Below are 72,089 nucleotides of genomic sequence, written 5' to 3'. Positions count from 1 at the left end.
CACAATAATCAGAATTCAATAACACCAAATCATTACATGTGGAACTAGGGTTCACATGAATCACAAGAATCAAGGATTAATAACAATCAAACAATCACAAACAATGATTAAACAATTACCTTGATTCGATTCTAGATGGATTGGCAATCAAACTTGATGCAAAAGAACTTGTGAATCCAAGAATGATGAGAAGGTGGTTGTAGAGAGGATTAGGGGAGGAGAAAGTACGTGTTTTGATTCTTTGCCAATGATTAGTGAATGATTAGGGAAAGGGATTAGGGTTATGAGTTGTTAATGTTTCACTATCAACCCTAAGCACCCTTAAGTATTATTTATTACAGTTTCAACACCACATTCCATTATTTGTCAAATCTTTCACAAGTAACACATAACCATGCACAACCACAAAACACTATATTATATCAAAACGTATACAGTTTCATAGCAAACCAATTGTGCAAGCAAACAATTAAACAATCAATAAACGTGCAATAAATGCGAAATAGAAATCTTGGAAATTCGAGTTGTCACAAACACTGCTCCTCAGGTATCAGCTGCTGAGCCCACTGCTCCAGGTGATCTTAGCAGCACAACCACTGCTCTGAAACCCACACCTGCCATTACTAAAAAGACCAAAAAGAAAACATCCAGAAAGCCCCCCAAACCCAAAACAAAGGCACCTCTGGAAGATGAGATCCCAGAGCCACTGCCAGTGACAATACAAATGTCACCTATAACCACTGCTGCTACTTCCTCACAACAGATGGTAGAAAGATCTCCACCCTTGCCTCAAACTCCTCCTGCATCCTCACAAAAGGATCAGGTTGTAAACACAGGGACCCCACAATATGAAGCTCTGGATTCAATTGGATCCATCTTCCTCAGTCCTGATCCCAAGGACATGTCTCTTTCAACACCTTTATCTTCACCCCTCTCATTACCACAATCCATAATACCCTTGTTGCAAGCAGTTGATATAGCACAGACAAAAACCAGTTCCTCTCAAACACCTATCACTGAGAGTATACTCTAACAAGTGAATGGGTCTGATGTTTATACCTCTGCTATCCCAGCAACAACTGAGGAGGATACAAGTAATTCCTGACAGTAGTTCAAGTGGAGTAGCCACTACAAATGTTGAAGGCAATTCCTTCCATAGCACCTCTGAGAACCATCAGTTGTTATGCCCACTGGTACCTTCAAAAGGCTATCAAGTGCTGAAGGAAGAAGACCCCAGTACCAAGAACAAGGGGCATCAATGAATGACTTTTGGGATTCATTTCCTAAGTCACACATTGATACAACAACTGCTGATGGGGAATCAGATGATCCCATTAACTTGGGTGATGATTTAAAATATCAGGAATTGACGGGCAGAGTTGAAAATCTTGAAACATCAGTTGCTGAAATAAAGGATATGGTGCAACAGCTGTTAAAAGCTCAAAAAGCACAATCCACTGCTGTTCCAGCTCAAGAACCTGCACAACCTGCACCTGCTGCAAATGAGCTATGGAGTATATTCCAACCCCTGCTTGAAAAACAAAAACAAATGGCTGATCAGCAACATGCAATACATGTACAAATGCTGACAAACATGGTGGAGTCAAGATTTAAAGATACTCAAGCAGACATCAAAGCTATCAAGGCTCACATACAAAGCACCACTGGAAAGGTTCCTCCCACTGTTCTCTTCATGAATAACCCCTTTCCAGATAATGCCAAAAAGGGGGAGAAAATCAGGTGGAAGAAGAAGGGAATTGAGGATAGTGTTTATATTGAACCAGAAAAAGATAGCCAGACTAAAGCTGTCATATCAACACACACCGCTTTACCACGCACCACCACAACCACTGCTTACCACCATCACAACCAATTTCACCACCATTACCTCCTGCCATAAAGCAGAAGACAACAGATGTTACAACATCTGTTGTAATGACAACAGTGGTTGAAACACTAGTTGTTTCAACACCTGTTAGTCAGACACTTTCCACCACTCAAACCACCGCCACTGATCCACCCAAGACATCATCAGCCTCTCCTACAATAAAAAGGAGAAGGCTTTTCATTCCTGATGATGATTCTCCATCATCGCCACCAAAAACAACTTCACCACCTTCAATCCCTGCTCAAAAGCAGAAGACACCTACTGACACATCAGTAGTTGAAATGACAACAGAGGTTGAAACACCAGTTGTTTCAACAACTGTTAGTCCGCCACCATCCACCACTACCCTCACTTCATTTGAAGACATCTTCACTCCAATCAACAAATCACCCAAAAGCACTTCTTCACTAAATAAAACTTATACCAGAAAAAGGAAACCAACTCAGGCCAATGAGGACAAACATGATCCTATTGCTGCGAAATATCCATTGGAACTGGAAGCTATAAAAAATGAGATGAGACTATTCTACACTGAGGATGATCCTTCAAAAAGAAGATTTCCTTCTCTCATAGGCTTCTTGGTTCCAGAAAATATGGATGAATATCTCAAGCTCAAAGCAAGGCAGACCAAGATAAGAGCCAAACTTGAATGTGAAGATCAAAGTGACAAAGCCATTTCTAAAAAAATGGAATTCTTGCTCACTAAAGTCAAACAGATGGAAGACTATGCACAAGATCTGAGCAAAGAAATGTCAACTCTACCACCCAAAGCAGATCTACGAAAAGAATTGAGAAAAGAATATCTTGCATCCATCATGAAAGAAAAATTCTATCCAGCTGAAGAAAAACAATTTGAAGAATGGCCAATAGTTGCTTTAAAGCATGAGGCAAACAGAATTGAAAGAGTCAAAAATGATCCAAGCAAGAAGAGGACAGCTCCAAACTGGAGCAAGTACAAAAAGCTCATTGCTGACCTTACATCTGAGTACAAAAGAAAGAAGCAGGAGTTGGTGGATGCAAAGGTGGATACTGCTAAAGCCATAGCAAAATGGACAAAGCAGTATACAGATGAGGCCTATGAAAGGCTGAAAAGAAGAAAAATGACAGATCCTAATTCACCAAAGAAGCCTGAACACAAAGAGCCAAAACAGTTAACTGCTGTAGAAGAAAAGGAAAAGGAAGCTGAATACTTTGAAGAAGCTATCAAGAAAATGGCTTTAGATAAAGACAGATCAGCAAAGCTTCAAGACCTTGCCAAAAAGGTTTTAAACAAACCATCATCAGCAGACATAACAGCCATTGAGCTTGAACAAAGAAAAAGGCAAGAGCTGATTGAACAAGAAGCTTCAGAAGGCATAGCTGCAGCAAATGAAATCATAAAAAAGGCCTTCAATCAAATGACAGCTAAAAACTCTGAACCAACAAATGTACTGAGTACTGATCAAACTCTCACAAGGCCATAATCCCCTGACTCATCTGTGAATAAACCTCTCCCAAGAAGCCCATTGGATTCAAAAGTACTAAAATGGATGTCTGATCAAAAGACCCATGTATTGACACTGATCAGATCTAATGGTGAAGTGAAGTACATATCAAGGAAACAAGCACTAGGCCTTGGTGTTGAAGATCTACAGGATCTCCTTGAACTTACACTGTGTAGGGATGAGGGTCATACAAGTTCTCAAGATTTTGAGATTCAATTTAAAGATCAAGTTAGGGAACTTTTGATGAGAAATAAAAATCCAGAATAATGAAGGGTTTTGGCATTATCTGTTCCGGGAGAGATTGTTGGGATTGAACCCTACCAGGGGAACAAATAATGAAAGCCAAAACCGGTTCACAACAATGGAAAAGTGATGTGCACAAAATGCAACATATAAATTACATCAATTGTGGCACAAAACTAACCCTTTTTTAGTACTAATGTTGGAAAAAGTGTGCTTTTGTCTTCCTTTTGTATTTTCAGGATTAAATGAGCTCAAATAAACAAAAGAAGCAAAAAGACAGCTAAATCTAACATAAATACAAGAAAAGGAACAAAAGTGGCATGCCCGACCTCCCGACAGCATCTTCCCAAGCAAAACAAAGAAGACAGAAGACTGAACACGCCCCGTGCTCAGTGAGCACGGGGCCGTGCCCAAGTGCCAGCAGAAAAGACAAACTCATAGAAGCTTCTATTGCCCACCACGGGGCCATGCCCAGCGGACACGGGGGCGTGGTCAACTTCCTGCAGGCGCATTTATTGTAATTGCGAATTACAATTAATGAAGAGAGAGAGTCAGATGGACACGGGGCCGTGCCCAGCGGACACGGGGCCGTGCCCGAGCTTCTGTTCAGCCTATAAATAGGAGTGTTTGGAGCTCTTGCAACTCATCCCTTGGCACACCACCTCTCTCACACTTCACCCACCACCCACCACCACCATAACACCATCATCCACCACTATCATCCATTGTCCATCATAGAGTGTGTGAGTCGTCTCGGGATCCAAAATTGATCGTAAGTGTTATTGACAATCAAAGGCCATGTTTGCCTAAGTCTCTTACATCACTTGGTGAAGACAAGTGTTTAGTGTAATACTTTTTATTTTTAATCTTTTGCACTTTTTAATTGGTTTTGTATTAATGACTTTAATTACTAGTTTCTTATGTTGAAGACGATTCTTCCTTATCATTTGTCCGTGGTGTCTTGGCATTATTTTACTGTCTATATAAAATAAAATATTTTCACCATTCATATCTCCACGGTCTATATGCAGATATGTTGGCTACCTGGTCGAGGGTTAAGGGAACAGTTTGGTAAGAGTCTTCCCATTGTTCAGTGTATAGATCCTGCAAAGGACCTGGGTCAAATTTAGTAGGACCTCCTTCAATACCCAAAGGTATTGGATGGCGGGGGTCCAAACTCTTTGATCCCCTCATAAGTTAAACTACTATTAAAACTTTAACCCAGCTACTTATGACTGTATCCCTGCTGACTCAGACTACTTAGCTGAGGGTAACGTCACCTTCAAAAGAGGGGCCTACCACATTATGCATTAATAACTTAATTCATAATCTTTCAATAATCCGACCCTTTAGGATTGTATCCTTGCTGACTCAAACTACTGGGTTGAGGGTAACGTCGCCTTCAAAAGAGGGGCCTACTACAATAACTAAGATAATCTCTTAAACAAGTGCAAAAGTGCGGAAATAATCAGAGGTTACACTACACACGAGTCGGATCCAAGTGATTCATCTTGTCTATCTGTTTTTATTTTTATTTTATTTTTCAGCATTTTAGTTAGCTTTATTTTCTTAGTTTAAAAACTTTTTCTAACATTTTGATTTGATTAGACATTAAGGATAAACAGGTACTAAAAGCTCTTGTGTCCTTGGACGACCTCGGTATCTTACCAGCACTATACTACGTCCATGATGGGTGCACTTGCCCATATGTGTGTTTAGTGTTAGTAAATGTCGTGTTTTATAAATTTAAAACTTGGCTAAAAAGTGTAAAAAGGGCTTAAAATATATACCTAAAATATAACACACTTCACGCACATCAAGTTTTTGGCGCCGTTGCCGGGGACACAAGGATTTTAAGAAAGTTAGGAATCAACGGCCTAATCATTCTTTCTATTTTCTTTTTATTTTTTTTTAGGATTTTCTTAATTTTTCAGCTTCTGCAGAACTCAGCACGGGCCGTGCCCGCTGAACACGCCCCCGTGCCCAATCATTGGAACTGGTAATCTTGTTTTAAGTCAGACAGTAAGCTGAACACGGGGCCGTGCCCACTCAACACGCCCCCGTGCCCAAGATTCAGTTACTGAAAACAGAACCGTAAGATCCCGACGGTTGGTAATTTCTGACACAAAAATGAGTGATAATGATCTTTTTTACTTTCGGCACTCTTATGGTACGTGGTGTCAATTATGTGGAGGCGATCATAAAGAATTAGAATGTTATTTTCTAAATTATAAGCCCCACTATATAGACCCATCGTTTGCCTGTAGCCTTAAGAGGGGCGAAAGTAAAAATAATCCTTATCTCTCCCTCGAAGGCGCCCAACCAGATATTCTAGGAGAAATGCTTCTTGATGAACTATTTCAACTAGAAGATCTAATTCTTAATTGGTTAAAAGAACTTAAGATGGATTTCCTTAATTCATCTCAAGACGATTACCAAGAAGAAGTGTTGGGGTTGCATTCAAACAACCTCGTTGCTCCCGATAATACCTTCAACTCTAGCGAAGACTTGGACGATAGTCGTCCCTGTGCCATTGTGCCGTGAAGGACTCCCCATCGACTTCGTTTGATGCATACATAGACCTGAGCGATTCGGCATACACCTTCTTTAACAAGAGCCTGGAAAAGGGTTGGACTTGTCCACCTACATTTAGCATAGGAATCACCCTCACCGATAATCTCTTGCGTTCTCGTCTTAATCTAGATCAATTAAGGTATCTTAGGCACTTTGGGGTTGTTCCATCCAGTAAGGAACCACCCGTTCCGGATAAGTACCTTGAAAATAGACAAACTTCATAATCAGCCTTTCGACACAGGGCCGTGCCCAACCAACACGCCCCCGTGTCCACCAAAAGATTCCTTTCTGACCTTACGTCAGAATACGGACAAACTGTGTCAGGATCCTGCCTGCACACGGGGCCATGTCCAGCCGACACGGGGCTGTGTCCAACATGCTGTCGTTTTCTATAAATGCAGCCAAGAATCCTGCACATTTGGACCATCCAGGGACAGAGATTTGAAGGGATCTTCTCTCCTACCATCCTAGGTATGTTCTCAAAGAAGGTTCCAACAACCATCTTGTCCTTTCCTCTTTTATCCATTTCCTTCTTCTTCATCTTTCTCCAAAAACCTCCATTAAAGCTTGAGATTTCAAGCTTTATGGCAAGGATTATTGAGTTTTGTTCAAAGAATCTTGTTAAAAATAAGTTGTATAACATTGTTTTAAGTTACTATTGTTCAAAAAGGCTTCACAAGTTAGAAAAATAACTTAAAACTTCAAGATTCCTTGTTTCAAAATTCTACAGAAAGGTGAACAAGGGGCCGTGCTCATTGAGCACGGGGCCGTGTCCAAGGTATTGTTTCATTAAAATAAGCTGTTTTCGGTTTATTTTCATAGAATGTCAAGTGAAAACAGTGGAACATCGTCCGTGCATTCAAGAAACAGTAGAAGTGGAAGGAGGCCTTCCATTGAAGCTACCCTTGTACACTACGTCATGGCGCTACGGGAAGCTCTCGATGAAATGACTTCGGTAGAGGAGGTCCTAATAGACCGTATAGATTATCTTACGGTGGGGCTGGAAAATCGTTTTCAAGAGATTAACCTCTTGCACCAGAGGTTAAATATTCTTGTAACACCTCCCATGGAACCCGTCCTCCCTCAATAGGATTGGAACCTAGCACTTGGAGTCAACAACCCTACCAGATGGGGTGACATTATAGCGGAGCCTCCTCTTGAAAATCTACAAGAAGTCCCGGTGGAAGTTGCACCTCCTCAAACCGACGCCAACGAGCCCTCCTTCCTCCTCCCGAGGGAGATAGAGGAGTGGCTCGCCGACATATGAGGAGTCCATACCCGGAGGAAGGAGTTCTATGAAGCCGTATCCAACTGAGACTACTATCTTCTCGGAAATTTGCTAATTAGAATAACTTGTAGGCTAGAACTCCTTGGTTTAAGCTTCTTGTGCTTACTTATCTAACTTACTAGCATTTTAGGACTATGTAATTCTCTCTATGATGGTTTTTAATGAAATGATGGTTTTAAGGTTTGGATGATGTTGTAATAAATAAAACACACTCGTGATGGTGAAGAATAACAAGGGAAACGAGAAACATCGCTCCATGCACGGAAACAGGGCCATCCGACAACAATTTCTTCATTACAGTAAGCTCAGCACGGGCCGTGTCCGCCCAACACCGCCCCGTGCTGCACATTCTGCAAAAATCGCCCAGTTCAGGTAACTGGACACGGGTCGTGTTCACTGAACACGCCCCCGTGTCTAGGCTTCTGTTTCTTTTCTTTAATTTTTGTCGCTGGCACCTGAACACGGGGCCGTGCCCGGTCACCACGAGGCCGTGTCCAGAATGCCAGTGACATAAAATTTTGCTTTTAACACCATTTTACATATTCAATCAACCTAAAAACTTATTTTTGGGACACATTGAGGACAATGTGTAATTTAAGTGTGGGGGGATGCTAAAACCTTGAATCTTGCAAGTCCTAATAACAAGCCTTACACAAAACTCTATTGGAACCGCCAATCACCCTAAATTTTTTTTTCAAAAATTTTCATTTTTTTTACTTGTCTAAGTTTAAGTTGGAAATTCAAGTTCTAACAAGGTTATATTTTTACAAGTTTACAACCGATAGCGTCGTGATAAAAAGAACCAACATAAGAAAATTATGAAAAGGCATGACAAACTTAGTTAAAATTTGATTATATATACTTGATCACATAAAAACCCTTTCCCACAAAAGTGAGTTTTGAGCCTTTATCGAGCATACAAATACATATCTTCACACTAAATGCTCATTTTTCGTTTCTTGTGTGAATAGCCGCTTGGTTCGTATGACTCTAGAACTTGCCACAACAATACATTCCCGGTCCTTACCAACTTAAACCCGAGTAAGTAAATGATGGAGGCATTAGGACTAACCCTTTTTCTTCCTACACCATTATTTTTCATTTTTTTTACCACCTACCCAAAATCCCCCTAGTTAACCCCTTTGAGCCTAAACCTTTTCATTTCTTAACCCAAAACAATCACCCTTTTTACCCACCTAAACCTTTTTAATTTAACCCTTTTCTTTTAGTAACAACGTTCGGTTTTCCTATGACTTGAAATATATATATATATATATATATATAATATTTTGATGAAACCAAATAAACAAACAAGTTCATCAAAAATAACTTTGTTTGAAACAATTGGTTCATCAAAATAAAATAAAAATGTGAAAAAAAAAGTCTTTCAAAAAACTGACGTTTGTTACGCTTTTCGCCCTTTTACTAACCACTAACCCAACCACCCACCTTTAGCCCAAGCCTAACCCTTCACCCAAAAAGTCCTCTTCATATTTACATAGGTATATAGTTAAAAAGGAGTCAGATTGATTGCTTGGCAAGCTTATGGTAGGAGTAAGTCCCATGCCGCTCTCGAGTGATTCACTAAAAATATACCTTCGGCCGAGTGTTGAGTGATTCCCCGTAAGGTATGTGAACTTGTATATAAATGGAATTTTAAAGAGGTATGTTATGCCCTAATAAGTAATTTATCTTAAGAAACGTTTTTAATAAATCATGACGAATAGGATTGTAAATAAATAAAAATAAAACCTAAATAATCTTGGAAATCCCGACACTCTATGACAAGCCCAAAAACCTTCTCTTCTACCCATTCCATTTGGGAGTGAATAAAAGCCACATTATAAAGAGTTTTGCTTGAGGACAAGCAAAGATTCAAGTGTGGGGGTATTTGATGTGCACAAAATGCAACATATAAATTACATCAATTGTAGCACAAAACTAACCCTTTTTTAATACTAATGTTGGAAAAAGTGTGCTTTTGTCTTCCTTTTGTATTTTCAGGATTAAATGAGCTCAAAACAAAAGAAGCAAAAAGACAGCTAAATCTGACATAAATACAAGAAAAGGAACAAAAGTGGCATGCCCGACCTCCCGACAGCATCTTCCCAAGCAAAACAAAGAAGACAGAAGACTGAACACGCCCCGTGCTCAGTGAGCACGGGGCCGTGCCCAAGTGCCAGCAGAAAAGACAAACTCATAGAAGCTTCTGTTGCCCACTACGGGGCCGTGCCCAGCGGATGCGGGGGCGTGGTCAACTTCCTGCAGGAGCATTTATTGTAATTGCGAATTACAATTAATGAAGAGAGAGAGTCAGATGGACACGGGGCCGTGCCCAGCGGACACGGGGCCATGCCCGAGCTTTTGTTCAGCCTATAAATAGGAGTGTTTGGAGCTCTTGCAACTCATCCCTTGGCACACCACCTCTCTCACACTTCACCCACCACCACCACCATAACACCATCATCCACCACCATCATCCATTGTCCATCATAGAGTGTGTGAGTCGTCTCGGGATCCAAGATTGATCGTAAGAGTTCTTGACAATCAAAGGCCATGTTTGCCTAAGTCTCTTACAACACTTGGTGAAGACAAGTGTTTAGTGTAATACTTCTTATTTTTAATCTTTTGCACTTTTTAATTGGTTTTGTATTAATGACTTTAATTACTAGTTTCTTATGTTGAAGGTGATTCTTCCTTATCGTTTGTCCATGGTGTCTTGGCATTATTTTACTGTCTATATAAAATAAAAGATTTTCACCATTCATATCTCCACGGTCTATATGGAGATATATTGGCTACTTGGCCGGGGGTTAAGGGAACGGTTTGGTAAGAGTCTTGCCATTGTTCAGGGTATAGATCCTGCAAAGGACCTGGGTCAAATTTAGTATGACCTCCTTCAATACCCAAAGGTATTGGATGGCGGGGGTCCAAACTCTTTGATCCCGTCATAAGTTAAACTACTATTAAAACTTTAACCCGGCTACTTAGGACTGTATCCCTGCTGACTCGGACTACTTAGCTGAGGGTAACGTCACCTTCAAAAGAGGGGCCTACCACATTATGCATTAATAACTTAATTCATTATCTTTCAATAATCAGACCCTTTAGGATTGTATCCTTGTTGACTCAAACTACTGGGTTGAGGGTAACGTCGCCTTCAAAAGAGGGTCCTACTACAATAACTAAGATAATCTCTTAAACAAGTGAAAAAGTGCGGAAATAATCAAAGGTTACACTACACACGAGTCGGATCCAAGTGATTCATCTTGTCTATCTGTTTTTATTTTTATTTTATTTTTCAGCATTTTAGTTAGTTTTATTTTCTTAGTTTAAAACCTTTTTCTAACATTTTGATTTGATTAGATGTTGAGGATAAACCGATACTAAAAGCTCTTGTGTCCTTGGACAACCTCGGTATCTTACCAACACTATATCACGTCCACGATGGGTGCACTTGCCCATATGTGTGTTTAGTGTTAGTAAATATCGTGTTTTATAAATTTAAAACTTGGCTAAAAAGTGTAAAAAGGGCTTAAAATATATACCTAAAATATAACACACTTCACGCACATCAATAAGTCATAAGCAGCTGTTTACATTAAGCTTTCCCCTTGACAGTGGTTATCTAGCATCTGATAAACTTCATAGTACTGCTCAATAGAACAACTGCTACCAAAGAACTGATGAAGTTTAAAGACTGAAGCTCAATCTACTGATGGAATCCAAACACTGCTGAAGAAGTTAAAGCACTGCTCACTCAAGGTCTGATCACCCTTTGAGGAAAGCACTGATGCTCATTCATCAGTGGTTGACTACAACAGTGGACTGAAGAATCAGTGTTTATATATCAGTGTTTAGAAAGTAATCAGTGTCTGTATGGTCAGTTGTTGTAGAACAGTAGATAGAGTTTGTTAGTTTATTAGATGTCACTTTCATGGTGACGTCAGCTTAGATGCTTCAGTGGTTTGGTTTGCCTATAAATGTAACAGTATCATGTACTGTTACATTTGATTGACTGAGTGGGTTCTTCTCCTCTAGTCCAATCCTTTCATCTTGTGCAATCAACCTTGGAGCATCAGCCTGGGGGGGAGTTTAGTTTGTAAGCTTGCATTGTAATCTTTTGCTTTGATTTGTAATCTTTCGACTCTATGAAAAGCAAATGTTTATCAAAACTATCTTCTTCTTTGATTGTGTTTACTAAGTTTGTGTTCATTTCCGCTGCACTTTACATCATTTCATATTCATTGATTGATCAAGTTACACAAACAAACACACTTATTAGAGCCTCAGATCTTAACACAGGTCAAGTGCTGTTTCCCTTGATATATGCTTCACTTCACCATTGGACCTGAGCAAAGTCAATACGTGGGTCTTTTGATCAGACATCCACTTAAGTATTTTTGAATCCAATGGGTTTCTTGGGAGAGATTTATTTGATGAGTTTGGATATTGAGGCCTGGTAATGACAACTTTGAGCAGTGTCTTGAGATTTTGCTGTTTCTTGTAGTTCTGCTCTAAGTGTCTGAAGAACCATCTTCATGATATATTCTTCTGATGCTTGGTCTTTTTTGGTATTTCTGCATCCATCTGCTTTGTTTCCATCTTTGATAAAGGATGGCAGCAAGTGGTGTTTGTGGTGGTGGTGATGTTTTAGATGTGGCAGTGGTTGATTTAGTGGGGATGGCAGTGGTTGTGGTGTGTGTTGATGTGGCATTGGTGGCAGTTGTTTGGGTGACAGATGTTGTTAATGGTGGAGGTGTAAGTGATTTTGTGGGAACAGAAGTTGTGGTTGAATTGACTATCTTTTTGCAGAACTATCCTTTTCTCAACCAAAGCTCTGCTCTCATCCCTTACCCTTTTAATATCAGCAGTGGTTTTGAGACCAGCTGAATTGACTTGACTTTGAACGATCCTCATTTGTGTATCTTCATCATCTGCTTGAATTTTCAGGGTTTCATCACCTCCCTTTTCCTTTTCTTTGACAGATGTTTCAGCAGAAGTTACTGAAAGATTTTCCTCAGAGTCATTTTTCTCCCCCTTTTTGGCATCATCAACTCTTTCGAAGATAGGTGCAGGAGTTGAAACAAATTCCACAGCTCATCTGGAGTAGGAGCAGATGATGGAGTAGCTGTTAGAGGTGGTGCAGTAGTGGATGGTACCCTTTGTTCCTTCAACAACTGTTGCAGTATGTCTTTGATTTCTGCAACAGATGTATCCAGTTTATAAATTCTAGTGAACCAGTGAAGAGTGGATACACAAGAGTTCCCAGTGAAGAAATTGCCTTCAAGGAAGTCTTATTGATGAAACTACTGTCCAAGTGCAAACCAGTGGGTTCAGCAGTTGTAGTAGTTGCTTCACTTGAACTATCACCAAGAGTTACTTGTAACTCAAGGGGTGTAACCTCCTCAGTTGTTGCTGGGATAGCAGAGGTATAAGCATCAGACTCAGTCACTTGTTGGAGTATACTCTCAGTGATAGGTGGTTGAGAGGAACTGATTTATGTCTGAGTTATATCCAAAGCATGCAACAAGGTCATTATTGATGGTGGTATTTGTGAAGTGATGATGGGAGTTGAAAGTGAATTTGCCCTGGGCAGTGGGCTGTGGATGATGGAATCAAGTGATTTCAGAGCATCATAATTTGATGTCCCTGTTCTTACAACCTGTTCCTTTTGAGAAGAAGCAGGAGTTTGAGGCATGGGTTGAGACCTTTCTACCATCTGCTGTGAGGAAGTAGCAGCAGTGGTTTCTAGTGACTTTTGTGTTGTCACTGGCAGTTGCTCTGGGATCTCATCTTCCAGAGTTGCCTTTATTATAGGTTTGGGGGGGGGGGCTTTTGAATTTTCTTTTTGTTTTGGTCTTTTGGTGGATTTAGGTGTGGGTTTCACAGCAGTTATGTTACTGCTGTGATCACCTTGAGCAGTGGGCTCAGCAGCAGGTGCCTGAGGAGCAGTGGTAGCTGCTAAAGTCTACTCAGGAACCTCGGCTTTTGTTTTGGAAATTTTTGATAGCCTTGTAAATGTTTCAGATGTAAGGCCATTTATTTGAAAAAGTGATCATGGCATCTGATGCACACAAATGTTGAATAACATCTGTCCACTTGTAACCTCTGTTGTAAATCAGTGTTTTGCACAAACAGAGGATACACTTTGGCAGTGGATAGATTTTGCTATTTAACAGAGTTTTAATGCCATCAGTGCTTTGAACAGACATTGAGGATTTATTGAAAAATTCAATTTTAAACTATTTTTAAGGTTATTTATTTTATTTTTCGAAAAACATTTTTATGCTTTTTACACATGGAACACAAGAAAGCTTGCTTTAATCCATGTTTAGCATTCCAATCATAGTGATCAAGTTTGTACATCTACCAACTGATCAACTGATCTTTAGGATGGACATGTTAAAGATGAAATCAAACTTTTTTATTGCAATCCCTCACAAAGTGATGTCTGATGGTGAATAAATGAGATACTGAATTTTTGATGATATATTTCAGCTACTTGACTGTCTTGTTTGAGTATGATAAATCTTGACAATCATGCTCCTAGCATATGCAATGTTCTTTGAGGACCCACTTTTCGCCAAATAGATTCTCATCCTTTGGCTGTGGCACAAGATTTTCAAACTTGTTGTCACTGAACTGTTGAAGCTCCTCTTAAATGACAGCTACCCAACTTTCTGTCTTTCAGTGCTATAAGGCACATGACTTGTTGATGGAAGGGTAGAAGGCCACCAAGAGAACAAGTGTTTCAGGATTGACTTTTTGAAAGAATCCTTTTTCATTGATGTTGTCAAGTGTGTGGTGACATGGTTGAGTTTTAATGAAGATTTGATGGTTAAAAGGTGAAGCTGCAGATGTGAATCATCTGAGCTAACATCTGTTGGTGACTTTAAAGATCCAACATCTGTTTGAAATGAAGGTGAAAAGATTTAAAAGATGGATTTGACCCACTGATAATTTTTATCCATTTTTGATGGATATTTATCAAGAGTGGTTTGGGGTGAAGTAGTGGTAGAAGTTTAGAAGGTTATTTTGGTCAAACATTGTTTGTACATCAGTGGATGAGCTTTAACAGTAGTTTTGTACATCTGCTGCTCAGATGATGGAAATGATTTTAGTATCATGTCCAACATTTGTTGAAGGTGATTGTGAGTTACCTGCAAAACCAACTTCTTGACAAGCACATTTTTAGATGCAAGTTTATCAGAATTAATCATAACAACAGGTTTTACACGGATTTTAATGCAGAGAATTCACATGTTATTTGCATTCAAGGTTTTATCAATATTTACTTAATGTTTTAAGCATTCCATATATTTTGACAGTGATTGGATATCCCAGATGATTATCACATTTTACTTTGACTCCACATTTTGTGTTTTAATCTTTTGAAGATTTAGACTAAAACATGAGCAGCTAAATGTATGACGTTTGTTAACAATCATCTTTTAATACAGATTTAGACTTAAGTTTATGAATGAAGTGGCCCAGACTTTAACACCATCTCCTTTTGATCAATTATCAAGGAGTATATCACCTTCGATAAGGATAAAAGGTTCTATATCCTGACAGGTAATTGAAACTTTTACTAAAAAAAACAAGTAGAAGTTCAAAATATATCATTCTCATAAAAACGAAAAACAATATATCCTATTTTAATTGAAAGACCTTTACCAAAAAAAAACAAATAAAGGTTTTCTGATAACAAAGCAAACTGGGTCAGGTGAATTTCCAAAATCAAAATAATTTTGAAAAGGGTCAGAGTCAATTCACTTCTCAAGCTTAGGATAATGGTCAGTGGTTTGAACCAAAATTTTGTAACCACTGTTTTGACACCATTTCCTTGTTAAATGATTGTAACTATGAGGTTGCCTGTTCACAAAGATTTTGAAGGTTCTCTGTAAACCTTATTACCTTGTGAAGAATTTCTGAAAATTTTGGCCAAATCCTCTTTATTAATAATCAAACTGGTGATACCTTTGTTACTTGAACTCCCTGATACAGTGATTGTACATGGTTGATGAATGACAAATGTTTTGACCAAGTATGTAGATCTCCTGTGGACTCTTAAGTGTTTTGGATTTATACTCTTTTCTTTTGATTTCAAAAGTTTTGAGATAAACACCCTTTTGAGTTTTTGTAATTTTTCTTCTTTCCCTTTTTACCCTTTCCATAGAAAAGTATTGAAACTTTTACTGGAAGGTTTTCAAGGAAATAATACTCAATCCAAAATCATTTTCAGCAATGTTTTGAGAGACTTTGGACATTTTTGCATATGCTTATGTCAAATCTCACATTACATATGATTTAGTCTATTTTACATCTGATTTTCTTAATGTGTTCTTAACAAAGTTGATTTTGACCCTTTTCAACAGGATTCTCAACCTGTTTTTCAACACATAAGATCTAATAACTAAAGTTTCGATTTCCCTCCTTTTATGTTAACAAAAACACTAATGTTTTTATGAAACTAGGTTTTTGTTGACTAGAGGTTCATACCTTAGTATCAGACATGATGAAAACAGCACAAACTTCATATCAACACTTGAAATCAAATTTGTAAAGAAAACGATTATACCATAGTAATCAGTCATTTTTCAGATCTGAAAGTTATAGGTGTTTTATGTATGATATCACTTGTTATAAGAAGTTTGTGTGTCTTATGACATCTTGGTTGTTTTACAGAGTTTTTGAGTAGCAACTTTGAACGTCCTTACTCGTTACTCTGTTTTTCAACAAAATACAATCAACCTTAGTATCAATGAATTTTGAGCTGAACTGTTATGTCAAATTGATTGTTAGATCGAATTTGACTGTCCAAGCTCTGAAACCAATTGTTAGGATCTGAGGCTCTCATGATTGTGTTTGTTTGTAATAAATGAACAATGAATGAATCATGATTCAATGATTTATGCAGCGGAAATGAACACAAACTTTATAAACACAATCAAATGGAAAATAGTTTTTCGTAAACACATGCTTCTCATTAGTCGAATGATTACAAATCAAATGATTACATACATGCTTACAAACTAAACTCCCCCTCAGCCTGATACTCCCTGGTTGATCGTACAAGATGAAAGGAAATGAGCAAAAAGCTCGAAGCTCAAATAGAACAGTACAGGTACTGCTCTATTTATAGTACAGATCAAACCACTGAGAATCAAAGCTGACGTCACCATGAAAGTGACATCTAACAACCTAACAAACCGTAACCACTGATCTATTAACCACTGACAATACAAACACTGATTACATTCTAACCACTGAGATATAAACACTGATTCTTCATACCACTGTTGTGATCTAAGCACTGATGTTGAGTATCAGTACTTTCTTCAAAGGGTGATCAGACCTTGAATGGGCAGTGCTTTGATCTTCAACAGTGCTTGGAACCCATCAGTAGTTTGAGCTTCAATCTTTATGCTTCATCAGTGCTTTGACTTAGCGGTAGTTTACAAGATCGGCAGTTGTTGAGAAGGGTAGTACTTGGAGCATATCAGATGTTGGAGCCACTGTCAAGGGGAAAGTTTAGTGCAAATCACTGCTTATGATGAATCCACTGTTCTGAACTAGTTTTGGCTTTACATCATCTGTTCCTCTGTAGGGTTCAATCCCAACACTGAATAAGGTAATGGAGGACAATGGTTCAAAAACATGGAAGAAACTGTTGGGGCGGTATTAATGACTACCATCTCGCAGCTTTGGAAAGCCCGAAACAAGAACCAATTCCACAACCACCCCGTTCCTTTTGCAAATACGGTGGACGATATCAAGAAGACTTCTTCCATTTGAATTAAAAGTAGGACCAGGTTTAAAGACATATGTTGGGAGAGGTGGAGGGTTTATTTAACGTTAGAGACATCACTTTGTAATTCCTTCGTTTGTATGTGTTTTTTGGGTTTTCAGTTTCTCGTTGGGCCGCTTCATTCTTAATAGAATGCCGCTGTTCAAAAAAGAAAAAAATGTATATTATCTTTGATTTAAAAATCCAATTCTTCACTTGTTGTTGCTAAATGTATATGTTGTATGGTTCTAGAAAAACTAACTATACTCTATGTGGCTAGTCTCATATTCAAAGCCCATTTCCACCAAAACTTTAATCAAACATCAGGCAAAACTCTTTAGGTTTATATTTTATTTTATTTTAGTTCTTTTGTACTGTTGATGCAACAAATACAAGACCAAGGCCTGTAGTGATATCTCCAGGGTAAAAGTATTCAAGGGTTTCGATTAGCCTAATGCATGTCGTGGGGTCCTCCCACGTTTGTAGCACGTGGGGTTGGATCACTTGTTTATTGATCGCTTTTGATTCCAACTTGAAGGGAATTCAAGCCGGAATGAAGTTGTTAGCGAAACAATGCTGTTTGAAGTGAAGAAGAGAAGCAAGTATGAAACTTGTTCTCAAGAGAGGAGAGAAGATCATAGAGTATGTGTTAGCTCAATTGATCTGGTGTCCCTGATATGGTTGTTGGAGCTGGTGCTTATAGATAAGATGTATTCTATAAGAGGAAGCTCGTGACCATGGATCCAAGGCTACGGTGGAGGAATTACCCGTTTGGGGGTTAGAGGCTTTAGACCTGCGGATAAAAGGTTGTTCTCTGTGCACATGTTTTGTCTGAGCAGAAATGGTTCACACGTTAAGTGTTGATGTGACCGGACACTGTGCTTGTCCTTTTTACTGTTCACCTGAGTTCGCGTGTATTGAACCTCTCAACCTTTTAACCTTTTAAGCTGTTATGTATATTAGTCATTTTGTTGAGATTTGGGCTACCCCCGTCATCAGCCCCCCAAGTCAGAGGTGTTTGGGATGTAAGCTCAAATGCTTCTGACTTTTACACATTATTTTTTATTGCTTAAAGGCTTCAAGGCTTTAAGGCGTTTGAGTTTTTGAGATTTGAATTTCGGAATGATAGTAGATGTGATAGGCTTCAAGGTTTTAAGGCTTGAAGGCTTAAAGGCTTCAACTTGTCTCACTCAAGAGGAAGTTGAGGCTTTTTGTAATGAATGAGGGATCGATCTAGAGTTTAATCCGGTGGCTTCGGGTTTAGATAAATCAATCGATCAGTGTCTCGCTGGTTCTATTGCTGTTATTTCAAGTTTTCCAACTTGTGTCATCCGGTTTCGGTCTTTGCTCTAAATGTTTTAGAGTATTATCGTGTGTCGTTTGGTCAGTTACGTCCTCAAGGTCTTGCTGGGACTTTACACTTTGAGGTTTTGTGATAGGGTATGGCCCATCGTTGATGTTTCTTCAGGTTGACCAAGAACGACAATTGGGTCACGTTTGAGACATCCCAAGTTGTTGTTTGTTTGACTTCCTCAATGGTTACTACCTTTGGTTCTTGGAAGGACCGATTTTTCTGGATTTTTGAGTCCATTGTTCCCTTCGAGCTTCTTGTGAGGCACTCTGATGATGTGTTAAATGATCTTGAGCCATTTGAGTCTGAACTGAATAATTGGTTGTTAAAAGTCGTTAGGAAGTGTCCTTCGAGGCTTCGTCCCTTTCCTGAACACTTTTTAGTGTTTGATGGGTGTGAGCACTTAGTGGGACAAGCCGGATCGTGGCCCTGTGCTCATGAGGGATGATCAGGGTATAATGTTTTGCCTTATTCTTTATCAAGAGTGATGATACCTCTGATGTTGTGTTTGAGGATGCTGAGGCTACCCCCTGGTGAAGATGTTGTTGCCAGAGGTGCTGAACACAGGTTCGAGGGTTCAGGTTATGTGAACGTTCCAAATGTCAAAGGCTTTACTAGGTTCGGTGCTTCCAAAGCTTCTATTCGTTGTTTAACCCGACGTATGTTAAAGGTAGCTAACCATCCATCGGCCTCTGAGCTAGTGCAACTGCGTGATGTTATAGAGGCTTCAAACGTTTGGACGTTGGGGTTGAGGAAAAAAGACGAGGATTTGCCCTTGGTGATTAGTAAGGAGAGTAAAGCAGCGGGTAAGAAGCTTGTAAGCTTGAAGGGTTTCGGGAAAGGTGGTGAAGGTTCCACCAATGTTAATCCCGAAGAGGTTTATGTGCCGGATTGAAAGGTCACAATTGGTGACAGCTTCAAGTATTCATCCGTTTGTGAGGATGTTCTTACCCATTTTGCTCCTCCTATTGTACGAGGTTCTTGCTCGTCTATGGATGACGACCTGATGATCTCGAAGATGATGATGGGTGCTTGCAACCTTCTTGCCTTGCTTCTAGAGGGTGTATCCCGATTTCGCAAAAGGATGTAAGAATATGAAGTCTTTTCGAAGAAGAGGGATGAGATGAAGCTTCAATGGTTGCTTTGAAAGAAGCTGAGGGCTACGCTGAGAAGGAGAAAGCATTGTTTTTTGAAGATTTGAGTAACTTTCTTCCCGCACAAGACTGATATGTTTGAGTTGGAAAAACGCTTGGAGGCTGACAAGGTTTAAGTCAGGATCGATAAGGCTGCCTTGGAGATTCAGAAAAAGGCCTTATTAGAGGACAAAGAAGGGTTAAAGGCTTCACCTTGCCCAGCCAACTAGTTATAATAAATGGCTCATTGAGCATGGATTCCAGCAAGTGGTTACCTCTCTTCTCCATTCATCGGAGTTCAAAAAGGTCTTGGGTGATGTGTACACCGAGCTTCTTACTCATGGGAGACACTAAGGTTTGTTTGCTGGTTACAAAGCTTTGTGAACCTGGGGAGCCTTAGGAAAAGTCTTCCCTTTTTCAACCCAAAGCCTTTAAGGTCTTCAAGGGAACAGTTTTAAGATTGATCCTATGATTTACCCTTATGTGGGTGAAGTCTCCAAGTGTTTTGGTAAACCTTTGCCTGTCTTGCAGGAGATAAAACCCCAGGGCCTTAATGAGGCTGTTTGTAACGAAGTGTTGAAGTCCCTCTCGAAGAAACGTCCTTGCTCCGGAGATAGCGAGTAAACGTGTTCTGAAGGTGGTGAGGGCTCAAAGGGTTCAAGCCTTGAAGCCTCCGAGACAACGGGTGTCGTAAGGAGGAAAAAGAGGAAGGCTAAAAACACCCAAGATGATGGGGTTTCGAATATAGATGATGCTGCAGAGTCTACCATCTCTGATGCTGCCAAATGAAGAAGAAACCTTAATTCATAGCTTTCTTAGCATGTCGAACAATGTTATGGGTTGTTTGTTTGAATATCTTTTTATTTTAAGGGAACCGTCTAGGTCCCCTGGTTGTTAAAGCCTGGAAGGCTTGTGGACAATGTTTTATGTTTGATGGCCAGTATGGCCCTTGCTATCTTTTACTTATCTTGCTATGTTTATTGTGTTGTTATGATTACTCCCTTGTGTTTTCAATGGTTTTGTATTTTTGTCTTTGTTTTGGGTGGTGCATCTTGTGTTACTCATACCTTAAAGGGTTCAGTGCTGCAGTCACTTATCCTTAGGATATTTTTAACAAGAAGATACAACCTCTATCCTATGTATGACATTCACTTAGAGTCTTTTTGGTTCGTAAGCCAATGTTAGGGCTTAAGGAACATTTGGTGTAGGCTGTTCAAACCCGTCTATGAGACATGATTTTTAAGATTTCTATGAGTCTCATGGAGTTGTATTGATTTAGGAACTCACCCCTTATATAGGTCCATTCAACCCTTGAACCTATTGAGCGATATGGCCTGGGAGCTCATCCCCTTACATGGCCCTTGCCATGGAGTTTCTTGCTAGGTTCTCAACTTGATTATAGGATAGAAAGACAAATTTTGATTCATCATTCATTCATTTCAAAGTAATTTGATTACTAGGAGAATAGAACAACTTTTGGGAACTATTTGTAACACGTTTTGGTTAAACATGGAACCTTTTAAGGTTTTTGCCGTTCCAATGGCAGGAAAGCTTTTTGCCTTACGGACCTGCCAACTTGTATGATCCCCCTTTGTGGGCTTTAAGGATAGTGTATGGCCCTTCCTACTTAGGGCCAAGCTTTCCTTGGCTTTCTTTCTTGTAGGCCTTATTATTTCGAAGCACAAGGTCCCCAGGCTTGAAGCGTTCATGCTTCACCCATGTATTGTAATACAATTCCATGTTTTGCTTGTACCTTGCTTTTTGTATGGCTACTTGATCACGAGCCTATTCGAGGAGTTCCAAATTCAACATCGTCTCTTTCTTATTTGGCTCGAGGTCGATGTTAATTATTTTTTGTGTTGTTACTCCGATTTCAGCTAGGATTACAGCCTCTGATCCAAACACTAGGCTACAAGGTGTTTTCTCGTGGCTCATTTTCTTGGTTGTTCGAATTTCCAATAGCACATTGGGAAGCTATTCGAGTCAGTTGTTTTCATATCTTCCAAATTGAGATTTAATCCCTTCAACAATGTTGTGGTTTGTCCTATCAACCTGGCAATTGGATTGTGAGTAAGCTACCGAGCTGAATACTTGAGTTATTCTGAACTCCTTACACCAGGAGCTAGAAGGCTTTTCGGCAAACTACTTCCCGTTATACGTGACTAGTACCCCTGGGATCCCAAAACGATAGATTATGTTTTCCTAAACGAAATCAATGACATGTTTCCCTGAGATTTTTGCCAATGGTTTTACTTCTGGCCACTTGGTGAAGTAATCCACGGCTACCAATAAGAGTTTGTCTCCTCCTTTGGCTGGGGGAATGCACCGAAAATGTTTATTCCCTTCTTGTGAAATGGCCAAGCCGAGGAGATGGGAATGGGGTCATGTTTGTGCCTTTTGGGTATCAGAGCATGTAACCGATAAGCTTCACATTTTCACAGTTGTTCGAAGGTATCTCGATGCATGGAAGGCCAAAAGTATATGCGGTTCATCAGCTTTGACACTACTGATCTTGGGCCACAATGAGCTCCACATATCCCTTCATGAACCTCTTTGATCAGATATTGGCTTTGTTCTGGGCCAACGCATCGTAGTAGTGGTGCAAGGTATCCTTTTTTGTAAAGGATATCTCCTTGTAACACATACTGCCTTGACTTTATACAAACCCTTTCAGCCTTAGTCTGGTCATTAGGTAATTCACCGTTTTTGGGGAACTTTTCAATGGGAGTCATCCAATTTGGCCCTTCTTTGGTGATCATATCTTGAACCTCGTGTTTTTGGATGGATGGGGTTTTTAATACCTCAACTAGTATCTTCTTGGTGAGATGGGCAAATGTAAGAGATGTAAGCTTGCTTAGTGCATCAGCTCTCTTGTTTTGAGATCTTGGAATTTATTTGATGGCACATGTTTGAAATGTGTTCATCAATTCCTTTGATTTCTCTTGTTACTAATACATATTGGGTTCTTTGCTATGTAGCTGTTATTGTCTTAGCTTGAGAGAGTCTGTGGGGACTTGAAGCTTTTGAACCCACATTTCTATGGCTAGATTTAGCCCAGTGATCAATGCTTCGTACTTGGCTTTATTATTGGTAGTCTGAAATACAAGCCGAGGAGCATATGTGAATTATAACCCTTCTGGGTTAATTAAAATTAGCCCAGCCCCTGACCCTTCGATACTGGAAGCCTCATCGGTAAAAAGCTTTCAGGTATCAGGGTTGGAGGGTTCAACTGTAGTTGTATTAACTTCTGTTATGGCTTCTTTAGGGACTTACAAGATGAAGTCAGCCAAGATTTGAGCTTTGACAGCTTTTTATCAGGACATAGGTGATTTTGTGTTCACCTAGTTTCACACCCATTTGGCTAATCGTCCGGAATTTTCTTGTGTTCACCTTCGAAGCCTTCTAGCCATTTGGACTAGGGCTAGAGCAAGTTTTTCCGAAGAAGAATATTTGATTTCTGCTAATTTTGAAATTTTGAAAAAGTAAACGGGTATCTGAACTTTGTTTCGTTCAATGATCAGAGTCGTACTTATGGTATTTTCAGCAATCAAAAGGTAGATAGAGGTCGTTCCTCCTATTTCCGGAGCCAAAATGGTTGGGAGTGAAACCAAGTGTCGCTTCATTTGGTTGAAGGCTTCCTTTTAAGGTAAAACGCTTAAAAGCTATAAGCTTTCCATCGAAAGTCTTTCTTGTTAGCACATCCCTTGAGGGTTGGCTTTTATGCTTTGTTTCCCCATGATGTGCCCTAGAAACGAGCACTTAACTGGATTAAGCTTCATGTTGATCTTTCTCGAGTTTTGGAAGGTTTCTTGTATGTCATTGAGCATTTAGTATTCCGTTTTGCTCTTGATCACCAAATCGTCAAGATAAGCTTTAATGTTCTTGTCGATTTGTCTGGCAAACGCTTTGTCAACCAGACGTTGATAAGTGGCACCTACATTTCTTAAACCAAAAGCATTTTTTGATAGCAAGATATACCTTTATCAGTGTGGAATGTGGTTTTTTCTTCATTTTTTTGTTAGGATCTGATGGTAACCCTTTTAGGAGTCAAGAAAACACTTGAACGGGAAGCCTGTAAGCGAGTTATCCTTGAGGTCTATCTGGGGCAGCGGGTAGCAATCCTTTCGGCATGCTTTGTTCAAGTCTTTAAAATCGATACTACATTCTCCAAGACTTGTCGGGTTTTTGAACCATTACGGGATTGGCCACCCATGATTGATACTTGACCTCTCGAAGGATTCCGGCTAGAACAAGTTTTTCCATCTTTGGGCACTCTGCAAGGCTTCTTTCAGGGGCTTAACTCCGTTTTTTTATATAATGGGCTTAACATCAGGTGGGATTCATAACTCATGTTTAACAATGCTACGAGGGATGTCGGTCATATCTTCTGGGCACCAAGCAAAGACATAGTGCAAGAGCGGCTTTTCAAGGCATGAGAGGGTTTCATTGGAAAGGTTAGTGTTTACCCTTATCCCCTGTTGAGGATATTTTATGTCCAACCCTTGTTCATCGTATTCGTCCTTTCTTGAGCTTTCCCCTTCAACCAGAAAAGCTTCTTGGGTAGGTTGAAGGGTTGTTATCCCTTTTTCGGTGGGAAACTTCATAGTGCCTAGACCAACTGAAACTGCCGTTCCGAACACACTTTGCCTTGGCCTTCCTATGATGATATCATAGTTGGAAGGGATATTGATCACCGCAAAAGTGAGTTGTTCGGTTCATCCCTTTGTTCTCTCGTTGAACAAACATAATGGGTTATTTGGCCTAAAGGCTTGATAGGTATGTCTGCGATACCTTCGATTGAGGATTCAGACTGTTGAAGCTTTGAACGTTCATCGTCGCTGAGAGGGTTAAAGCATTTCTAAAACATGATTTTGGTGGTTGCACCGGTGTCAATGTAAGCCTTTTGTGTCTTAATGGTTCCTATGTTGGATTCCATCACCAGAGGGTTTGGAAGCAACTCTCCTTTTGGTGGTGGGAAGCAAACATATTGATGTTCCCATGCCTTGGAATAATGGCCTTTGTGGGAAGCTTTGTTTTCAAGGTCGACCATGTTCACTTCCTACTTTGCTTTTTCTTCAACCATCTTGTCTTTGACCCCTTTAACCAAGTGAGCCAGTTTGGACTTGACGGCTGCTTTGATCCTCATTTTGGGTTGGAATCAATCATTGATATGGTGACCTTTCTATTCGTGAAACTCACAATACTGGCTTGATTTTTTCAATCTTCTGTTTTTTGGCAGAGCTTGAGGAGGGTGGAAGCTGTGTTTTACCTCTTCGGTTGCCAAGATCTCTTGCAGAATCTTGGTTAAGGCTGTAAAGTTTATGGTTTTTTCTCGGCTTGGAGGGTTCCGGCCTTCAGGCCTTCTGGAATCCGATCCTTTGAACCGTTTGTCAAAAGAGCCATACTGGAAGCTCCGGTTAATAGTTTTATTATTATTATTATTATTATTATTATTATTATTATTATTATTATTATTATTATTATTATTATTATTTTGTTCTTTAATCTCTACAGCTTATTCTCCTCAAATGTGGGCCTCAGCCCTTTTGAGTTCTTCTTCAAGGGTTTTGGGCAGGCATTTATTGAAGTCTCTTGTGAGATATTTGGAATTTAGCATTCATTAACCCTGCAACCCTAATTTTTTCATCGGCGTAAGTTAAATCTTCCTTCTTGTACCTTTCGATGAAGTCTCTGAGACTTTCATCATCACGTTGTTTGATCCGGAAGATTATCGTGGCATCCTTGACATACTTCCGTTGTTATGGGAAACCTTTGCTAAGATTGTTAAAGGTCTGAATGCTTCGTTCAGGAAGGTCATTGAACAATATGCGTGAAGACCCTTCAAGGGTTTGCATGAACATGAGACAACATTCGGGGTTGGGCAATTTTTCAATTCTTGCAGTCCCGGCGAAGATTTGGAGGTAGTCTTTAGTACCGTGATGGCATCTTTATCTGGGTTTGAAACAAGTTTGTTGGGCTTGTAGGGTTTTGAGAGGTCTTCTACTACCCTTGAAGCTGGGTTACCGCTTGAGGTACCCTGGTGAGTGGTTGGCACTTGGTTGATGAAATTAAGGTTAAAGCCTTGAAGGCTTTCTATGTCATCATCCACTTTTCACGTGCTGCAAAGGAAATTTTTTCCATCATCTGTGTCATCAGCTAGGGCATAAGGTTAAAGCCTTAAAGGCTTTCTGATGGTACTCATAAAAGATGTCATCATCTGTGTCATAAGGTTAAAGCCTTAAAGGCTTACTGTATAAGGCATTCCCATGGATGTGTTCATGACCATACCACGAGCCGAAGGCAGGGTGGCCATGGCTTGTTTTCACGAAGTAGCAATGGGAGGGGGAACACTTGAAGTTGGTGACTTACCATAATTGATCAAGAGTGGTTTTATGCCCCATAGGTGCACCGGTTGTAACGAGTCAGGAGGTAGTAGTTGGACTTGGCCTCCCAAAAGCTCAAAGGCTTGAGTGGTTGGCCTGTCCCACTAGCACCAGCTTTAAGGTAAGATGTAGCTAAACGTGAGCTGCTAAAAGGAAAAGATGGAGGGCCAGGTGATAATGAGGGCTCAGGCTCCTCATAATTTAGTCTTATTCTCACCCATTTTTTTCCCTTTCTAAGCTCACATGCTAGTTGAGAAGAAATCTCAGTTCTAAGAAATTTCTAGCTACTCCCTCGGGTGTTAGATCTATGTGTTTCGATGTATGCATTGCATCGATTTGAGTAGGTGCAACCCCTGATCGAGACAGGGTTGGCGCTTGAAAAGAAGTGAACTCCGGGAACATATCCCGGTGGAGTACTTCCGGGAGTAGAAAGATGTGTAGTAGGACCGGTGAGATCCGACCCGAATTTGGTGTTAAATCGGTGTTGTTAGGCACTTGATTTACCTGACCGAGAGACTCGCTTTCAGACATGATGTAAAGAGAAAATGGAGCTACACAACTGGTCTTTAAGATAAAGTAAGCGGCGTAGCCCCACGGTGGGTGCCAACTTGTTGATGCAACAAATACAAGACCAAGGCCTGTAGCGATATCTCCGGGGTAAAAGGATTCAAGGGTTTCGATTAGCCTAACGCAGGTGGTGGGGTCCTCCCACGTTTGTAGCACGTGGGGTTAGATCACTTGTTTATTGATCGATTTTGATTCCAGCTTGAAGGGAATTCAAGCCGGAATGAAGTTGTTAGCGAAGCAATGCTGTTTGAAGTGAAGAAGAGAAGCAAGTATGAAACTTGTTCTCAAGAGAGGAGATAAGATCATAGAGTATGTGTTAGCTCAACTGATCTGGTGTCCCTGATATGGTTGTTGGAGCTGGTACTTATAGATAAGATGTATTCTATAAGAGGAAGCTCGTGACCATGGATCCAAGGCTACAGTGGAGGAATTACCCGTTTAGGGGTTGGAGGCTTTAGACCTGCGGATAAAAGGTTGTTCTCTGTGCACATGTTTTGTCTGTGCAGAAATGGTTCACACGTTAAGTGTTGATGTGACTGGACACTGTGCTTGTCCTGTTTACTGTTCACCTGAGTTCGCGTGTATTGAATCTCTCAACCTTTTAACCTTTTAAGCTGTTATGTATATTAGTCATTTTATTGAGATTTGGGCTACCCCGTCATCATGTACCAAAGCTCCCACTCATTTTATTAAAAGCTGCCACTATACAAATTATTTTAGTTAAGGCTTTTCTCAAAACAGAAATATACTGTGCAGTTTCGATATGTGGCATAACCAATTAAACATTACTGACAAGTATGATATTGCCTTGTTCAACTGCAGATTACAAGATGATCATTACTTTGTTAATAATGTTCTTTGTTATATTCATACCACTCCTCTGATACGAACCGAATCGTTATTCAAGTGGTCCAAAGAAAATAGCAAGAAACCACAAAGAGTTATAAAGATTTAGAGAGAGATCCAATTGATATTTTTCATTCATAAACTCTCCAATAAAGACCATACGGCTATAAATAACCTTACAAACAAATGAAATGAAATAAACTAACTTCCACTAACTTGAACCTAAAATAGGAGGAAATGTGAATATGGTAACTACCCACTATCCTCTTCTTTGACCCACGTAAATACTAAATACAGTAAACAAACACTTGAAAATAAATAATATAACATAGTATGGTTCTCGCAATGTATTCCCCGACATTCGTTTCATATGTGGTTAGTGATCAGAAACAAGCTCAAGACTCAGGATCGCCTAACCGAGTGGGAAGCAGGAAGTGATACGAATTTGAGGCTTATGTGTTGTCCCCTATGCAGATATGATCAAGATTCTCGTGACCATTTGTTCTTTAAATGTGCTTTCGCTTCTCAAGTTTGGAACAATGTTAAAAAGTTGGTGAAATTGGATACTGTAGATGACTCTTGGCAGTCCATTGTTGCATGGATGGAGCAAAATGATGGCTCTAAGAAGATTGACATTATTATTTGTAAGCTCGTGATTGCGGCCTCTTCGTACTTTATATGGAAAGAAAGAAATAACCGGCTGTTTTCTAATAACCACAACACGGCTGCTACGGTAACGGAGTGGATTAAGAGTACGGTTCGGTTGAAGCTCATGGGTTTCAAGTTTTGCAAGGACGCTAGCAGTCGAAGGAGTTTGAAGGCTTGGAAGATCTATACCAGCGATGAGGAGGAAGACCCAGGCTAGATGTGATTTCGAGTGATTAGGTGTTCGATGCTTTTATGCTTGGTTGTTTCTTTGTGGTTTTTGGTGTCTTGTTTGTATGTTGCAAACTGGTTGTGTGTTTTTTGCTTTCTTCTAGGCTTGGGATGTCAAGTCTAGTTGGTGTGTCACTTCAGGCACACCCTTGTACCTATTTGGTTGATTTATAAAATTCTACGGGGTAACCCTTTACCAAAAAAAACATGTAGAAAAATAGCATGCTACGCGCATCCTTCTTTCAAGTCAAAGCTAGGCAGATATCATCCTCCAATCTTTAAAATCATGGCAATAGTTTCAAAGTCTGAAAAATATCATCCAAATTTTCTTGTTTTGTTTGCTACTTGAGTATAACAAACAAAAAGAAGATGAAACAAGACTGCAAATAAACACATGTTGTTCTTTTTTATAACTTGTCCCAAAAGAAGATGCAACAGATGGAACGTTTATCATTTGGCCAAGTTCAATTGAAAATTACCTATTTGATCATTTAAATCATTAAAGGCTAACTGGTTTTCTTCCATAATGCATGTATAATGTAGATGGTGAATGACATTAACGTATTTGATTCGAGTAAGAAAACGATATTAAATTACTTGCACCGTAAAAAAAAGCAACATTTATGCTAAAAGATGGCCGGGTATTCGATATAAATGAGATAATTCTGCACTCTTACGTCACATTAGTCGAAGTAGCTTTTATTAGTTTTTGCTTGTTTGGCCCTAAAACTTGGAAACAAGGCACACATAAAACTACAAGTCTAAATTAGGCAACCCTCATCACTTTTGCAACCATACACAAGAATCACAGCACAACCGTTGCAAGCACCATCGCTGGCTGCTCATTGCCACTTGCTGTTGTGGTGGATTCACAGTGAGTACGCAAACACCATGAAACAATTTAGCTGTGAGTACGCGTGACTGACGAAGCCTACTAGGAAAGACTTGCATGAAGAGAGTGCGGATAAAAGCATCACCAATAAAGGTGTTTTTAGGTAGTGTTTTTTGGTGCCAATGCGGCCCGGCCCCTGTCCAATCAATGAGAGCATTTCTCTCTCTTAACCCACTCACATGCACAAAAAACACTCTCTTCCCCCTCTCTCATCTCACTCACATACTCTTTCTCCATCCATTCTTCCTCACATACATCACTACACTCTCTTAGTCTCTCTCCTCCACCTCACACCCTCTTCTCCACATCATACTCTCTTTAAAAACATCACAAAAACCTCTCTGTTGTGGATGCTTTAAACATTTTCAAATTGTCCCTTAGTTTTAGTTAGTGTATGTATATACATACTTCTATGTTGTGTTGTAATGTAATGTATTGAATTATCATCATTTATTATCTTCTTGATTTAATCTTAAAAATCATGCATAACAAGCCCAGCTGGGGAGAAACTTCTGTCACAATGATTTTTAACATGAAGAAAACAAAAACACTTGATTAATCAATGTTTTTGGCTAGTGATGGTGAAGGCCCAGAGAAATCCTGACTTATCAGTGACTCTGTTGATCGAGAACGGTAGACACCTAAAGCTGCTGCCTGTTGTTTTTCCCGATACGTTGCCCAAGTCACCAGATATAACCCTGCTATGATCAACAATCCTCCTAAAACGCTGCTCACAAATAAATGCATCATGGGTCAACAAAACAAACAATCCAATAATGAGACTGATCCAAACAGGTCAATAGTCAGCCAAAGTGTATCTCTAAAGCACAAAATTCAGATCTTCTCTTCTACTGTAACATCCTAAATTTCATATTTTGATGTCGGAAAATAAGAATATGCCCTTATCATGATGTATTGGAGACAAAAAGTGCACTTTGTAAGTGTGGATACTAATGTGGTTCTCATCCTAAATCATTTGTCCTGATCGGGGCAAGTCACTTGTTTTTATGCTTTCCTAAAGGTTGGGGCGTAGGCATGCGGGTACATTTCCCAAGAATGATGGTTTGTGTATCACAATAACCAAGTATGATGGAGGAAATTGTTAACCAAGTGTATATGTTTGTGTAGTGATTATATGGAGTATAGACTAGTAGTAAAAGTAGAGGCTGAAGAACAGACCTTCCTAAATAAATCGGGCTTCCAAGGAAGATTCTGGACAAAAAAGCAGTTGCAGCAGGTTGAAGTGGATTGTAAAGAGCAACCAAAGCAGGTCCCAGGATCTTGTTGGACCATGTTATAAGTCCATAGCACAATGCCGATGTCACAATTCCCTGAAACAAACCAAAAATCACCACATGAATCGTATATAATCTATCCATGGGTCAATGCAGTCAATTAAGGAAAAATAGCTAAAAAGGAAGCATGACAAATGGGTTGAATGAGTCGAAGAAAGTCAGCCAAAGTGTACTTCCAATGCCAGCTTTACCAATAAAATAGGGGGTTTAATAATCCAAACTTTGACTAATTGGCCGCCGGCAATAATCCCAACTTAAAAAATTCCCCCTGCCAGTCCCAACTTTCAAGCTATTTTCCTCCACCAAGCCTTTACCAACTAGGGTCTAACCCAGTTAGTATTTTGCTAATGTGGCACCAAACCTGATTGTCTGCTGATGTGGAAGCTTATGTGGCACCATCACCATCACCACTATCCACAACCACCATCTGCCACCACCACCGCACACCACCATTCACCATATCCACCGAACACCCCACCCTTCCAACCTCCAACCACTACCATTAAACTATCATCCACAACTCCCACCGCCTCATCAGAAAAACGTGAGACCCAGAGATGGTGGAAATTTTGAAGTTTTGACCGGCGGTGAAGGTCACTGGAGGTTGGAGATGACTAATGGTGATCTCCTTTGGGGGTTTCAGGGGTAAAGAAGGTCGCCAGAATAAGTTGCAGGTCACCGGAGCAGCTGAGAAGATTGCAGGAGGTCGGAGATGACTGGTGGTGGGCTCATTTGGTGGTTTCAGGGGTAAAAAGGGTCGCCAGAATAAGTTGCAGGTCACAGGAGTTGCGTAGATGGTGGAAATTTTGAACTTTTGAGCAGCGGAGAAGATTACAGGAGGTTAGAGATGACTGGCGGTGGTCTCGTTTGGTGGTTTCAAGGGTATAAATGGTCGCCGGAATACGTTGCAGGTCACCGGAGTTGCGTAGATGGTGGAAATTTTGAACTTTTGACAGTTGGTAAAGGCTTGGTGGAGGAAAATAGCTTGAAAGTGGGGAATTTTTTAAGTTGGGATTATTGCCGGCCAATTGGTCAAAGTTTGGATTATTAAAATCCAATAACCCTAAAATAGGATTATTATAACTTTTGTGATCCACAAAATGTATATATAGGGATTATTAATCTTTCTAATGAAAAACATGTCTAACTGACATAAGGTTTTTTTAACGCTTAGAAAGGACATAGTTCATGTCTTGATACCAAAATTCCAAATTATAATATCACAGTGAGTGAGTTATTGCATATTCATTCCTATTTCCTAAGAGATTGATTAATTTAGCTGGTTTAAAAGGCAAGAAATGTATAAATCTAAAAAGTTTCATCCAAAGGAGAAGAATCTTACAGCATAAACCACTGCCCAAATCTCAGACCATGTCAAAGTCCAGTTAACTGATTCATTGCTCATGGCGACAGCTGTTACAACCATAAAAACAGTACCAAAAAAGTAGGAATATGCTGTAACGGATAGGTTTGCAGGATACTTGGCCAGCAGTGGAGCCTGAATAGAATAGAATTAAAAACAAAATAAAACTACAAAGCATTTATAAGTATATAATTCAGTTATACCTAAAAAAGTTAATCGACAAAGCTGTATCAGACTGATCACATTTAGGTTGCTTTATAGGTATTAATTAATAATATATATATATATATATAGGAATGAATACCTGAATAGCTAAAAAGGCAGCCATGCAAATACAGTTTCCTATTAAGCAAAGGACACCAAGATGCCAGGTGTCAATCCCAAAGGATGCAAGACTGGAAAACATCAATCCAGGAAGTTCGGGTGCCATCGTTTCTTGGTGTGGTGTTTGTACATGATGTGCATACCCCAGTACGGAAGGTCCACGGAAAAGAACCATTAAAATGGCACCAGAAACACAAACAACTGTACCACCAACCTTTGCCTGACCTTCAATCTTTAGCACATTTAATGTTTCTACACTGCATGTACATCAAATTATGTCAACTTAACATATATATGTTTGTGAAATCATATATCATACGTAGATATGATAATTTCGTATGTGGTATGATTCATTTGAAAAGATCATAAATGCATGTAGCTATACAATTATACACATGTAAATACAAGTGCCTTAGATCTTTTATGAAAATGGGTGGGTCAGGTTTAGGGGCTGTTTGGCAAACTTCTGAATGGTTAAGTGTTGAACCAATAAGAGGTCTGAACTATTAAGTGCTGAATCAGTAAGAGGTCTTAACCATTAAGAGCCAGTATAATGCTTAAACGTTTAGAGGCAAATGTCTAACCAATTCAGATTAGAGGTCTTAAGTCTTAACCATTCAGACTTAGTATAATGCTTAACCATTCAGAGGCAAATGTCTTAAACATTCAGACATCTGCTCGCAAAAAAAAACAGTCTGAACCATTAAGTGCGGAACCAGTAAGAGGTCTGAACCATTAAGAGCCTCATTAAGAGGTAAACAAACAGCCCCTTAGTTTTAAACCTGTTTCACTTTCTCCACTATTCGTCAATAGGGCGAGCTCCATGGTTTTAAAAAAACGTTTGAGGCGTGCGCCTCAAGGCGCCCCTCGAGGCGAAACGGCCAAAAAACGAGTCTGAGGCGTTCCTCATGGTGTTTTTAATGTATATGCGCCTCAGAGGGGCTGAGGCGCTAAGAAAGCTGCGGCTCAGGTGCGCCTCAGGGGATTTTGATAGTTGTTTCTGCTGTTTTTGACTTTTTGTGTCAATTTCAAGCATTTCATGTCTTTTTTAAGTGTGTTTTTGATGATTTTGATGAATCTGGTGATGAAATTAGTTAGTATTATTATTTCTATAATATATATAATTTTTATATTTATTTATTAATACCGCCTCGGCCTTACGCCTCGTTTCGCCCCGAGCTTACGCCTCGTGAGGCGAAGGGAAAACGCCTCGAAACTCGTTTCCGTTCTTTTAAACCTTGGCCAGCTCAACTAAGATTGAATTGGTTAACACTGGTTTGGAATACATATGCACATATCAAATCTACAGAATAGTTGACATTAATGAAATGCCTAAGTAGAAAAAAATCAGTTCGCTTACCCCATCATTGCAGCAAGTATAAACGTGAAGACAGGAATCGCAGGTTGTAAGGCTGCAGCATATGTTGGATTTGTGTAGCCAAGACCAAGAAGAAACAAAAGCTGGTTCCCAAATATCCTATTTAAGGTCAAAGGACAATCGCAAAATCATAAGTAAAACAAGAGAAATAGGTGCAACCAAGAACAGATTAATAGAGGATTAACCCAAAAATCTATTAGAATGACAACTTTGGAGAAGATAGACTTACCCAGTCAATCCAAGAAGAAAGAAAGTGAAGAGAAAGTGTCTAGTCATAGCTGGTCTGGTTCTCCTACAAACAATAAACCAACTTCTGTTTAATCACGTGTCCCAGATGATACAAGTGGTGGCTACAGACAGGCCAATGATATATGATAAAAAGGTTATACATGAATGTGAACTGGGCATTGGCTTATAAACACTATACATGTATGATGATAAACAACATATTTCAAATATCTTTCTCCAAACATTAACACTAGATCTCCCTAATATAAGAATCAAACAAATTTGGGAGTAAGAAGGATATACCCTATCCATTAACAGCTAGATCACACACTCTGAAACAATAAATCAAAGTTCCAATGCTCAGTTGGAGTGTTAGATAGGACCTGAATGATTTAAGAAACACCAACATAATACAGGCACAAGTCTCTTCCAGTTATGCTCAACTAAACTCTATCTACTAGTATACTTTCTCATAACATTTGCAAATACACTTTTCATGAAAATAGACAAGGGCTAGTAAGTTTAGGGAAATCATGACTATTAGAATTGTTGAAAGAAGATGAACTAACTTTTCACGGAAGTAGGCAATGGGAGCGAGAATGGTTAGGGCAAGGATATCACGGTAGAGACAGAAAACAATCTCGTTGACTCCGCCGTTAAGAGCAACGGTAGTGATGACATGATATCCTCCATTGAAGAGCTGCACAAACGTCATTGATGTGTGTGCCTTCCATGGCTGTTCGCCACCGCCACCGAGTGAGAACATCGTTATCTAACGCATATATGAACAACAGAGAAATATGTAGGTAGATGTAGAGGTTTCGTGTGAAGTAGATCTGACCTAAAACCGCCAATAAACTATTCGGTTGACTGTGGGAAGTGGGATGATGGAAGAGATGAGGAAGAGGAGGAGGAGAAGGAGTAGGAGGTCATTTTTAAATTAGAGTGGAAGGATGGATGGATGGATGGATGTAGTCTCTGAATTTTGGAGTTTTCTATGATTGTTGGCCACCTGTTTCTATCGAATTAACTCTTTCTTAACCTCCTCAAATCTTACACGGATGCTCCTTTTGGCAAAACCAACCCACCCGCCCTACCCCTATGGATGGTAATTTCTGGCATGGGTTCAAAGCTGAGAGGCTCTTACCCGTAGGGATGACAAAAATACTCAAGTCTGGTGGGTATGTGTGAAACCTGACGGGTATACCCGATACCGGACGGATATTGGGTCAGGTATAAGATTAGTTTTAAAAAATTACGTGTATATCCAACCCGTTTACCCGAACTATATACCCGATTTTTTTTTAATTTATATTTTCATTTTCTATTAACAGTTGTCTATTGTTGATTTATTTTAGTATGTTCATAATGTGAATAAATAAATTTTCTTTTAGTATATGCGTTTAATAATAGTATTTATATTTTGGTTGTTGTAAAGTATATTATGTAAGTGTATAAGTATTATAAAGTTATTATTAATTTATGATAAAAGTTATATGTATAGAGGCCAATTAACGTACAAAATGGCTTAACGTACATTGCGTACACGATTGTTTACCAACGTACGATTTTATGTTTTAACCATATGCGATTTGTATATACCCCATGCGATTTCATCCCCATATACACAACATGCGATTTCCAGATTTTATGAGTGCGCTTTTTTATAACGTGCGATTTCGACTCACGTACGTAATGTACGTTAAGGTCAATTGTCTGATATCTATTTTTCTATATAAATGTACATTTATAATTTATAATAGTTGTATAAATGGAATTATATGTTAATTATAATAGTAAAAAATGTATTTATAAATCCCAACGTATATTTTTTAACAAACTAATGGGTATACCCGATACCCGACGGGTAATTACCTGACAAATACCCAACGGGTATTGGGTCAGGTATGGGATACGATTTTATACCCAGGTATAGGTATTGGATTACTAATACCTAACCCGAACCCGACCCATTGTCATCCTTACTTACCCGCAAATGTCCTGGCCTCCATTCTTGTCATCGATGAAAATGGGAGGAAACAACACAAATAATTTGACTCAAATAACATTCTTATAACTTTTTCTTAACAACAAGCAAAATTTCATTCAAAAAAAAATAGCCTAGCAAGGCCTAGACTCACCACTAAACATTTTTTTAACGGCAAATGTTGCTTACTCTACTTTACACCATTTACTCTAAAATACCTTGTTACTCAGATTTGAACCTGGGAACTCCTCATAAGTGGCATATGTCTTTACCAAGTAAGCTAGCCCACATTAGTACTCACCATCAAACATACAACAGAAACAATGCAAAGAAATCAAAACACATCAAATACTCTCCGCGGATCAATATTTTTCCAACTTAGTTCATATTTGAATTGAGGAAATACCCGAACCAAATTTCGAATTTAGTTTTCAAATCTATGAATTTCGAACAACCCTACCTAATTATGCATATTTGAATTCTTTACATATGTCCAACACTAAACTTAAAACTAGGGGTGCAAACGAGCCGAGCCGAGCCCGAGCTCGATCAAGCTCAAGCTCGAGCTCGTTTAACATATGAAAGCTTGAGCTAGAGCTCGAGCTCGGCTCGATTCGAGCTTTATTTCTAAAGCTCGAGCTCGATTCGAAGGTAATTTTTCAAGCTCGAGCTCGGCTCGGGCTCGACTCGTTTAGTATTTGTTAATTAGTTTATATTAATTATAATTATTATTATACATATAATTAAGTTATTTTTTTATATTTATATAAATGGTACTTATTATTATATAAATATATGTTTAATATATTAATAAAAATAGAGTAAACGTCCGTTTTGCTCCCTATGGTTTGGTCACTTTAACGGTTTTGCCCCAAACCTTTAAAAATAGCCAGTTTCTCCCTGATCTATGAAGCATTTCTCCATTTCACTCCCCGCCTCTAACTCCATCCAAATTATTTGTTAACTGAAAGGGTATTTTGATAACTTCAAATATAAAACTAAGGGTATTTTAGTAAACTATAAATAAAAGATTATATTATTATATATAATAATAAAATATAAAAACAATTACACTTTAACCCGCAAAGCATAGCATGAAGCTGAATGTGAACCAGATAAATGATGGTAACGAGTTGAAAATTAAACAGCAAACTGAAATGAAGTTAGAAAGCTTAACCAGAAAACGTGTTGAACTCTGTGACTACATCCAACACACCTTTGCCAACAATCACCATCCCTGAGTTTCTCCATCTTCTAATCGGACACCACCACCATCCTACCGCCGCCACCTGCCATCATCACCAGTCCACCACCATCCTCCATCACTGAACGTCCCAACCCATCTATCCTCCCTCTCTCTCTCTCTCTCTCTCTCTCTCTCTCCCTCCCTTCACCACCACCACCATCACCACCCATCAACCACCTCCTCTGTCCCCATCACCACCCCACCACTAAACTTAATGTTAAACCCCTATCATCTACCAAAACTAACTCTAGAATCAAACCCCAACTTTTATAATCAAAATCCCCAAATACATTAAATACATGTACAATGTAATTCATCGTTTAGAAATTCCAAGAACTTGCAGCAAAGATCTCTTTAGTCGACCTTGGTGAGTTTTCGGCGGTGGTCTTGGCTGGTGTTCGATTAGATGACAGCGGCATTAGGGTTCCGGTTTTTAGGGTTCCGCCGTTGGGCTTTTGATTTCAGATTGTGGGTTGCAGAGGACGACGACCATGGTGGTTGGCTGGCGACAGTGTCGAATTTAGTCATGAGAAGGTGGTGGTGAGGTGGTGGCGATTGGTGGTGATGGCGGTGGTTGTTGGGGATGAAGAGAGAGAAGATATGTGGTTGTTCTGATTTCAAGGTGGTGGTTGATGGTGGTGGGCGGTCGCCAGCGGTGATGATGGGGCTGATGGTGGCTGGGTAGGGTTGAGACTTAAGAGAGAAGAGAGTGCAGAGAGGGTAGAAGAGAATGAAGAGATGATGGGTTTGTAATATTTTATTATTATATATAATAATATAATCTTTTATTTGTAGTTTACTAAAATACCCTTAATTTTATATTTGAAGTTACCAAAATACCCTTTCAGTTAACAAATAATTTGGATGGAGTTAGAGGCAGGGAGTGAAATGGAGAAAGGCTTCATAGATCAAGGAGTAAACTGGCTATTTTTAAAGGTTTGGGGCAAAACCGTTAAAGTGACCAAACCACAGGGAGCAAAACGGAAGTTTACTCTAAAAAATATATAAACAGAAAGCTCGTTTAGGCTCGCGAGCCGGCTCGAGCTCGATAAGAGAAGCCCGGGCTCGGGCTCGTTTACTAAACGAGCTTGTTTTTTAGGCTCGGGCTCGAGCTCGAGCTCGTTTAAGCTCGGCTCGTTCGAGCTTTTTTTCGAGCCGAGCTCGAGTAGCTCGGCTCGTTTGCACCAAATAAATTTTCTTTTAGAGTATGCAATTGATAATAGTATTTATATTTTGTGTTTTGTGAAGTATATATATGTAAGTGTATAAGTATTATAAAATTTATTATTAATTTATGATAAAAGTTATATGTATGGAGGCCAGTTAACGTATAAAATGGCTTAACGTACATTGCGTACACGATTGTTACCAACGTGCGATTTTATGTTTCAACCATGCGATTTGTTATTTAAACACCCCCATGCGATTTGTATATACCCCATGCGATTTCATCCCCATATACACAACATGCGATTTCCAGATTTTATGAACGCGCTTTTTTATAACCTACAATTTCAACTCGCGTACGTTAAGGTCAATTGTCTGATATCTATATTTCTATATAAATGTACATTTTTTATTTTTAATAGTTATTGTATAAATGAAATTATATATTAATTATAATAGTAAAAATGTATTTAGAAATCCCAATGTATATCTTTAACAAACTAATGGGTATACCCGATACCCAATGGGTAATTACCTGACAAATACCCAACGAGTATTGAGTCGGGTATAGGATACGATTTTAAACCCGGATATGAGTATGGGATTACCAATACCTAACCCAAACCCGACCCATTACCATCCCTACTTACCCGCAAGTGTCCTGGCCTCCATTCTTGTCATGGATGAAAATGGGAGGAAAGAACACAAATAATTTGACTCAAATAACATTCTTATAACTTTTTCTTAACAACAAGCAAAATTTCATTAAAAGAAATAGCCTAGCAAGGCCTAGACTCACCCCCAAACATTTTTTTTTAACGGCAAATGTTGCTTACTCTACTTTACACCATTTACTCTAAAATATCTCGTGACTTAGATTTGAATCTGAGAACTCCTCATAAGTGGCATATATCTTTATCAAGTAAGCTAGCTCACATTGGTACTCACCATCAAACATACAACAGAAACAATGCAAAGAAATCAAAAAACATCAAATACTCTCCGCGGGTCAATATTTTTCCAACTTAGTTCATATTCGAATTGAGGAAATACAAGAACCAAATTTCGAATTTAGTTTTCAAATCTTTGAATTTCGAACAACCCTACCTAATTATGCATATTTGAATTCTTTACATATGTCCAACACTAAACTTAAAACCAAACCAAACAATTACCAAACCAAACAATTAATTAAAAATTAAGTACACTGCACATCTTTATATTTAAATTTACAGAACCTAACTTCTTTGTATATTTATGGTTTTGTTTGAATATTTGTTTTATATATTAGATTACTTAACGATAAAGTCTAAATTTTGAGGCTCAAATACAAATTTTGTTGAAACAAAATGAAACGCAGTTAACGTAAAACCAAAAATGAAGTACGATGTCAACCAATTGATCAAACACAACCGAATCATTTTGTATACATACCTAATAACTTTTTTTTTTTTGAAAGGTGAACTTCTCAACAGATGGATGATTCACGCCAGACAACCCGGCCCCGCCCCATTATTCACGCCAGACGACCCGGCCCCACCCCATTCTGTCCCGAGGACTATGTTGTCTTAACCGGGCTCACCCCTCAGTAGAATGGAACATTTGGCTTTCCCCGAGAAAATTTCAGGCCCCCTGCCACTTCACAGAAGTTGCACCCTCCACACGAGCCGCCGCCTGTCGAGACTGACCGACTCGCTGGAGTAAATGCACCCTAGTAGAAAACTCGGGTTCCCTCAGGCTCGAACCGGAGTCCAAACCATCATTGGGTTGGGGAAACCCCAATGCTTCACCTTTGATGGAGGTGGGGATCGAACCAGCGCCACTCACATTGCACAAATTTCTTTCCATCACTCCACCAAAGGGTCATTGGCACATACCTAATAACTAAAAATAAAAGTAAATCTAACCAAAAGGCTAGAGGCCCAACAATCAAAATTTACATTTTTGAGAAAAAAAAATCGAAGCATAACGTGGAGTGAATTAAGTTTTAGGAACGTTAATCAAGTATGCATAGTAAAACATATTAGACCTAATAATTCTCGACCCAAGGTTTTTAAAAATGCATGGAATGTAGGGGGGCTATATCTGTAAATATTTACAATGAGATGCCTAACAATAATAATTATTTACAATTACAAATAGGTAAGGTAAGAAACTTTAAAGATAATTAATGAACTAACTTTTCACGAAGATAGGCGATGGGAGCAAGGATAGAGAGGGCAATAAAGTCACGATACAAGCAGAAAACGATCTCATCCACTCCGCCGTTTAGAGCTACTTTCGTTATCACGTGATATCCTCCACTCATCAATTGCACACATGCCATTGCCACGTGTGCTTTCCGTGCTTCACCACCGCCACCACCGCCGCCGTGTGATATTTCCATCGAATCCTCCGATCGCACACGCACAAGACGCGTCAATTTATAAATGGGTAGGTTGAGTTTTCATGTTAAGTTGAACCGATTTGAAAAAGACTCGTAGGTGGATTGAGTGTGTGAATGAAAGAACTCATCTTAGGATTGAAGTAATTAAGCTTGAATGAAAAGGATGCAACTACCATCTCATCTTCAATCTGATCCGTGTCGGTGTCACTTTGACTTTTAATACTAAATACTACATACAATCTATTTAATCATCTTTTTTTACTGTTTGAAAATTGGAGCCCTAGACTCCCGTTCACTTCGAATTTATAAGACTATCCACTCTCATAACTTAACCAAACCCAATTTTTTATTAAAAAAACTAATTTCTATCTCTTCCATCTACACAACCCAATCCAACCCAACCCAATTTAAATTTTCACTCACATTCACAATCCAACCCAACCCAACCTAAACTAATATATTATTAAATAAATATGATTTATTGAGGGAATTATTAGTTAAGAAAAAAATTAAAAAAAGAAAGATAAAAATAGCTCACCAATTAAATTTAGACATGTGGTATGATGTTGGGTTGCAACCTAGGTTGCATGACAACCACGTTGTGGACTTTTTCTAATAAAGAATTGTGTTTTCTTTTTTATTAAATCCAGATGGCAACCAACCCAAAGAAATGGTTGCCATAGTGGGTAGTCTAATAACTCAAACAAACGTCCACTCACGCACCTCCTAACTTGTATATAAACTAATCAAATATATTCAAGCATTTTCACATATGGACCAATTAACCATAATTAACCACGTTTATTAATTTCATAAGATTACAACGTAAGTGGAACGTGAAGGGAAACCCGAATTGTCACACCGAGGCCGAACCCGATCTCGTTCTTTGAATCCGCTTTTTTGACGTGTCTCTGTCGGGTGGGCGGGAAAGAGAATCATCAAAATCATCCAAATTAAGATCAAACCGCAGGAAAGAGAATCATCAAAATCATCCAAATTAAGATCAAACTCTTGATCACGAGCATCAGACTGAGCTTGGGATGAGAGTGTTCTTGCCCTTTTGAATGAGGTTGACTCGCTAGCAGGAGGGACTCTCGTCCATTTCGAAGCGTACCTACATACATCCCAACAATGCATATACTTGAACTCGTTCTTCTTGTTCTCTCTGTATGCAAGCAAGACATTCTTGATAAAGTCAACCTCGGTTTCACCGCTCCTTGGCGCGTTCTTCGCCTTATGGAAACAAATGTTGAACGCGGTAACGTATGTATTTATATCACCCCACTTGGACGAGAGGCTATCATTTTCACGATACACCTCCGCCCTTTGCATTTGCATATGAAATGATTTCTTTATGGAATCCCAAAAAACTTTTTTGTGTCATGAATTCCCTATTCCAGAAATATTTTAGACATAAAAAAACTATAATAAAACTTAAAACAATAATATTGTAAACGTTAAATATGTTATATAAAAAAATACCATGAATCGGATTTTACGATTCGTCGATCCAATATTTTGTCAAAGTAGTTTCTTATTGAACCGTCCACTTTAATTGTGTTTGTTGAACGGCCGCTATTGCTTTCTCTTCATCCGTTTTTTTCTTATGCCATCTTTTTTGGCCGCTTTGGATGACAAACCACCAACGTCTTGTGGTTGAGTTTCGGGCACGGAATCGGGTTGGGAAAGGTTAACTGGAATGGATGAATAGCCGTATGGAAAGTTCGTGTATACACGGCTTGCTAAATATGATGCGATTCCGACTAGATCGGGACTGAGTATACTAAGCCGTGTGACGGTTGTTGTGGATGGCCGCGTGTAAGGGGTACTTGGGTCGGGTTTGGTGGTAGACGGTTTTGTGGTGGGCTAGGGTTCGGGTTTTCTTGGTATCCAAAGGGGTTGTCTGGGTCGTAGCCGCGGATAAAAGGATGCATTGTAGAGGATTAAGTGGGTTGATTTTATAAAAAATATAGAGATATGATAGAAGTAGAGAAGCGGTAGAAAATGTAAAAAATAGATGGGTATTTATAATGTTTAAAAAGGAAAAAAAAATTTAAATAAAGTAGCCGTTTGGCAACGACTAGCCCCAACGGCTACATCGAACCAGCCATGTCACACTGCCCCCTGCCCCACGCCAGGCTCAATCTCCACGCCAGTGGGGCAACGCCATGGCCAACGCTAGCCCGATGTGATCTAGCCAGCGTTTTTGACATTCCGCCGCCCCAACCCGCACCCCACATTCTAATGCTTCTTCTTCACCAAACTCCCCTAAAGTACAATTTCACAGCCTACTAACTTCCATCTACGGGGAAAAAGTTCCGGTATGCTTCTTTTTCATTTTTCTTTTGTCAGTTTTACTACCCTGCATAAAACCAAAGAAAAAGGCAAAAAAAACCAAAGAAAAAAAGAATTCAGCCTAATATTCGAATTTTTAGATACCAGTTTTATAACAAAAAAAAAAAAAAAACCCAGAACTTATCAACTATTCAAGAATTATGAAAAAAAAAATAGTTATAAACAATAAAGTTAAATACTTCCAAATTATTTAAGAAAGTAAAACTTCTGTTTTCTCCGTAACATCATACCACAGAATTGCGTGTGGATCATTTAAGAGGAAACATGCCTTCTTTCAAACACTGACAGACACGACAAGGTGAGGTGGGTTTGGTTTTAAAAAGCACAAGGCACACCAATACGATGGAGCCAAAACGAGAGCCGCACACATCACGTACACAGGGACGCAAGGTATTCGTAAATATCTTTTATAATTTTGACAGGTTATTATCCTAACATAAAAGTAACCTATATGTAAGATTTCATATCTATAAACAACCTAAAATCACAGCCTTCTGCAATATTGACATGCCCCTTTTGCGCGATGAACCTCTTGCGCCTAGGCTCCTTTTTAAAACCATGAGATACACAAAAGAGCAACTCGTTTTTTACATGCATTCAAGTCGAAGGTTAATGATTTGGAGTAACAGCATAGACATCAAGGTTCATACTTGGTAGTTTGTTGGCCAAGTGAAACAAAAACCTGGGCCCAGACAAGCAATCCATCATACAACTAAGTAAAAGCCAGAAACTAACATAAGTTCCAAAAAAGCACATGTAATTCGTTACTAGGATTTGGTAAAATGCTGTGACATCAACTTGGCAATCTCAAGAAACCCGACTTGATCCTTCCCATTGAAAATGGTCTTTAACTTTGCATCACACAGAATCTGCTTCTTGTTGGATGGGTTCTGCACAGAATCAGATTGATCAACTTTCATGAGAATCAATCAATATAAGTTGGTAGTCAAAACTAGGCAACCATAACAGCTAAAAGTGGTCTAAAAATGACCTAGAACCAGCATAGCATAGAAGTGCTAAAAATAGCTTACGCCCTTTGCGCCTATGGAAGCTAAAATGTTCCAGAGATTCAAAGTATTTATTTTATAATCTAAAACAAGGTTGTACAGTAAAAGTGCTATCTATGGTCAAAGAGGGAAATAAGATTAACATGAAGACGAAAAACAGATGGAATAATAAAGGGTTTTTAAGCAGTGTGAAGACCTGAAGATTATTCTGCTTGATGTACTCCCAAACTTTCTTCACAGCTTCGGTCCTTGAGACTTGAGAGACGCCTAGAAACTCTCCGAGAGACGGAGACACAGGGACCACTTTCAGAATACCGGCAGGGCGGCCTCGCTTGGCTGCAGTGGCGGTGGCGGTGGCGGTGCCGGTGCCGGTGGCGGCTGCCATCAACACTCTGTGACCTTGACGACTCATCGCCCACGCCATTTTTGCTTCTTTCTTCCGCTAACCCTAGAAGACCCTTTATGAGAATGGTTACACCCCATAGTTTCAGTAATAGCAAAATCAGCCCCTTCCTTCCTTCACTCACTCACCCAAGGAACTCATTTTAAAAAAAATAAGAACAATTAGTGAGAACCTTATAGAATTTAAAAAAAAAAAAAATTAGCAAGAATTTATCAAAAAGAACTCATTGTAATAATATCATGGATCTGCTACCCTATGGGTTAATTCATTTAATTCAACTCTTTTAGATAACTGGGTAACATGGTCTTGTTAAGCATACAAGGTTTTTGTCACACCCCCAAAATCCACACGCGGAGTATCCCCGCTAGGAGGCGTGACTGACCAGGATCAAGCCACCAATCATATTGAACATTGCAAGTAATTAATAAAGTTCAACCCATCAATACGAAAGGTGTTCAAAACAAAACATAGTTAAGTGTTTAGTGAAAGCATAAATGTGAAAACCCAACATAAGTATTAAGTTTGAAATGTCATAATATTTTTAACATGACATCCATGGTCCATGTCTCACAACGACCGCGCCTCCCTCTGCAAGCTCCTTGAATACCTATCGACCTGCAAGGCATGTAACAACGATGTTAACAACAAAGTTGAGCGAGTTCATAGTTGCTTGTTCAGTTAATGAGTTCGTATCAGAAATCGTAAGTTCGTTTCATAACCAAGCGTTACCCAGTACCCTTGTTCCCAAACCTTTACAATAGTAAGTCGGGGCTTCCCATGTTGTATGTTACTAGACTCGTTGTATCTATAGGTGTCCTTCCCAATCCGAGGACAGTGGTAAGTATGAGTTTACGTAGGTTTTATGTAAGTGCCCTTCCCTATCCGAGGACAGTGGTACGTAGCGAGTACGTAGGTTTAGCGCTGGTGTCCTTGTTAGTGCATTTATGTCTATCGCCTCCGTCAAGTCCGTTTGTAGCAGAAACCAAAGAATTCAAGAGCTTACATTGTAATATTAGTTATAATAGCAAGGTGGCATTTATGTAATTAATGAGAAATCTCATTAAGCCCCTTGGCCTATAAAATAGGAGGCTTATGCCTTTGTTTTAGAACTTTTGCCATTTTGGAGCTTTGGAGCTTAGAGGTTAGAGAGAGAAGCTAGAGAGAGAAAGTAGAGAGAGAAAGGCAAAAGGTGATTCACGTTGCTTGTACGTTTTCAGATATTTCTATAGAATCACAGATTGAGTACGTCTCGTGTGTTCGGTCGTTCACGTTTACGGATTCCGCACGTCGAACGTGTCATACGCAATCGTTTCGGAGTCAAACCGGTCCTAACAAGTGGTATCAGAGCAGGAGCTCGATTACACGGATCAAACGCACGAATTCGCACAGAAATACATCAGATTCAGAGTCAATTTCACTCAGATTTGTCAAAATTTCTTCACTCTTCATCTTCTTCACGTTTTTATCTGAAAATCACAAAATTAAATGACTTTTTACAGTTAAAAATTGGTGATTTTTTGATATGTTGTGCGAAACTATCTGATCTACAAGCCTACAAATTTTCAGGTCAAAATTCCAAGCCGTTTGGGAGAAATCTACATTTTTGTGATTGTTTTTGCTGAAACTGTTCGTCACAAACTGGTCAGATCTGTTCGATCGAGTGGCTCACTCGATCGGCTAGCATATTGTTATTCAATCGAGTAGCTCACTCGATCGGTTAGCAATAGTGTTGTCTTGTTCGAGTAGCAAGTGAATCGGCTAGCATTCCTAGCCGAACGGCTAGTATCACCAAACAGCCTAGTCGATTCAGTACATCACAGTTCATTTAAGTCATTGACTTGTTGACTCTAGCCGATCGGCTAGGATTCCTATTCGATCCACCGTTATATTCAACCAATCGAACATCATTTAATGAGTTGACCTGGTTGACCTAGCCGAACGGCTAGCACACTAGCCGAACGGCCAGCTTTTCTGTTCGATCGACCGTCTTTTGCATCCAATCGGCTAGCAACATTTATCATTAATGTCAACATATTCAGTAAATCACGTGAAGTATCAGTAAATATAAACAGTTTGCATGAGATCTGATAATCTAGTTCATTGAAAGTTGTTTCAATATTAGCGGCCCAATGAGAAATTAATTCATTATAAAGTTGTCTGCCATTTTATACATATTCACATGACTTTAGTGAAGGCTTAATGAAATATTAATGAGAAATCATAACTGTCGGCCACAATTATACGACTTGTGAATTGATAAAGTTTAAATTGAAGGGTTCATAAGTGTGTCTACTATTGGTCGAATGCATGATTGTGTGTGAAAATTCAATTGGCCAACCGATTGGTTAAATTTTGTCCTCTTGTGCCAACCGATTCAGTTTGTTGTGTAGTGTAATTTTCATTCGGTTAGCCTAACCGATCGGCTATACCAACCGATCGGCTAGCATCTTTGTGTGAAGCATTTTTCAATCGGTTAGCCCAACCGATCGAACAAAAAGTTGACTTTTTGTTGACTCACTCGATCGAACAGCGTTCCCGACCGATCGAACAGCATCCCTGACCGATCGAACAACGTTTCTGTCCGATCGACCAGCATACTATCCGATCGATCAACCTCCCGTTCGATTCAAGTTGTTGAATAAATTTTTGAACTAATCATTTGTTTACGTGATTGATTCAGGTGATTCGAGGTGATTCAAAGAAAAAGCATCATGGCTGAAGAGTTTTACAACACGTTCTACAATGCGTTTACATCTGACTCGTCTGAAACATCAACTGTCACACCAAAGTCAATAACAAAAACGATCAACGAGAACATCAAGCATGATAACTTTTACGGAACACACTCAAAGCCACCAACTATGGAAAGCATTGAGGATTATACTTGGTGGAAAGAACGGTTTCTCAACTGGGCGAAAGCGTATGCTCATGAAAGCTGGTTATGTCTAGAGTTTAGATACGAACGGCCAAAAGATGATAAAGGCGAAGAACTACCGTTCAAAGGATTTTCAAAAGATGACAAAGCAGAGTTTGCCGCTGAACAGAGAATGATTGCGTTGATCCAGACAGCAATCAGAAATGATATTTTTGCGTTGCTAAATCATGATGGGCCATCTAAATCAGTTTGGGAAGCTTTACGTGTTAAAGCTGAGGGGGCTAAACAGATAAAAAAGAACAAATTGCTTTACTTAAAAAAGAATTTGATATGTTTGATAGCCTAAAAGGAGAGACAGTGAGACAAATGATTGAGGGATTTTGTCATCTAAAAATTGAACTTGAGAGATTTGAGATAGCAAAAACAAGAGAGGAAATTATCGATAAAGTGATTGAAGCGTTACCACGAGCTGATCAGTGGCAAATGTTTGTTTTTATTTTTAAAAATGATGCTTTATATGATACGATTTCTCTTGATTCATTGTTTGAAAAGATTGAGAGTCATGATCTGGAGTTACAAAAGCAAAGCAAGATGACTGATTCTTCACATCAACAGAATATTGGCTTGTATTACAAAGGTAGTGTACCTTCGGAGAAAGGAGTTGGTTCACCAAAGACAACATTCAGTGGTGAGAAGATGAAAGAACCACAAACAACGTCCACAAGTCATCATTCTGGATACCATTCATCTTCAAAATCAAGTTCTGAAGAAATTGAGGAGATATTGTGCAATATTGCTCTTAAGTTGAAGAAGTCTCCGGCAATGAGCATTAATGCAGCTAAGCAGCAAATGAGTTTTCTTGCATCTGTTCTGGAATCATATGAAGGTCTAGTAGCTGGAAAAATTGGAAACTCAGAGTTAACCAAAGAAGACTATGACAAGATCGATCCGGAAGAGATGGAACTCATTGACATTCACTGGTGTCTGGCAAGCTGTATTCGCAGAGCTCAAAGATATATGGAGATTACTGGGAAACAATCATTGGGTGGTCCGTCAACGAAGCTTGGATTCGACAAATCAAAAGTGACCTGTTTCAGATGCAAGCAAAAGGGTCATTTCAAAAGAGAGTGTAAAAATTCTGAAGTTGCTGAATCTAAGAAACCTTTCGACGATGATTATTACCGAAAGGCAATTTACCACCCAATCAGAGAAGAGCCGAAAATGATCAAAGATAAACCCAGAGAGAAATCAAGAGCTTGTTTTGTAATTCACGATGATGAAGGCTTTGACTGGAGCTCTATTTGTCCAGAAGAAGATCGTTTGGAGAATGTTCGAAAAACAGCTCATGGCAGGGCTATAACAGAGAAAAGAAAGTTTGTTTTTGTTGCTGAGATTCAAGATGAAAACAAAGACAAAGACACTACTGAAATCCGTAAAAAAACAATGAAGAAAAAGAAAAAGTTGAGATCAAGGAGAAAACTCGGGAAGAGATCTTGAGTGAGAAACCTTATCGAGAAAGAAATGTTGTTTTCAACAGAATGGATGAGATGCAGGAAGAGTATGAGAGTGCTATTAGCAACAGAAGATGGGATAAGAAGAGAGAGTGTTACTACAACAGAGAAGGAGAACCAGTTGTTCCAAAGAAAGACATAATCTTCGAAGATGTTCTTCTCATAATTCCTTCAAGAGCCGAGTACTATAGAAATGTGATGAAAGATGACAGATATGCAAAAAGGCATGAAAAAGAAATCAGATATGCCATGTTATCGTGTCTGAGAAAAAGGGATGAAGAGAGAATGAGGAAGAGTGTTGAAGAGATGGTGAACAACCTGAAGAAGAATGTTGAAGAAGTGAAGATAGAAGAAGAAGTTGTGAAAAAGATTGTTGTGAATAAAACGTTTGAGAAAGCTGTTACTGAAGAAGATTGGAGAAGAGGCGAGGAAAGAAGAAGAAGGAGAAGTTAAAAATGAGAATTTGGAAGCTGGTAATGCTGGTAATGAAGTAAGTGTTGAAGAAAAGAAGAATGATGCTGAGATGAAGCAGACAGAAGCTGCTGAAAACACCGAAGTGCCAAACACTGAGGTACATTCTGATTCTGAAATCTTAAAACCGATTGATCAGTGCAAGAAATGCATGGAACCGTGCAGAGCTTGTACTGAAAAAGATGAGCAATTTAGAACAAGAGATCTTGAGTTCACAAAAATTGAAAATATTTTCAAAGAAAAATGCAAAGAAATGCTAGAAAAAGAAAAAGTTTTAAAACAAAATGATGAAAAACTTTCAGAAAAATGTAACAAATTAGAAAAAGAAAATGAAGTTTTGAAGGAAAACGTTTTGAAAATGACAAATGAATGTTCACAAAAAGAAAATGTGGTTCAAGAAATGAAGAAAGAATATGACTCAATGAAACTAGCATATCACATTACAAAAGAGTCATATGAGAAAGTGAAAGATGAAATGAAATATGCTCAATCAAGAATGAATTATCTTTCTGAAACAACTAAAGAGCTTAAACGAATGTATGAAATAAAACAAGGTGTTGTTAATTCTTATATTGAGGATGTTGCTAAGCTAAAGCAACAGATTGCTGGTTTAGAACAGGATAACAACAAGTTAAAAAGTTATCACGTGTCGTCATATGTGCTTGAACGAATTTTCAATATAAAACCGGGAGATGGTGAGTTTGAGCAAAACAAGAAAGGCATTGGCTCAGAGTTTCATCAAGTTCCACCACCGGAAAAGTTTGCATTTTATGATGAAGAAAAGGTCGAAAAAGCTTTCAACTTGGTAGATCAATTGCCAGACAACATTGACATAACCTATTCCAAATCTGATGATTCTCATGATTCAGAGGTGGTAGGTAAAGTCGTTGAAAGTGTGTTGAAAGAAGAGTCGGTTGATATAGGTAAATCTGAATCACAGGATGAAGATGAAGGAAATCTTCATGATGGATATCTGAAGAACACAAAATCCGGGAAAAATTTGAATGATGATTCAAAGGGATTGGTTTATACCATGATTGGATCAGACAAATTATTCTTAGATGTTGTTTTCCTGATTCAGAATGTGATTTCAGAAAAGATTGACAAAGTTTTCAAAATGGTTGAGATTGAAAAGTCTGAAATTCCAAAGTTTGCTGGAAAAGGTCACAAAACTTCTTATAACAAACCTAATTTCAAGAATAAAAACATGAAGGCTGGGTTGGGTTATAAGAAGAAACAAAATTGGAATAAAAACGAAACTCCGAATTTTCAGGCAAAAATGAATTTTGTTCATGGAACAACGTCAGAAGAAGAGAAAGAACTAAAATTTAGACGACAGTCTAATGACGAGTTCTTAGCTCAAAAGAAAAGGCAAAAACCACAGGTCAAAGATGTGTCCAAGAGAACATGTTTCAAATGTGATCAAATTGGACATCTTGCTCGCAAGTGTCCAAATCTGAAACCTGTTGGTGTTGAGACGAAAAAGAAGTCTGTTTATGTTCAAAAACAGAAATCTGAAGTTGTGAATCAAAAGTCAACCAAGTTTGAATCAAAGCAAACTTGGAAGCCGAAAATGTCAAAGGATGACTCACAACAAACATGGAAACATGTGACACCCAGAATTAGCACAACACAAAGTTGGAAAACAACTGTTGATGCGACAAAACCAAACCAGTTTTGGAAACCAAAAGTTGTTGTTCAAAATCAAAATGTTCAAAAAGAGTCACATTTTTACAAACGAGGTACTCCAAAGGTCAAACATGGAGTGTTAAGAAACAAATGACTTTGGTAAATGATGAAAAAGTTGAAATTAAAATTGACAAAGTCTTTGTACAAAACGACAAAGATTTTCCGAAGCTAAATGATGCATATTGTGTTGAAATGCCTAAGGTTCAACAGACCTGGGCTAAATTGTTCAAGTGATTGAATTAAGTTGAATGTGCAGGTGCTTCTGAAGAAAACTGAATGTCAACCAAAGGAGAATAGAAGCAGCCTGGCACGTGAGGAGGAGGCTGCTGATCCCTGTGATGATTAAACAGGGAGTTTGTTTGTTTTCTGTATATAAATAAACCATATTTCAAAAACCCTAAAAATTGAAAAATTTAAAAACCAAAAATATGTTTTTATTTTGTCAAAAATTTGAAAAATCAAAAATATGTTTGTTTTTAAATTTATCAAAAATGCAAAAATTCAAAAATATGTTACTTGAATTTGCCAGAACTCCCAGGTTGGTAATTGGGGAGTAGGAATCGGCATCTTTCTTGAGAAATGTTTTATCAAGGACATTAAGTTGTACTTGATTTAACTTTCGTATTAGTTAATGAAAGAACAAGGTGATGAATAAACCCCGTGTGTGAATTAAACAAAACTTATTTTCCAGAAAAACCATTTTGATTAAAACAAACTTAAGTGTTTTGAAATTATAATGGGAAAATAGTTTGTTGTCAGGGGGAGTTCTGATTGAATATGCCGAAACCCTCACGGCGGAACAAACATGATTAATTTCACAAGATTTAAAAACGGTTTTCAAACCGTAAAATATCAATGTGTTGTAAATCATGGGGGTACATTATGTTTTCTGCAAATCAGTGCATGAGAAGCAGAAAATAGATGGCGAAATAAAGCTATCAGTATCAGGTTGTCAAATTTTCTTTAAATGGTTTTGAATTTTAGGGGGAGTAAGAAATTGTCAGAAAATCCAAAAACATTACAGAAAATCCAAAAACATTAGAAAATTTGAAAAAGCCAAAAACATGATAAAATTCAAAATTGAGTTTTTGTGTAAAAAGAGGAAATGATAGTACATCAGTATACAATCACAGTACGCTAAAGAATTGTAATGCTATAATGTGATAAACGGTCTCACTGATGATATGCCAGTAGATTTTTACACACTTAGTAAATTGTTTTCGAGATATAAACCTAAAATTCAAACTTACTTATTTCGTGGGGAACATCTCTCGGATATATAGGTAACCCCTGAAATCTTGTTTGAAAGACCCCTCTTTCTGAGATACTAGGTCTTTATGCTTAGTGATATCTGGGGTATTATCCCGGGACTTCTGATTTTGCGGAAACAATGGCCTAGTCCCCGAATAATACTTTCCGCAAATGCTTGAAACATAGCATCGCCCTCAGCAAATTGATTAAACAATAAAATTGATAATCATTGTTGTTGAAACAAAAGATCCTCTAAAGGGGACACACCAAAAGTAGAAGCCGTCATCTCTCTGCGTATACGGAAGTATCGACCTGAGCTCTCACGGCCCTCACATTTAACCCCTTACAGATATCATCTAGGTATATTCACCTGTAAGACTGAATATTGGGATCTGGATACGGGAGTATATTCTGAGGTGGGACACGCGAATAAGTTTAAGTTTTTAAAACATTAATCTCGTATCTCGAATCAATTGAAGTTTGTGTGAAAATTTAAGTGGATTAGTATACTGACAATCTAAGTGAATCGTTTAGAACTTAAAGTGTTTAAAGCTCAACGGTACTAGTGATTCGTCATAAATTGATATGATCCTCTGACGCAAACTCAAACAAAAATATTGTCTGTAAATATGTTTGTACATATTTCTTTACTGCTTTATATTTTCAGAAAAATACAAAAATATTTTTGATTCTGCTTTATTTTCGACAACCGATGTCTGAAATGCTGAGTTTCAAAATCTAAGTATGCTAATCGTGTTTCTGAAAATAAACAAGTTCATTAATTTGAAACTTGAAATCTTAAAATTAAAAATCAAAACAGTTTGTGATATCTCCAAGGTCATTAATTTGGACTTGGATGATTAACCGTGAAGGATTTGGATGCTCATATTGTTAAAATCTATAAAAGAGCCAGTTTTTTGATTTTTGATGCTTAATTACTGCCAAATCTATGAAGCATTTTGATAGGGGGAGAGAATCAAGTATTTCTGGAAATATTCATATTATTATATCTTTAAAGCCAGGATCTTGATTTAGAAAGTTTAAAAGAGTCAGATTACAATTTCTGAACAATTTCAAAATGATTGTACTTATAAACGTTTGAGAATTGCAGATGTTGTACCAGACTACGATCCCGACAGCTGAGACTAAGGGGGAGTCTGAAGACGAGCTCAACGCAAACGGAAGCGTGTAAAGAGCCAGGTATCGTTCTTTGAAGAACTTGTAATCGGAAAGCCAGGTGTCGATCCCAAAAGCACGGAAGCTTGACGAAAGGGGGAGCCTGAAGAGTCTACCGAAAGGGGGAGCTGAAGCTGAAGACAGATCCACCAGGATTCTGTTCGAGTAAGAGGGAGTCTATATTTGCTGAAAACATGTTAAATCTTAAAGAAAACTCAAGAGAGAGAGAGAGAGAGAGAAAGAAAAGTTGCTACGAGCTTGACTACGGATTGACTACGGCAATATCCAAGGGGGAGTCTGTTAGTGCATTTATGTCTATCGCCTCCGTCAAGTCCGTTTGTAGCAGAAACCAAAGAATTCAAGAGCTTACATTGTAATATTAGTTAGAATAGCAAGGTGGCATTTATGTAATTAATGAGAAATCTCATTAAGCCCCTTGGCCTATAAATAGGAGGCTTATGCCTTTGTTTTAGAACTTTTGCCATTTTGGAGCTTTGGAGCTTAGAGGTTAGAGAGAGAACCTAGAGAGAGAAAGTAGAGAGAGAAAGACAAAAGGTGATTCACGTTGCTTGTACGTTTTCAGATATTTCTATAGAATCACAGATTGAGTACGTCTCGTGTGTTCGGTCGTTCACGTTTACGGATTCTGCACGTCGAACGTGTCATACGCAATCGTTTCGGAGTCAAACCGGTCCTAACAGTCCTTCCCAAACCAAGGACAGTAGTACGTAGGTTTTACGTAGGTTTTAACACTGGTGTCCTTCCCAATCCGAGGACAATGGTACGTAGGTTTTAGCACTGGCGTCCTTCCCAATCCGAGGACGGTGGTAAGTAGTCTAGTAGTGATGAAAGTATGGGTAGTCATTCAATCTCATTCCCAACCCACCGGGAATTCCATGCCTTGGAAAGAGGGTGAACTCACCTTGGTTTGCTCGGTTTGATTGATTACTTGGTTCCAATTAATCAGTCAAGGCCTATGGTATGCACGTATACACAATCAGTTGACATTCACAAAGTTCGACAATCAATCAGGATCATTACGTACATGCAAGTAACAACTAACACATGGCATTTATCAGTCATACAAGCTCATGCAATTCATGCTTATCATTAACAACAGCTGCCTAACCCAGTTAACCCTTAACAAAATTAAACTTAGTTAGTGTACAGTTTTCAGACTCGACGAAACACAACTGTTTCGTCGTAAATCCCCTTCGACGAAACACCCTCTTTTTCGTCGTGATTACCCTCAGTGAAACACACTGTTTCGTCATTCCTGTTTCGTCGTGATCATCCTCCGGCGAAACGCATCCGTTTCATCATCATCGGCGTTTCGTTCATTAAGTCAGTTACGTCATGACTAATGATTACCCAAAACCCTAACCGCCGATCATGCGATTCATGTCAAAACAACTAGTATCAATCATATCCAATCATATCAGAATCACATGTTAACCTTAAACAATCTAGCATATATGATGGCCATTGCACGAATACAATTTCACAGTTTCATCAATACAGACAGCCTATCTCACTGATCAAAATCTATTCAATCAACAAAACCAAGAAACCCTAATTGCTATCAGGTTCACAAATAATCATCCTCAACAATCAATGGAATTTAAACATACTAACAACCATCTACATAACAACTTAACAGTTTGATCAATCTGAGATATTACACACTAACCGGTTGAACGGAAAGATTGACTTAATCGATTTTAGATGGCTTCGAGGACACACAGTCGCCGTCAACAGGGAGAGAGAGAGCTCTCGGGTTTCTTATTTGCTAAAAGTGTGACAAATGGAACCGTAATACACAATAAATATTCGCGTAACGTACTGGGTCCTTAACGGGCTTCGGCGAAACGTTGGGCCGGTGAAACACTCCTTAGTTTCGTCGGAGTGTAGATGGCGAAACACTTTTGTTTCGTCGAGGCCATTCAAGGTTTAAATATTTTAAGTTTTGCAAACAGGTTTCATGTTATATCACCAAACACCATAATCATATTAAATAGATAACATGTCCAATAAACATCTCAACATATAATCCAACGTGTACAATTACAAGGATAACAGGTCGTTTAAACAAATAACTTAAGCAATTAACGTGCAATTAATGCGAAGATAGAATCTTGGAAACTCGAGTTGTCACATTATCCCCAACTTGAAAGAAATTTCGTCCCGAAATTTAACATGCGGTTACTGAGGAAGCTAGTTGTGTTGTGTTGTTTCCTGGTTTTCCTGGGGTGTCACATCATCCCCCCGTTGGTTTGGAATTTCGTCCCGAAATTCTGTAGTAGATTCAGCCTCAGTAGTGGTTGCATTGTTCTTGAACAACTGGGGATACTTGAGTTTCATTTGGTCTTCTCGTTCCCAAGTGAACTCTGGGCCACGACGGGAGTTCCAACGAACTCGAACAAGAGGTATTCTGGTGTGCTTGAGGACCTTAACATCTCGGTCCATGATTTCAACTAGTTCCTCGACGAATCGCAACTGATCGTCGATAGTGAGTTCCTTAAAGGAACTATGAGGGTCTCATCTGACAGACATTTCTTCAGATTTGACACATGAAATACGTTGTGAACTCCACCGAGTTCTGCTGGTAGGTTCAGTTTATAGGCCACCTTGCCTATTTTCTCAATGATTTCGAACGGTCCGACATATCGCGGATTGAGCTTCCCTCGTTTGCCAAAACGAACTACACCTTTCCAAGGTGAGACTTTGAGTAGCACTCGATCCCCAACCTGGAACTCGAGTGGTTTCCTGCGTTTATCAGCGTAGCTTTTCTGACGGTCACGAGCTGCCGCCATTCGTTGTCGTATCTGAGCAATCCTTTCCGTTGCGTCTACTACAAGTTCTGGACCCGTGATCTGACTATCACCCACCTCTGCCCAACAAAGAAGTGATCGGCATTCACGCCCGTACAATGCCTCAAATGGAGCGGCTTGAATGCTGGTGTGGTAACTGTTGTTATACGAAAACTCCACTAACGGGAGATGTTTTTCCCAGCCACTGCCGAAATCGATTACACATGCACGAAGCATGTCTTCTAGAGTTTGGATGGTGCGTTCAGACTGCCCATCCGTTTGCGGGTGGTAAGCTGTGCTCATGTCTAATCGTGAGCCAAAGGACTTGTGCATTGCTTGCCATAGTTCAGAGGTAAAACGCGCATCACGATCGGAAATAATAGAGGTTGGCACCCCGTGCCTCGAAACCACTTCTTTTAAGTAAATGTCTGCTAAAGTAGAGAACTTGTCTGTTTCCTTGATAGCTAAGAAGTGTGCAGACTTAGTGAGTCGATCCACGATCACCCAAATAGTATCATCCCCACGTTGAGATCTAGGCAGGCCAGTAACAAAATCCATGGAAATTTCCTCCCATTTCCATTGTGGTATCTTTGGTTGCTGGAGTAGGCCCGTTGGTTTCTGGTATTCGGTCTTGACTCTCGCACAAGTCAAACATTTGCTAACGTAAGTTGCTATGTGAGCTTTCATTCTAGGCCACCAATACGTAGTTCTGAGATCGTGGTACATCTTATCCGAACCAGGATGTACCGAGTAACGAGACTTATGTGCTTCATCCATTACAAGTTCTCGTAAGTTTCCATAGAGTGGGACCCAGATGCGTCCTGTTACGTAATAGGCGCCGTCTTCCTTTTGTTCTAACCGCTGCCTTGAGCCACGTAAGGCTTCAGCCCTGACGTTTTCTGGTTTCAATGCTTCTACCTGAGCATCTCGTATCTGTGCAGGAAGACTAGATTGGATGGTAAGTTGTAATGCTCGCACACGCTTAGGTGTAGTATCCTTTCGACTGAGGGCATCGGCCATAACATTTGCTTTGCCCGGATGGTACTTGATGGCACATTCGTAATCATTCAATAGCTCGACCCATCGACGTTGTCGCATGTTCAACTACTTTTGCTTGAAGATATGCCCGAGACTCTTGTAATCGATGTAGATGGTGCACTTGGTACCGTACATGTAATGTCTCCATATCTTAAGTGCGAAAATAACAGCTCCCAGCTCCAGGTCGTGTGTGGTGTAGTTTCTTTCATGAACTTTAAGTTGGTGTGATGCGTAGGTTATTACTTTGTCACGTTGCATCAACACACACCCAAGACCTTGAATGGATGCGTCGTAATAAACTACGAAATCGTCTGTGCCCTCAGGCAGTGAGAGAATAGGTGCGCTACAAAGTCTACTCTTCAAATGTTGAAGCGCTGATTCTTGAGCATCACCCCAAAGATAGGTGACCCCCTTCTGAGTCAGTAGAGTAAGCGGCTGCGCAATCTTCGAGAAGTCTTTGATGAACCTTCTGTAGTAGCCCGCCAAACCCAAGAATTGGCGGATTTCTGTTGGTGTACGCGGTGCAGGCCAGTTCTTGATCGAGTCGACTTTTGATGGATCAATGTGAATCCCATTCCCGTTTACCACGTGGCCTAAGAAATGGACTTCCCGAAGCCAGAAGTCGCATTTTGAAAACTTGGCGTACAACTGTTATGTTCGAAGGAGTTCCAAAATAAGTCATAAATGCTGCTCGTGCTCCTCCTGACTCTTAGAATAGATCAGGATGTCGTCAATGAATACAATAACAAACTTATCCAAGTAAGGCTTGCACACTCTGTTCATAAGATCCATGAAGACTGCAGGCGTGTTTGTTAACCCGAATGGCATGCCCAGAAACTCTTAGCGGCCGTAGCGTGTTCTGAATGCTGTTTTGGAGACGTCCTCGTCCCGGACTCTCAGTTGATGGTAGCATGACCTCAGATCAATCTTTGAATAGAAGCTCGACCCTTGCAACTGGTCGAATAAGTCATCAATGCGTGGAAGAGGATAGAGATTCTTCACGGTCATCTTGTTTAGTTCGCGATAATCTATGCACATACGGAAGATACCGTCTTTCTTCTTCACAAACAACACTGGAGCTCCCCAGGGCGAAGAGCTAGGATGAATGAAACCCCTATCCAAAAGTTCTTGCAATTGTTTGGACAGCTCTTCCAGTTCGGTTGGAGCTAAACGATAAGGTGCTTGAGCTACGGGCGCTGCTCCAGGAGCTAGCTCGATCTGGAATTCGACCTGGCGATGAGGCGGTAGCCCAGGTAAATCTCCAGGAAACACTTGAGGAAAGTCGCGTACTACTGGAATATCCTCTAATCTCTTCTCTTTCGTTGATGTGTCAGTAACAAGTGCTAAAATCGTGGTGTGGCCCTTTTGCAAACACTTCTGGGCCTTAAGAAAAGAGATGATGCCCACCACAGCACCACTCTTGTCGCCTTGGATTTCGAGAGGTTCCTCACCAGGACGGGGAATACGAACAATATTCTCTTTGCATAGGATCTCTGCTTGCTGTTTGGATAACCAATCCATACCAATGACGATGTTGAAACTACCCAGAACTATAGGAATGAGATCGATAGAGAAAGTCTGACCAGCGAGGACAAGATTACAACCCTGAACTATGTGTGTGGCCTCTAGAATTTTACCATTTGCTAACTCTACGACATGCTTGGTGTTCAAAAGTGTTGGTGTGCGCTTGAGCATTTGACTAACTTTTAAAGACACATAACTGGTATCGGCACCCGAATCAAATAAAACAGTAACATAAAAGTTATCGAGAAGGAACTTACCCATCACCAGATTAGGATCATTCCTTGCTTCACCCTGACCCAGCACGAACACTCGACCCTTAGCGCCGTTGTCATTATTGTTTCCCCCATTGTTGTTCCCGTTATTATTCCCGTTTCCTTGGTTGTGGTTCTGATTCTGATTCTGATTCAACTGCGGGCAGCGTCTCTTGAAGTGACCTTCAGCGCCACACTGAAAACATCCCTTGTTGCCCTGTTGCTGATTCTGCGGTGCTTGCTGTTGCTGCTGACAATTCTGATTTGCAGGCCGTGAGCTTCTGCAATCCTTAGCTTCATGACCCATCTTGAGACACCTCTGACAACGACCCTTGTTGCATTGACCACTGTGGTGTCTGTTGCATCTATTGCACTTTGGGTGATTTCCTCGATATCCACCCTGTCCCTGACTACCAGAAGATTGCTGACCAGGACTCTGGTAGTCATCGATCTTTCGCTGCTGTGCCTGGGACTGAACCGTAGTCGAACCCTTGCTGGAGGCTCCATCCCATTTTCGTTTGTTGTCACTGGGAGTAGCAGAAGTAGTAGTAGTGGTAGTAGCACCGATACGCTTAGGCAGCTTGTTCTGTTCCACTGCCTGGTCTGTGAGACGATGAGCAAGACGGGTAACCTCTTGAATAGTAGCAAGGTTGGAAGATGTCACATGGCTTTGAATCTCTGGTACTAAGCCTTTGAGATACAGTTCGATACGCTTGATGGGAGGATCCACAATAGTTGGACATAACACTGCCAGTTCATTGGATCGCTTCGTATACACCTCTATCTCTGACCCCATCATCTTCAGGTTAAAGAACTCCACTTCCAACTTGTGGATGTCGTCACGAGTGCAGTATTCCCGCTTGATCAGTTCCTTGAAGTCGTTCCATGGGGTGGCATTAGCAGCCGCCAACCCCAGCATCTGAACTTGCGCATTCAACCAAGTCAGCGCAGTGCCTTCGAGAGTACCAGTGGCATACTTCACCCTGCGAGCCTCAGGGCATTCACACATCTCGAAGGCCGATTCGAGCTTCTCGAACCAGTGGAGGAGTCCAACAGCCCCTTCAGTGCCACTGAAAGTACTAGGACGACAGTCCATAAAAGTCTTGAATGTGCATACAGGTGGCTGGGCATTCTGACCTGTTGTGTATATAAGAACAGGACAAGGTTAACACAAGAGTTGGTTTATGAGGGTAGGATCTAAAGATCCTAGAGTGAGTTGCGACTGCAAGGTATACCTCCTGCTTGAGCGGCTGCAAGTGCCACAACAACTTGTTCATTGATCAAAGCCGTCAGTTGGGCTTGAGTCATGTTGATACGTCCACTCATTATCTTCATACCAAAGGAAACATGAGTGAGAGAGGTTCGCGAAAGTGCGATGACAGAAGAGAGTAAGCGCACAAAGTTTTCAAGCAGTAGTTACTACGTTATCTAAGCATACCATGTGTAATGTTCTATGTAACTAACAAGTAGGTAATATAAACAGGAATCATATCACCTATAGTGTTGCGTCTTGCACGTGGAGCGAAGCGTCGTTGTGGATCGTTGTGCACTGTACAGGTTATAGTCTTGTTTTAACAAAAAACTTTTCCCTTATTAAAACCAAGTTCACTATAACCAATGGCTCTGATACCAATCTGTCACACCCCCAAAATCCACACGCGGAGTATCACCGCTAGGAGGCGTGACTGACCAGGATCAAGCCACCAATCATATTGAACATTGCAAGTAATAAATAAAGTTCAACCCATCAATACGAAAGGTGTTCAAAACAAAACATAGTTAAGTGTTTAGCGGAAGAATAAATGTGAAAACCCAACATAAGTATTAAGTTTGAAATGTCATAATGTTTTTAACATGGCATCCATGGTCCATGTCCCACAACGACCGCGCCTCCCTGTGCAAGCTCCTTGAATACCTATCGACCTGCAAGGCATGTAACAACGATGTCAACAACAAAGTTGAGCGAGTTCACAGTTGATTGTTCAGTTAATGAGTTTGTATCAGAAATCCTAAGTTCGTTTCATAACCAAGCGTTACCCAGTACCCTTGTTCCCAAACCTTACAATAGTAAATGGAGGCTTCCCATGTTGTATGTTACTAGACTCGTTGTATCTATAGGTGTCCTTCCCAATCCGAGGACAGTGGTAAGTATGAGTTTACGTAGGTTTTATGTAAGTGCCCTTCCCTATCCGAGGACAGTGGTACGTAGCGAGTACGTAGGTTTAGCGCTGGTGTCCTTCCCAAACAGAGGACAGTAGTATGTAGGTTTTATGTAGGTTTTAACAATGGTGTCCTTCCCAATCCGAGGACAATGGTACGTAGGTTTTACCTAGGTTTTAGCACTGGCGTCCTTCCCAATCCGAGGACGGTGGTAAGTCGTCTAGTAGTGATGAAAGTACGGGTAGTCATTCAATCTCATTCCCAACCCACCGGGAATCCCATGCCTTGGAAAGAGGGTGAACTCACCTTGGTTTGCTCGGTTTGATTAATTAATTGGTTCCAATTAATCAGTCAAGGCCTACGGTATACACGTATACACAATCAGTTGACATTCACAAAGTTCGACAATCAATCAGGATCATCACGTACATGCAAGTAACAACTAACACATGGCATTTATCAGTCATACAAGCTCATTGATGTGGGCCCAAGTGTGGAGGAACGGGCTATTTTGTACTTGGAGGCCCAAGACCGCGTAAGAAAAGGGCCTTCACTAAAATGGCCCTAACTTGGGCTACGAGGGTCCGTTTGGGACGTGCGACCAGGCGATTCGAAGGCCAAAAAACGCTTATTTCTATTACTTATTTGCATTTTTATGTTTTTTGAACTATTTTGGGCTTTTTGTTTTAGGCCGTGTGTTTGGCCCTTTATCTTTTTTAGGCCCGTTTCGAATTTCAGTCTTTATTTATATGTTGCTAAAGCTAATGAAAAGATCAGAATTGAATTTTGAGAAAACTGTTTTTTCACTTCAAATTCCGTGGCCTTTGGGGTTACAATTTGGGGGTTGGGGAAGAGCTACACGGGTATTCGTAGAATCAACGTGTAATCTTCATTTTTTTCGTTTCACACGCTGCATCACTCATGCAATTCATGCTTATCATTAACAACAGCTGCCTAACCCAGTAAACCCTTAACAGAATTAAACTTAGTTAGTGTACAGTTTTGAGACTCGACGAAACACAACTGTTTCGTCGTAAATCCCCTTCGAAGAAACACCCTCTGTTTCGTCGTGATTACCCTCGGCGAAACACACTGTTTCATCATGCCTGTTTCGTCGTGATCATCCTCCGGCGAAACACATCCGTTTCGTCATCATCGGCGTTTCGTTCATTAAGTCAGTTACGTCGTGACTAATGATTACCCAAAACCCTAACCGCCGATCATGCGATTCATGTCAAAACAACCAGTATCAATCATATCCAATCATATCAGAATCACGTGTGATACGTGGTCAAAAACCGGTGCTTGTAATTGTTTAATTTGATGTTTTTACACAAGTTTTAGTTTCGAACTGCCTACTTTTGATTAGATATGTATTTTGCAGGTCTAACGGAGTTTAAGGAGCTTTTCGGGAGCTTTACGGGTCATCGGGATGAAAAACAAACCACCGGGAAGCGAAACGGGTCAACCGGGAGCAAGGAACGCAAAAAACGAAGAAACAGGATTCAGAGCACCGTCGCCGACGCCCATATGGGCCGTCGCCGACGACCTGTGTAAATTGCCGTCGCCAGAATTCACCGTTGACAGCGTGTTAGGCCGTCGGGTGAAATTGAATAAGCACACACCGTCGCCGACGGGGCTTCAGGCCGTCGGCGATGGCCCCTCTGTGTTGCAGCCGCGTTTGTTTGAAGTTTTAGCTTGTTTTGACGAATTAAAGGGGATGGTCATCAATGAATATGGGAGTTACACTCACTTTTGAGTTTTGAACTTGATCTTGGAGCCACGATTCACTATCGATCACCTACCATTCGACCTTCTTCACTTCAAACACCCGAATCATCATCAAGAACCACCACAATCAATTCATCCATTCAAACCCTAATTCTCCATCCTTCATTCACACTCACCATCTTCATCCACAAACCCTAATTATCCATCATTCCTTCATCCTACAAGCTTCAAGATGACATCATTCGTGTTCCAAACTTCCGGTGATCAAGCTTTATCAACCATGAGCGGCTAATCATCTCGGTTTCACCCCGGTGTAGGTAGTTGTTAATTTTAGGGTTTCGAATTGTTCTTGTTTCAACTTAGTGACAATTTGTATTTAGTTTTTGAAACTCTTGATAATAGTATTACATTTGTTTCAAATTCGTGAATTGTCGAGCGATGTTAAAAGTTATGACTTTGCGAAATGGTGATATGCAATTGTGCATTATCGTTGTTAGGATTTCCTTGTGTTGATTACAAAGTGTCTTTTTGTCCGTTCTTCGGGACGTTGATAGCTAGTAGCACCTAAGTCACGGTACACTAGATCCGTTAATCGAATGCATTTGAGTTGAAACTAAAACTTGTAGAAATCCTAGGTTAACAATTACCGAAACCGGGCGTGATTCCTTTTCATTATTATTGTTCTAGTAACCAATTTTCTTACAATTGTTAATTAGTAGTTGTTAATCATTTTCATCAATTCATCTAGTTTAAAATCATATCTTTTAATTAAACAAAAACACAAAATTATTCTAGCAAGCTTCATATATTGTGACACTTTTGATAATTCAATCGAATCCACACACAAACCACATACTTTTCGTGGTTCGACCCCTTGCTACCACTAGCTATTTGTTAAGGGTAAATAGGGCTTATAAATCTTATCTTTGTCCGGAGCGCGACATTCCGATCAAATTTTGGCACCGCTGCCAGGGAGTGCGTGCGCTTTGTGTTTGGATATTGTTTGAATTCTTTTTTTTTGTGATTAACTGTTTAATTTGTTTAGCTTTCTTTTGGTACTTGTCTTTTTCCTTGTTACGCGGGGTGTGTTGCTTGTGCAGGTTACAGGTAGTGCATGCATACGTGGAACTCCGGGAGGACTTCACCTTTAGTCTACGAACCGGAAATCGAAAGAGTCGCAAGAAGAAACCTAGCAAGCCGGTTAGAAGCAACTCTTGCTTCTAATCAAACCAACCAAACACCACCACTCACAGCAACCATTGAAACCGATTCGATGGCGAACCACAACTCCAATCAAAACTTCAATTCCAACCAAAATCTCAATCCAAATCAATTTCAATCCCGAGGGAACTTTCATCCCGCCCAAAACAGCCAACCTACACCTCAAGAGCAACCGGGTGGTAACGTCAACGCTAGACCACCCACACCACCTTTTAGAAACCAAAATCCTAATAACACCCAACGAACACGTCAACAACAAACCCTTCATCGACAAGCGTCTTTACCCATCAACCTTGATGATCGGAATGTCAACTCCGATCGTAGAGGTAACCGAGATCGCGGCAATCCCGCGGATGAAGACCCATTTTTCAATATCGACGACTTGAGAAATGCAATCCCCGACGATGAACCTTATAGTGTTCCCGGTTATCAATCGCCGGAACATGTAAGCATTCATACAGAAAATTCAGATGATGGGGGTTATTATGATGATCGAGTGGACGATGATGAAGATTGGGGATACATCAATCAGGGTAATGGCTACCATGCAAGAGGGTACGAAGATGAAGAGTTTGGCTATCAAAATGCCAACTATGTTGGGGATGACGATTATGGTCGTGGGAATAGAAGAAATGACGGTTACGAAAATAACCGCCAACCACGAAACAACTACCAACGAAACCAGAATGATGGGTTTTACAACAACAACAATGCTAACCCTAACCGGATTCCTCGTTTCGTGGGAGGTGTCATCAAGGGGGTAACCGAGGTGGAAATGGAGGGATGATAGAAGAGATGCTGGAAGGGGTGAGAGAAGGGATGAGAGACGAGATGAAAGGAGGAATGAGAGAAGAGATGATAGAAGGGATAACCGGAGAATGGATGATCAAGAAGTTAACGGTCCTTATCGTCGTCAACAACCTCCATGGGGAGTGAATGACCGTTTCAGGCCGATTGTTACTGAAAACGATTCACCAATCGTTTGTGAGCGAAGGATGTTTGATTGTAAACCTCATTACATCAACATATTTCCTCATTTCAATGGGAGGTCCAACGATGAGCCGTATACGCATTTGGCGGAATTTTCTTCGGTTTGCAACACTATCGGGGGGGGGCATAACTTTGCATTAGAGGAGGTTAAACTTCGCTTGTTCCAATTCTTATTAAAAGACAAAGCGAAGCAATGGTTCCTTACCTTCCTGGCCAATAGCATCCGCACATGGGGAGAAATGCAACAGGCGTTTCTAGATGAATACTATTCTATGGCGAAGACCGATGATGCTCGTGATGAAATTAGGTCTTTTCGCCAATTATCGAATGAGCCGTTGCATGAAGCGTTCACTCGATTCAAAGAAATGATGCGGAGATGCCCACATCATCAAATCGAGAAGTGGGAGTTGGTTAAGTGCTTTGTACGGGGTCTAGATGACAACACATGGAACCGACTTGAATCAACAAGCAATGGGACCCTTCTAAGCAACCATGAAGATGATGATTGGGAGTTCTTGGAACGGATGAGTAAGCGTTCGAAAGAGAAAGAATCGGCCGATCGAGCCAAGAAGCATCCCGTCTCCCGGTCACTTCCCGATCTCGATTCTAAAGATCGGATTTCCACTTTAGAACGGGAAATGGCTCGAATAAAGAAAAAGGAAGTAAATGCGGTTCAATTCGAGGTATGTGAAGATTGTGGTGATATTGGACATAGAGCAGAACAATGTCCAACGGGGCCGAGTGATTACACGGAGGAGGTCAACCAAGTGTATGGAGATAGGAAGCAATATGACATGAACTCCAACACTTACCATCCGGGTTTGAGAAATCACCCTAACTTTCGATATGGTAATGCGTCAAATCAAATGAATCCGAATTTCCAATCAGGTAATCAAGGAGGTCAAAGCGGGTCATCATATCAAAACCGTCAAGGTGGTAACCAAAGAGGTTATCAACGAAATTACAATCAAGGATACCAAGGTGGGTACCAAAGGAATTATAACAATCAAGGCGGTAACGGAAGCGGGTCGAACAATCAAACCGGTGGCGATGACTTGAGTGCCAAAATGGATGCCTTGCTGAATATGCAAAAAGAATCTCAAAGCAACATAAAAGAATCTCACAATGATATTAAAGAGATAAAGAAGACAAATGAGATTCGGGATAAAGCACATGAGGCATTGGCAAAGCAAGTGGGCCAACTCGTGGAAGAAATGGCTCAGATAAGGGGAAGCATGGGGAAGCTTCCATGTGACACCACGGTAAACCCTAAGCATCAAGGGTCAAGCTCGAGAAACACACATGAGGTACATTTAAATGAAATTTCTTTACGTAGTGGTCGAGTCATAGATAATGGTGTCAAACCACCATCACCCCAGTTTGTTGAAGCGGTGGTGGAAGATGCTAGTGAAGATGAGCATGAGAATGGTCAAACGGGTCAAAATAAAAATGATTCGAAAAAGAAAAATAACCCTCCCATTGTGACCATTCCCGTCCCCAAGGCTAAGGAAAAGGGTGTGGAGGTTAATACCGCCCCTTATCCCGAAGCATTGAAGGGACCCATAAAGAAAATTGTAAACAAAAGAGGTCCACAACAAGAAGAGTTGTTGGAAATTTTTAAACAAGTAAAAATAAATTTACCTCTTTTGGATGCAATTAAACAAGTACCGTCTTATGCTAAGTACTTGAAAGACTTGTGCACTCAGAAACGAACTCACAAATTTCCAAAGAAATTAGATTTAACTGAAAACGTGAGTTCGATTCTTTCGGGTGCACTTCCACCTAAGCTCCAAGATCCGGGCGCGCCTATAATTTCGATTCAAGTGGGTGATTTTAAAATTAACCGAGCACTTCTAGATCTTGGTGCTAGCGTAAGCATTCTACCGGGTAGTTTATATGACCAATACGAGTTTGGTCCACTTCAGTCGTCAAACACCACGGTGGTGTTAGCCGATTTGACACCCAAACTACCCCGTGGAGTTGTTTCGGATGTGATAGTGAAAATTGAGGATTTTTACTATCCGGTGGACTTTCTAGTACTTGATTACGTGGCCAAGGACCCAACCAAACAACCTACGGTGATTTTGTGTCGACCGTTCTTAGCAACAGCAAATGCTCAAATTGACTGCAGAACAGGAACGGTTGACATGACATTTGGAAACCGAAGGTTGCGGTTGCATGTTTTTTCCGGACTTATGAACCCTCCAGTTGATGATGAATGCTATATGGCAGACATTGTTGACACGTGTATACCTCTTTGCGACACAGTCGTGTATGGGGAAAACACAATGGAGGATTGTTATATGTTTGACAGGTCACAGGTGGGGGTGGAGAGAAGCATAGACGAGGAAGTGAAGAGTTTGGAGGTGCTTGCGGTTCGAGAAGGAAAACCGACATGGACGCACCAAGTTGAAAGCTTACCGGAGAGCATTGACACTAAACTGAAGCCGTCTTTAGTAGAGCCTCCGGAGGTTGAGTTGAAGGCATTGCCGAAGCATCTCAAGTATGCTTATGTTGGTGAAGGCAATACACTCCCGGTTATTATTGCATCAAATTTAACCGTGGAGCAACAGGAAAAGTTGATGGAGGTGTTGGTCACCAATCGGGCGGCGATTGGATGGACCATTGCAGATTTGAAGGGTATTAGTCCCTCGGTGGTGATGCATAAAATCATCACAGAAGAGAATGTGACTCCTGTTCGAGATGCACAGCGGAGATTAAATCCGAATATGCGGGAGGTGGTGAAGAAAGAAATGCTGAAATGGCTCGATGCGGGTATCATTTACCCGATTTCGGATAGTCAATGGGTGAGCCCAACACAGACAGTTCCCAAGAAAGCGGGTATACAAGTCGTAAAAAATGACGCAGGTGAAGAGGTAGCCACTCGGCCGGTAACCGGGTGGCGAATTTGTATTGATTATAGGAAGTTGAATACCGCAACTTCCAAAGATCATTTTCCTTTACCGTTCATAGATCAAATAGTTGAGAAATTATCGTGGCAAAAATTTTATTGCTTCTTAGATGGCTATTCCGGTTATAACCAAATTGCCATCCATCCGGAAGATCAATCAAAGACTACGTTTACATGTCCCTACGGTACATTCGCATTTAGGCAAATGCCGTTTGGATTATGTAACGCTCCCGCCACCTTCCAAAGGTGCATGATGAGTATCTTCTCAGATATGATGGGAAAGTCTTTGGAAATCTTCATGGATGATTTCTCAATTTTTGGATCATCTTTTGAGGCTTGTTTGGACCAACTAGATAAGGTGTTAAAAAGATGTGTTGAAACTAGTTTGGTCCTAAGTTGGGAAAAGAGCCATTTCATGGTTCAAGAGGGAATTGTGTTGGGACACGTGGTGTCAAGTCGTGGGATAGATCTCGATCGTGCAAAGGTACAAGTTATATCTACTTTACCATATCCCACGACTGTTAAAGGTGTTAGGTCTTTTCTAGGTCACGCGGGGTTTTATCGGCGATTTATTAAGGGTTTTAGTGATATAACCAAGCCTTTATGTAATTTGTTGTTAAAAGACCAATCGTTTGATTTTAATGAAAATTGCCAAAATGCTTTTAACCATTTGAAAGAGAAGTTAGTTGAGGCCCCAATCTTGCAATCGCCAAATTGGTCTTTACCTTTTGAAATAATGTGCGATGCAAGTGATTATGCGGTGGGGGCCGTGTTGGGGCAACGGGTCGATAAGAAACCCGTTGCCATATACTATGCAAGTAAGACTCTTTCGGATGCACAATTAAATTACACCACCACCGAAAAAGAGCTACTTGCGGTGGTATATGCATTGGATAAATTTCGGTCTTATATATGGGGTAGTAAAGTGATTATCTATTCTGATCACACAGAAGTTAGGTACCTCATGGAGAAGGATGCAGAACCGAGATTAATCCGATGGGTGTTGTTGCTCCAAGAGTTCGATTTGGAGATACGGGACAAAAAGGGTATCGAGAATGTGGTAGCGGACCATTTGTCCCGGTTGACGGTTGAAGAGGATCCGAAGTTAATGTGGTAAATGCGGTCTATAAAAACTACTAACCTAATCTAGACACCCTAGTTTTAAATTTATAAACTAAGACTCTCTAAATGCTAGACCACTGACAGGCAAGTGTACCTATCGTACGTAGTAAAGCCTAATGAAGTCCGAGTATCGAACCCACGAGACACTAGCGACGCTAAACTAGACTCTGACTCAACTAATAGTTAACTGGTTTTAATTTGTATTTTGATTTTTTCCTAATTATACTAACGTGAGTAAACAAAAGAACAATGAAAGCAAGCAAGGTGGTGAAGTGACGGGAAGCAGACAGTGATGAGAGAGAACTACCTAGGTATCGAATCCCTAGAATCATGCAATGCTAATGTGACAATGATAACGGCTAAATATCTATTTCCCTCAATTGACCCCCCGCTAGAGATGTCCCAAATGAAGAAGCAAGACTAAATGTGAAGTGCTAGAACGAACCGGCTCGAGCTATCGACCACCAAATCCCACAACTATCAGGTATTAAGTAATTTATTACTAAACCCCTCAAATTATGAAACAGAAATAACTAAGAACACCGAGACCCTAGGAAACTCTAGACGCGAATAAACAGATGAACCCGAGTTATCGGCCACCCAAGCTGTCAAACAACGCCCAGCTAATAACCTAGCAATTCTAGATTAGATTTCTCACCTCTAGAAGAGATTGCACGTTTTAATTAATTGGTTTTAATAATTATTAAACTTGAATTAGATTTCTCACCTTCAAGGTCTAGACCGAAAGATTACAACCTAGACTGACTCCCGGCTCTAAAGTATATTTCTAAGTATCTAGAGCAATGGAACCAACAAATAAATCATCAAACCAATCAAAACCAACACACAAATAATTAGAATCGGGTTCAAAAATTATATCATGTAAATCATCACATTCATTCAAAACCAAAAGTTATTCATTCAAACAAATCGTCTAGTTCATCAACCCTAGACAACCATAAAAAGTTTAGCTACTCATAGTAAATAAAAACGCATAAACCATGTTCAATATAATCGCATACATCATGTTTTAAAAATAAAAAGAACAAAGTTAAGTGTTTAGATCTACTCGGGTTGCAAATTAACAATAATGATACCCCTTTTTTCCTTCTTTCTCTTTTCCTTGCTTCCCTTGCTCCAGTTGCCTCTCTCCCAATATATTATCTTTTCTGTTCGTGCGTTTTGCTGCCGTCAAAAACTCCTAGAAGTGCCTCCCGAAAATAATAGGGCTCCCCTCCCTTTCATGTGCAGCCCAATTATAATCCTCCAAAAATATGATTCTGTTTTCTATTGGGGAGCCCATGATTGTCATAATATATGCAGTACTCCTTTTTCTCTTATAAAGAACAATGGTGATGGCACCATAATGTAATTTGGTAATTCACCCACACACTAAGTCTTGATGTATCACGTGACCATATCTGCTTATTTTTTTTTCACCATTCATGGCCCACTAGGATACTAAATAATGTGATCTCTTGCCTTTCTTTTTTTTATTTTTTTTTTATTTTATAATATAGAGATAAGTGGTCTCGGCCTAATCACGGAAAATAGCGGCATATTTCCTTCGGTCACTGGCGGTCTACTCCACTCAACTGGCTCGTTATTTCCTTTTTACTCTTTTTCGATCCATTTGCATCAGGACCTGCCAAAACACAAAATAATATAATATAATACTAAAAACTAAATAAAACAAATAAAAACTATACAATAATTATACACTTTACACGGGACAAATATGTGTATTTTAACCCACATCAAATATCCCCACACTTTACCTTTTGCTTGTCCCTAAGCAAAATCCCAAGCAACATGTCCAACTCAAACACTTAACAATAACGCAAGTCTCGAACAAGTTATAACGCGAACTACGAAATCATTAAACACAGCGGTTTCGCAAGACTTACAACGTTCAAAAGGTTGATGAATCATAATATCTTTCAAAAAAAAAAAACGAGCCTACCTAATCAAGCTTTTCTCACCTTCAAGCAACCAATCATGCAATGTCAACACCCCTCACAATTTCACTCGACACTCGGTTGATATATGTGATAATTCAAGTGAACTCTCAAAACCAAACTATGAAGCAACACTATCATAAGCTTGTACGTCAATCAGATCTCCACCTAATTGTTAGAATTTAACACGGATCAAGAGGGCTTTATTGGGTAGGTAAGGGCTAAAGGTTGGTTTTTTTTTTTTTTTTTTTTTTTTGGGAATAAGTGGCTAAACACATAATCACACGATAAACCGGATAAGCACGAAACAAATACTAGCATGTTGGTCATTTTGACCTACAACTTTATTCTATATTTTTTTTTCTTTTTCCTTTTTCTTCTCGTTTTTTTTTCATTTTTCTCTTTTTTTTCATGTAAATATAATAACATAACACGATCCGGTTATCAAATCACAAAAGGGTAACAAACGAATGGCTAGGCTCAAAGTGGTATCTAAGGGTAATAGTGAAACGGGTCAAACACAAAGGCTACACAAATAGGGTGATCCTAATGCCTCTATCACATCCATGTCAAATCCTAACCGAAGGTCTCAAACTGTATCAAAACGCACAAGTTCTAAAGTGATGCAACAAGTCGGTATACACACATGAAACGAAAGTAGTGAACATATAAATATGAAACATGTAAAGGCTCAAATCTCACTATCATGTGGTAAATAAGGGCTACCGATATCGACAATGCACAATCAATTTACTCTCCGGCTCCATCCACTATCCTAGGCATCCCAAAACCTTTTACTCCCAAAAACCGATTCAGTCAACCTACTATCCCGCAACTTAAAGAAACATACGCTCTCGACTCGTAAATTCAACAATTAAACTGTTTTTGACCGACGTTTTGAAAAGGTTTTTTTTTCTACGCGCTAAAGGACCGGGACTCGCAA

The 72,089-nt window shown here is 39.8% G+C and overlaps 2 protein-coding genes across 3 annotated transcripts; both read right to left on the bottom strand.

Moving 5' to 3' along the window:
* Positions 1–29,751: 29,751 nt before the first annotated feature.
* LOC110879499 (WAT1-related protein At3g45870) lies at positions 29,752–40,755 on the bottom strand. 2 transcript variants are annotated; one of them, XM_022127970.2, is made up of 7 exons: positions 40,487–40,755; positions 33,908–33,970; positions 33,661–33,777; positions 32,281–32,557; positions 31,956–32,111; positions 30,498–30,649; positions 29,752–30,045 (listed from the first exon to the last, which is right to left on the bottom strand). In XM_022127970.2, exons 1-7 carry the CDS (start codon positions 40,690–40,692, stop codon positions 29,874–29,876), a joined length of 1,143 nt encoding a protein of 380 aa, XP_021983662.1. In that variant the 5' UTR covers positions 40,693–40,755; the 3' UTR covers positions 29,752–29,873. The 2 variants fall into 2 exon arrangements, with proteins under 2 accessions (XP_021983662.1, XP_021983667.1); XM_022127975.2 differs by lacking the exon at positions 40,487–40,755 and adding an exon at positions 34,476–34,996.
* Positions 40,756–43,611: 2,856 nt separating this feature from the next.
* LOC110879493 (upstream activation factor subunit spp27) lies at positions 43,612–44,506 on the bottom strand. Its single transcript, XM_022127956.1, has 2 exons — positions 44,251–44,506; positions 43,612–43,937 (listed from the first exon to the last, which is right to left on the bottom strand). The coding sequence occupies exons 1-2, from the start codon at positions 44,476–44,478 to the stop codon at positions 43,815–43,817; spliced, it is 351 nt and encodes a 116-aa protein (XP_021983648.1). The 5' UTR covers positions 44,479–44,506; the 3' UTR covers positions 43,612–43,814.
* Between the last annotated feature and the right edge of the window lie 27,583 nt (positions 44,507–72,089).

Source organism: Helianthus annuus, chromosome 7, assembly GCF_002127325.2.
Source record: "Helianthus annuus cultivar XRQ/B chromosome 7, HanXRQr2.0-SUNRISE, whole genome shotgun sequence".
Lineage (NCBI taxonomy): Eukaryota > Viridiplantae > Streptophyta > Magnoliopsida > Asterales > Asteraceae > Helianthus > Helianthus annuus.
This window is presented reverse-complemented; position numbering and strand designations above follow the sequence as displayed.

What these genes read in the sequence shown, in the direction of transcription:
- LOC110879499 (XM_022127970.2), bottom strand. Translation starts at nt 40,692, where the DNA reads ATGGAAATATCACACGGCGGCGGTGGTGGCGGTGGTGAAGCACGGAAA. An exon ending in CTGCCTTTTTAGCTATTCAG is followed by an intron (nt 32,112 to 32,280) that starts GTATTCATTCCT and finishes TATTCTATTCAG; the next exon opens with GCTCCACTGCTGGCCAAGTA. An exon ending in AGCCCGATTTATTTAGGAAG is followed by an intron (nt 30,046 to 30,497) that starts GTCTGTTCTTCA and finishes ATTTGTGAGCAG; the next exon opens with CGTTTTAGGAGGATTGTTGA.
- LOC110879493 (XM_022127956.1), bottom strand. Translation starts at nt 44,478, where the DNA reads ATGGCGTGGGCGATGAGTCGTCAAGGTCACAGAGTGTTGATGGCAGCC. An exon ending in TCAAGCAGAATAATCTTCAG is followed by an intron (nt 43,938 to 44,250) that starts GTCTTCACACTG and finishes GATTCTGTGCAG; the next exon opens with AACCCATCCAACAAGAAGCA.